Source organism: Gymnoscopelus microlampas (genome assembly GCF_963454915.1).
Source record: "Gymnoscopelus microlampas genome assembly, chromosome: 18".
NCBI classification, from domain to species: Eukaryota; Metazoa; Chordata; class Actinopteri; order Myctophiformes; family Myctophidae; genus Gymnoscopelus; species Gymnoscopelus microlampas.
In genome coordinates this window covers 6,633,415-6,685,810 of record NC_139955.1, presented here as the reverse complement: position 1 = coordinate 6,685,810, position 52,396 = coordinate 6,633,415, and the positions used below count along the sequence as shown (strand labels likewise).

The window sequence follows — 52,396 nt, the reverse complement described above, 5'->3', positions numbered from 1 at the left end:
ATCCCAATTCTAGGGGATTACATTCACCAAAAAAAAAGTTTGCAGCACGACACATTGTGAGCTTGTAGATCTACTTTGTTTTGTTTAGAGGGAAAAAAAGAGCAGACCAAGGACAAAGGTCAAGTTTACTAAGTATTTAGGAAAAATACACATTATTATTTAGAAAATACACGTTAACATGAATCCAAAATATGAATAGAAAATATCATGTCAGTGTAAGCAAATGAAAATGTATGTAACACAAAACATAACTTTTCACCACACTGATGATAGTACTGTCAAACAAGTCTATGAAGCTATCTATGAAATGCATATGAATGTTTAATCTGCTACACAGTTTTATACATTCAGCTATGGCGTCCCTTTGCCTAAACACGTTTTAGACCCATGCCCTATACAGCATACTTCTAGCTAAAATAGCTGATCAACGAGCACACAACGCGTTGTGCACTTGTAGATTGGCTATTTTACAGATTTTGATTATTATACTTTATGGGGGGAAATTTAGAATTTAAGTTCTCTCATATATATATATATATAAAGTATGTGTGTGTGTGTGTGTGTGTGTGTGTGTGTGTGTGTGTGTGTGTGTGTGTGTGTGTGTGTGTGTGTGTGTGTGTGTGTGTGTGTGTGTGTGTGTGTTTTTTTTAAATAAATAATAAATAAATACATTTATGTTCACATATTCGCATTTTGAGCACGTTAATGACATGCCCAAACGCCAGGGTTAATGAGGTTAAACCGTCTCTGGCTCTTCACGCAATGCATGATGGTATGGTCCTGCAAAACCCATCCAGTCTACCCATTCACTTGCTCAGCTGCAAAGAATGTGGAACAGAATAAGCAATAGAACAACAAAAACAAGCAACTCATCCCGTTATGTCATAAACAATCCTAAACAATGTTGAAACAACAAACTGTGCTGCCATCTAGTTGTTAGTGAAGTTAGAAGCAGTGCACGGCTGATTGATAACAGACTTCAGATTAGGTTTAGAAATACACAGGAGCAAAAGGCTGACATTTTATAAAGCGAAATGGAGAAAGTAAACTCCATACTATTGTTACCCACCACACACTCAGATCACTTTTAATGTCTGTGCAGTTGTCGACCAGAAGTTTGCGTAATTGCCTTGAAAAGCATTGAGAATTTAATGATTAAATATTTAACACCTTGGAACTCTGCATTAGATCGGCTCTCAAATTATTCTTAGCTCATTGTGCTGGTGTGATGGAGTTCAATCAATTATTGAGCAAGGCAGTTTCTTAGAAGAAACTAAAGTTAACTGTTATTTTGTATTTTCAAAGAAATACATGACATTCCAAACTCTATTAAACCGCTTTTAATAGAGCCATCTGTATTGAGGCTGTCTGTGCTCATGTCTGTCACTCTGTCCAGAATTGCTCAATATAACCTGCGTCATCATCAAACCACAACACAAGGTGGAGGCCTACTTAGTTGACAGGGGTCCCCCAGGGCTCTATAGGATGGTCGGACCACTCCTTTTCCCCCTCTTAATACAAATCTCTTCACAGAAAATAACCGGTCTACAAAGTTACAATGTGTTTTGAGCTGGATATTTTGGCCTAATGTTCATCCCAGAACAGGGACACCAGAGTTCAAGTGGTTAACTTAGCCTATTGGATCTGGTGCAATTTGGTGGTCAATGGTCAAAGTCAGCGATGAGCCATGCAGCTCAATCATGCACATAACTGGGTTGTTAGCGCAACGTTTCATTTAGCTGTTGATGAAATTATAATGCATAAACACCTCTTAAATAAGGTTTGCCAAATAAACTTTGTGGCTGTATCCACACTTTTGTGTTGTGGTGGTGATTGACTGGTAATGACACATGGGCCAACCAACGTTGGCTGGCAAAAGATGGCCTGCATAAATTATACTGTAGTGACCAGTGAGGATGAAGTCATGAGAACGACTCTTGATAGGAATATTTTTTTTATTTGTAACACACTTCCCAACTATGTCTCCAACCAACTCACTCTGTGTTGTACAAAACGCAACTAGCCATGTCAGCCATGATTCCTAACCAAATTGTACACAAAATAAATACACGATGAATAAATTATATAACGTAAATCTACATAACACCTCGCCTCCAACACATTTTCTGTATCAAATTAACACTTATGCAACAATAAAAACAACAACAATGTAAGCGCATCCCCGGGGCATGCTACGAATTCCTACTTAGCCAGTCAAACAGCCCAGGGATGCTACACAGCCCCCACCTCAGAGTCCCAGGGGTTCTTGGGGGGGGGTGGTCCAGGGGGTCCCCAGCTAAATTAAGTTGATATAGCACATCAAAATCATTTTAACCACTTTAGATCTACAAGCTCACACTACACAAGCTCTCTTGTAGAGCTTGCATTTTCAAAACGATCGTGAGAGAAACGTGGAATATTTAAAAAACACTTTTAACTACACAACACGTACTGGGTTCCCTGCCTGGCACAAAATATTGTCAGATGGGGGTCCGCGGCCAAATTAATTTGGGCGTCCATGACATGAAACAGTTTGAGAACCACTGCAGTAACCCACTCAACAAACACAAAGTCCTGGGATGCTGAGGCGGCACCTCCTTCGCTTCCCCAAGGCCTGGAGGCTCTGATGCCCGATTGTTAAGAGTGTGGCCCAGTGTGGTGGGGAGAGTCTCCATCTGGTTCTCTTCTTTCTAGGGCAGCCGTAGTTGAATGGGAGAGGGACCGCCTGGGAAACAGATGGTCCCCGGTTCGGGCCCTGGCCCCAGTCTGTGCGCCGAAGTGTTCCCGAGCAAGACACTTAACCCCTAACTGCTCCCTTGGCGCTGCCCCGGCAGCACCCTCTGCTCCTAAAACATACAGTAGCTAGGATGGGTCAACCACCTTAACCTTCTAGACTTATTAAACTACTGGGCCTGAGTTGGCTCTGTACGTGGACTGCTCCCCCCCCCCCCCCCCCCCGTCTACACAACGTCTTCACCAAAAATAGCCGATCTATAAGCTCACAATGTGTTACATTGCGACACATTGTGAGCTTGTAGATCGGCCATTTTTGGCTAATGTTTCACCCAGAATATGGATGCTGGGGTTATGCTTAGGACACATTTCAAGTACATGCAAATGTACAGTGAAAAATAATACCCCCAAAGGAGTGGGGTCCAAATTATTATTATTATTATCATTTAGACAATAATAACAACTAGAAAAGTTTGCTCCTCTGAGCACAGGTCTACACCAGGCCGGGTTGCCTACCCAGGGTGCACAAACTTTGGTCATAGCCAGTTGGAATGGGATCTGAAAAATCAAGATCTGTAGGAGTAGTAACCCAAAATGTGTTTCGCAAAAAATCTATCTCATGGTGGCGCTATAACTGGACGATTTGAAAAACAAATCCGGTGCAGGGTTCTTGCTTGGCCTAGTGGGGATGTGCATGCAAGAGAATCGGACGCTGCGATCATGATTTGAGGCATTTTGTACAAACGGGCCACTCCTGCAAACTTTGAAAGCCATTCTTAGCCAATCAGGATGGAATATGAAAAATCTGACACAAGGATGAACGGACAGGGAATGGGATGATAACATAGTTTCAGCCACGCCTTCGGCCTGGCGAAGACAATAATAATATATTATTAATAATAAATGTTATGTATAATGCACTTTATATTTCAAACAAATCTCAAAGTGCTACAATCAGGGTAAAACATTCACATAAAACATCACAAAACTAAAAAAGAAATTAAAATCAAATGAGGGCATAAAGCCAAGGATAAAACAAGTGTAGCTAAACAACGCTTCATTCAAAGGTTTTTAAAGGCATCAACAGATTCAGGTGGTCAGGAAGAGCATTCCAGAGTCGAGGAGCGGGCGAGCAGAAGGCCCGGTCGCCCATGGTACAGAGCTTGATCTTGGGGGGGCGGAGAAGGTTGGCGTTTCCCGAGCGGAGGTTGCAAGTGAGGAGGTTTGTGGTTTGAGGAGTTCCTTAAGGTAGGAGGGACTGTTACCATGGATGCATTGGGGTCAATAGGGAGATCTTGTATTCTGTCTGGGAGGAGATGGGGAGCCAGTGCAGTGAGAGGAGGATGGGTGTGATGTGCTCGTATTTGCACACTCTCATCAGGATCCTAGCAACGCTGTTCTGGTTGTACAGAAGCCTTTGAAGGCTCATGCTAGGGATCCCGATGAGAAGTGCATTGCAGTTATCCAGCCTGGAGGAGACAAAGGTGTGGACAAGTCTCTAAGTGAGTGAGTGAGTGAGTGAGTGAGTGAGGGACGGACGGACGGACGGACGGAGTTTGGCAATATTTCTGAGGTGGAGGAAGGAGGTTTTACAGAGACGTTTAATGTTCAGGTGAGGGTCCATTCTTACACCCAGATCGGTTACAACTGATGAGAGGGGAATGTCCTGGCCAGAAAAGGTGATGCTTGTTATGGGAGATGATTGAACCTTTTGTGGGGTACCGACTAGAATGGCTTCAGTTTTTGAGCTGAGTTGAGTTGAAGATAATTCCGTTTCATCCACACCTTTATCTCCTCCGGGCAGGTGGCGAGTGTGGATGAAGGTGATGACAGGGCTTATTCATGAGGGTCAAACGGCCACACCCATGCCCCTGAGTTAACAGACCCATTTCTGGCATTGTTGACATGGGGCGTGCACACACCAGCTAGGACCCTTCTGGTCGGTGCCTGCTCTGGGCAGGTGTTAAAGCGCAGCAGGGACTTAGTTATCCCTGTCCTCTGCTACCGTGTTCTCATCCTGGAGAGCTGCTATCATCGGTCCCGGTACTGACCACTGGGGGGTGTCGTCTGTGAAGTCAAACCCAACTGGCTGGACTCCCTGTTGACCCGCGCTAGCCTGATTATCAGACTGAAGCTGCGTGGAGCTTCAGTCTGACATTGGCTCCAGTGTAGGCGATTACAAGGGGGAGGGGATTAGAATTTCCCTAAACCAATCCTAAGGGATCCCCACCCCCACCTCCGACTCTCATTGGACAATACATTTTGTACCGGAGAAAACCTAGGTTCACATTACAACACCAGACCAGGCAGTCCACTCAGAGAGTGGGCGGGGTCTATGGTATGGAACCAGGTTAGACCCGCGCAGCATTCTGGATGGCTGGCTGGGCAGCTGTATCGGTGCCTGATGCACCTGCAGACACAGCAGAGTAGCGGTGCAACAGTTAAACTAGTCAATTTAATAGATCATAACAAATAATCCCCTCTAGGACCCCCCACACTTTGAGAACCACTGGTTTAAGCTAACTGTGGCCACTCAGGAAGGAGCTGACGGAGCGCACAGCCCTGGAGGGCTCCAGTGCTATGAGTCAGTATCGAGGATGTTCTAGGTGCCAATCCGCACCACCTGGGGTCTTTCCATCTGGAAGTCCAGGATCCAGCTACATGGCCATGTTGAGTCATAGATCTTTGAGCATAATGATGAGATTGAAGGGTAAAAAAAATACAAACTTAAGTGTTATTTGCTGAACTGTTGTCAGTTATAACAGCATGTCAGAGTTATGTTGTTATGTTTCATGCGCAAACTTTTTAAAGGCGATGCCATACTGTTACAACGATGCAATTGATTCAATTGATTTTCACTAGTCCCTGCCATGCATTTGATTTGTGACTGATGGTGAGAAAATAAAGGCACTATTTAAAGTATTGGAAATCACTGGCCATTGTTTTTCTGAGCACACATCAAAACAATCAGTTATATCAAAAATGTATAAAACTATAATATTTAGGGCACAACAGCAGGGTGACAATCTTGTTCAGATTATTCTTTCCAATAATAACCAAAAACCTAAATTATCTTTCTGATGCACTAGTATTTAGTAAAAAGGCAAATATACTAAAAGTTGAATAATAATAAACCCAATTTTAATGAATTCCTTGGATCAACATTTTATAAAATAATGTGTTAATTTGCTTCTGTATATTGTTACTTTACTTCAAAGGTTTTGCCATTTCCTGTTTTTGTTTTTTATTTTAGGGTGTGGGTTTGGGATAGGTGTAAGAAAGGGTTAAAATGAACTCCTTGGAACATTTTTCCAGCATGTTACCATGCAGCCTGTTAAAAAAAAAAAGAAAAAGAAAAGAAAACATATGTGTATGAACCCCATTACATATACATTTTTGGCCGTTTTTGTCCCGAAATAGACTCAAGATGTGCTTGAATGTTAATGATACCCATTTAACCCCTTGGAACATTTTTCCAGACTGGTACCTGGCAGAATCTGAAAATAGCCTGCACACTTCCAAGGATTAGAACAGGTGGCAAAAAACAATGAATCCACCCTATGCATGTGGACCCCCGGCCCCTTTCCATCTAGAACCAGGCTGCTGGAGCCGGAGGCCCATGCTTCATACTTCTGCTGCCGTTTATTTATAGCAACTAATACAAAATTATAACTTTCCTACCAACGAGGACACATTATTAAATCATTAGGCCATTTCAACCAACGTGTGAGGAAGCCAGTGTGCCTCTTTGCCAGAGAAAATGGGCATTCCTATATTTACCATTTTCTGATTTATTGCAACAGCAATCTGTTCACATTATTCTGTATGATTTGTTCACATGCTGTGAATTAAGTCTAGGCCAGGGGTCTTCAACGTTTTCAGGCCAAGGACCCCCTAGCTGAGAGAGAAATGAAGCAGGGACCCCCTCTATATTGTATAAAATTGTGTTTCAGGTAAACTTTTGGTGCTCTTTTTTTCCCTCCACACCTATAACTCTTTGCCAAAAATAGCCGATCTACAAGCTCACAACGCCTCGCAGCGCGAGGCGTTGTGAGCTTGTAGATCTGCTATTTTTGGATAAAAGTTCTCCTCAGAAAAGGGATGCTAGGGTTCAAGTGGTTAATGTAATAAAAAATCCTATCACACAAAGGGTGTCCCGGACCCCCTGTTGAAGGCTGGTCTAGGCTATAGCTAATCATTTTGTAACCTTCTCATTTCACATCATGAAAATCTTTTTACCCAAGGAGGTTTAGACTTACAGAAAATGTGGCTGCTTTATTTTTAATGAAATGCACCTGATAATAATCCATGTGGCTTGAAACAGAAATATAAATAAATTATAATTTTAGGTTAAGGCCCTCAGACACAACTGCATGTATTTGTGGCCCCAGAGCAATATTAAGTTGAGTAGCCCTACTCTTGGAATTGTAGGAGTTGAGGCATTACATTTAAGTTTGACTTGGTTCCACAGATAAATATTGTGAAAATAGCAGATCTTAAAGCTCACAAGGCCTTGCAGCTTGTAAATCGGCTATTTTCAAATTCTCTTTCTTTCTTATATTATTTGACAATTTGGGCAATGTTTGACCAGTTTATATAGTTTGTTGAATGCTACCCCCAAAAAAGAATCATGTGGGGTCCCCGACCCACAGGTTGAGAACCCCTGATCTAGACTATTCATTATAATGAGAAACACGTGGGCAGCAGAATGCCAAGATGGGATGGAGAGGACGACATGTAATATTTATACTTTTCAAGGTTTGGTGACGCAACGGCCGCGTGCGTGGAGACAGAGGCCTGTTTACACATTATTCTTCACATGAAGACATAAAGCTGGATGCCAGGCCGCCGTAAAACAACAATATAAACATTCACTCAGCGACGACGACACGCCAACCCCCATAAAACCCCAAAAAGAAAAAGATTCTCAGGTTAATGTTAATGTTACCTCGTTACTTCTTCTACACGAAGAACCGTCGTGTTTGAAGAAAGGGGACTTCAGTTCAGGCCTGGGCCGGGCTTCCTTTCCTTATTCCTTCCGACTGAAACAGAACGTGTTGTTGCGCAGCTTCAAAAAAGGCGGTCGAGTTGAACTTCTCCCGACTGAACCAGAACAGAACCGGAAAGAACCAGAACAGAACCGGAAAGAACCAGAACAGAACCAGAATTCTTTCACGTGGCGAGTTTTCCGTTAAAGAAAAAAACACGTGCGTCACGGTCTTCTCTTCAGGCTCCCATTCGACGGAACCAGAACTTGTGTGGTGCGTTTTTCAAAGACGTTTCCCTTCGCAGTTTGACCGAGACGGCAGTCTTGTGCGTCGTGTGGTTCACGTACAGGGCGGCTGTGTGACAGCAAACATTCACACCAACACAGAACCAAGACTCAGAACCACCTGTGTGGTGCAGCTTCATCGATACAGGCGTGTAAACCCGCCCAAAAACAACAGGACAAATTTAGAAGAACCTGTGGAGTTCAGACGTTTTCCCAATTCAAACGACGACGCCATTGGGACGACGGACGGCCCAAGGAGAGTCCTGTACCAGCAGCACCATGGTGACCAGACCACAGCCACCCCAAAACGAACCGAACATGATGTCCAACATGGCGATGAAATGTCTGGTGGTTTACAAAGTGGTCCTGTTGGAGAATGCCCGCAGCGCCCTGGAGCAAGAGCTGCGAGACTTCACCAGTCAGGTGGGTTTGAAATTAAAACTGCATGGAACCAGGTGTTAACTTTGGCTTGCTGTCCACCATCCATGAGACAAGGCTGAAGTGGTTAGTGTATGTTTTGTAATAACAATTAAAATCTACAAAGGAACTAGTAACTAAAGTTTTCAAATAATTGTAATGGAGTAAAAACGTACAATATTGTCTAGCCTTCTCCTGCACAGAGCAGAGGCACAATAAACATAGATTTGTATTTTTTTTTAAATATTTTTGAACCCTCATGGTGAATGTTATCTCTAATTGGAACAGTGGTCCAAGCTGGAATGCCTCTAAACACATTTTTAAACTTGTCTGTCAATGCCATCTTTTGCACAGTTCAAATCCTCTCATGCTCTTTTGTGTATGTATATCTGTTTGTAATTGTTTTGAATGTATATTATTTCACTTTTATATATTTCAGTAATATAGAATCAGAATCAAGAATCAGAAGACTTTATTGCCATGACATGTGAACATGTTAGGAATTTGATTTGGTACAGTGGAGCCCCAACACCAGCAGCTTGTATGAGTTTGTTTTTTGTCTCCCTGTGTTTGTCTCATTTTTTGCTGTTGTTTTTTTTTTTTACCTTCTTATATTTGCTCAAGACCACTGCAAATGAGGGTACCTCAAGCATAAATACAAGTTTGACTGATTAGAAATTTTGAATACTATTTAAGTACAGGAAATGGTAGGCGGTATGAGGCATATTTAGCCCTCTATTAAGTTTTGGGGGAACTTTAAGGAAGTTGTATAATTGCATATTTTGCTAATTTTCTTTTGTAGCATCAATAACACTTTCAATGGCCCTGTGCATTACCTAAAGAATGTTTAAAAACATTTCAGGCCACTGACTACGTCCAAGGCTTCCTAGAATCATATCCTCCCTCCAAAGACCTCAACCATGATGATCTTGTCATGTCACTGGATACCAAATGCCAAGCCCTCAACAAGCTTCTGGGGTTCTTTAAAGACATAACACGAGGTAGGTTAAAGTACAACACTAGTCGGAGTAATGCTATAAATGTTACTATTCATAGTAAGTGTAATGTGTGTTTTGCCATACAATTGTGTGATAATGATGAACTACTTTTGTGACACATTTGACACATTTTGTGTGTATGATGATGTACGGGAAAGAACAATTTGAAACATGGAGATACAAGGTTTCTACCAAAAAATGACAATACGTAATGTCAGCTGCAGATGCTCTTAAAGTTTAGAGGGAGATACTTCTTTTGCTTTTCTGAAGCCAAAAACACAAGAGGAGAGCTGTGGGATATGGATTAAACAGTGTGGAAGACCTCACTAACAGGTTAAGCCATGAAGATCGACAACAATTCCCGCCCTCTCTCGATCTTTCTCTGCACCAAAGAAGAGGTTGAAAACAAGCAATAACCAGTTCACACAAAAGAGCAGTGCAGTCCCACAAGCTCCGGCAGTGTGCACACGATAAGATGAGAAAAAAAAGCTCTCCACTTACATCACTCCTGTCAGAATGGCGCAGAAAACCATGTCTGTGGAGGAACCAACTTTAAAGCATGCAGGCCTCCTAATAGTTATGCTGGGTAAATGCAGAGGGCAAATTTCACGTAGCCTTTGTGAAAATGTGCTGTGACAAAAAAATACTGCAACGCATGCACACACACTCACTCACTCACTCTAACACACTCAGTGATGGCCGTGACACGCATTTCAAGGGAGGCAGGACTTGGTGAAGGGCAAATTATGATGGATATAACCAGTTATTAAGATTACCTGGTGTAGTTTTGGGTAGCAAAGAAAACCTGAATACACTCAAACCTCAGATGATTAGTACAAGCTGTATCTAATGTAACACACTTGTATTGCATAATAATTGTCTATCCATAATATTTGTCTATTGTATGGATATGTAATCAGTATTCATCAAAGCATTCTCTCTCTGTCTCTGTCTCTCTACCATACCCTTATTTTTAGCAGCACAGTCGCGTACTGTTAAACACTCTGAAGATGGAGTTGCAGCAGGGTCGATGACATCAGATGTGCTGAAGATTAAGGCTGTGTTGCAGAATTCCCTAGTGGCCAGCCCCATAACCAAAACAGAGAAGGTGCTGTCGCAACAAGTGAAACAGTCACAAATCCCCCCAACTAAAGCCGCCCAGAGTGATGATGATGTGATCTGCAGCATTTCATCTAGCCATGACACTGTTGTTGAGACTGTCACTTCTTCCTATCTCTTAAAAGGCAAGGAAAAAGATGCTTCATCCTGTCACTTAAAAGGCAAGGAAAAAGAGGCTTCATCCTGTCACTTAAAAGGCAAGGAAAAATATGTTTTTGAAAAGGATTCATCGGTTGAGCCGCCAACCACGGTTCAATGTCAGAAGGATAATACAGTGTCTGTACCACCTGTTCAACCTTTAAATCCAAAGATCAGTAACCTAAACTCCAGGCAAATGTTACTAGACAGGGTTGTCCATGTGCAACACCAGAAACAAACCACATCTCAGCTGTTGCACTTCCTGAAAACAAGCGCCAGAAACAAGGGTGTGATGGAGGTCACTTTTATAGAGTGGAGGAGCAACGCTGACCACCCCTCAATCCTGACCCAGCCAGCTTCACCTGACATGAAAGTACAGAATCAACAGAGCACACGTGATGTGGCAGAACCACTGGCCTTGAAGAGGAAGATGATTGGAGAAGTGGAGAGCCAAGCCCCGGTTTTCCAATTGAAGCGAGTCAATTCCAGCGGAGCAATGACCTACACCTACATGAACGCCACAAAGACAGAGCTGTGGGATGTTGGAGACATCTTCACAGACTCATCCGAAGCCAGCACGTCGGAAAGTGATGCAACCGAAGATAACCAAAGCGAAGGTTCTACTGTAAGCCTCAAGCCAGCAGAACCTCAGAACGAGAAGAGTTCTGTTGTTGCAAACGTCGTCAACCACGTCAGCATTCCAGACTTCCCAATCAAGAAGTTGAAAGAGATGGAAGTTGTGGTGTCTCATATTGTCAGCCCAGGAAAGTTCCATGTCCAGCATGCAGATGCCATCATGTGTCTGCAGGCCCATATTTCAGAGTGAGTCATTGGAAACACATACTAATTTTGTGCATGTTTTGTACTTTGTTGCTCGGTAGCCCCAATATTTATCCCTCTGACATTTTTATGTCAAGTCCCGTATTTTATTTTTCACATTTGTTTTTAGTTGGTACTGCATTGGCTTCATAGGTGGTGACCGTGTTCACTGGAAATAATGATATTTTGTGAAAATAATGAATGGTCAAACGCAAGGACCTTAGAGTGAGCGTTTTCTCCCTTGTAGCCCCTCGCTGCTTTTTTAGACTGCCTTTTGTATAGCCGCAATACAACTCAGCTTAATTGTTCCAATTGACTGCTTAATTGTTCCAATTGACTCTGTACATGTTATTTATTTTAATCAATTTCACATGACACTGATTGTCCTATTATTTTCATTTTCTTTTGCAGTGACTGGAAAGCCACTAGTTCATTTGTGGAGCAAAACTGCATTCCTGACATTGGAACTCTTGTAATGGGTTGGATCCCAAAGCAGGAACAATGGTGCAGGGCCTGTGTCACCAAGATATGTGGAATGAGAGGAGGTGAGCCCATTTCTCATGATGTGATATTGATTTAGCAAATGCTTACCCCTAGATGGTAGTAATGTCACTCATAGTGCCTGCAGCCACTTAAGATATTAATAGTACATGTGTCCCTGACAAATGCGGTACAGCTAGGTTTTCATTCTGCAATTGAAAACAGATGGATTTAACTTATTTATCTGCTTAACTAATCGTGTTCTCTCTCGCCCATATATTTAAGGGAGAACCACTGACAACGATGTCATGGACACCAGGCCAGACGTAGTGGTAGAGGTGAAGAGGCTGGATTATGGAGACACTTGCTGTCTTCCTCTGAGGAACATTAGAGAGCTGACCCCTGAACTGCTCGTCCTTCCACTCCAGGCTGTACAGGTCTCATTGGCAAATGTAAGTGGTTGCATAATAGACCATGGAAAACCTAAAAGAACTCTCACTTTGTAAAAAGAAATGTTGAAAAAGGGAGGCCAGCTGATGCACAAAAACATTTTTCTTTTACCTAAGAAGCGAGTTGTCTAGACTAGAGAAGTGATTTTCAAACTTTTAAATCTTTTGTTTTTGTTTAGTGAATATTTTTTCATAATCTCAGATCCACCATCCCACCAAAACAAACTCCATATTTTTGGCAAGACTGATGTTATCAATATGACACATGATATTCACTGGGAAGCCCCAGCGTTATTAGACCCTGTGTTGTTTACAAAGTCATATGGTAACAAAAGAACACATGCATAAACAAACATTTTGATCAAGAGACCATCAGACAGAGCTGTTCCTTTGACTCATGTAAGCAGCGGTGTGACAAATCACTGCTCACATCTCCCACAAATGCAGGGACACAACAGCCTTGCCCCAGTAGGACATTCAAGTTGAATGTTCTGCTGGGGTTTGAGCTGACACATCCCTTCTCATTTTTGTCTTCTTATTGTTTTCATTATGGACTTTTTCTTTTCTTTCAGTACACCCATAGCATTAGTACTAACGCTGCTGGCCAACTAGATGTGTGTTTATATAAAACGGTGGACTGCCATGCATTCGGTTGTACTGTGCTTTGTTTGGCACCAAGTAAAGCGCTCTGATTAAAGGTAGGGTAAGTGATATTTTTTTGGTTACAATAAAACGTTTTATGTTAAAAGGTTAAAGCACTATATGCTAATAGTAATCATTGCTATAGTGTGTTTGTTAAGTAACAGAAGTATCCCTGTCTATCCAGCCTTTTAATAAACACAAAATAAATGTTCAGATGCGTTGCAAAACTTCAGTCAATCCGGACAGAGTACCCATTTATCAGCTTAATATGTCTGCTCATTTCTTTGTATCGTCACTTCCAATTTATGTATCTGTAATCTGTATCCTGTCTGAGTTCTCTATCCTGATTGGATAAAATTGGTATCCCGACGAGCTGCTGAGACATGGAGACTCCTGTTACCGAACAAACACTCTATAGCAATAAGTACTATCAGACTATAGAGCTATTTAGCTTATTTTAACCAAAGAAAATCACTTGGTGTACGCTACCTTTAACCTAGTTGAGAGCCGCAGTAGAATTGTTTAGCAGAAGCCATTATTTTGTGTATATTAGCATGTCAAAGCTATAGGCATGTAGGCTATAATATATTGCCGCACATGGATTTGTGTGTTTTGCATGTACATTTTATTATTTACCTATTTATTTAGCCTTTATTCAACCAGCAGAAAATCCAGTGGATATTAAGAATCTTCGTACAAAGGGAGACCTTTTTAGGCAAAAACACTACACTGCACAATTACAGTGCAGAGACAAATTTCCAAAATAGGCAAGTAAAATGTTAATAAAACAATGCTAAAGACTGCCGCCAATTTAAAATGTGTATCTCTTTCTCTTTCCCTCTCTACACTCTCTCTCTCTCTCTCTCTCTCTCTCTCTCTCTCTCTCTCTCTCTCTCTCTCTCTCTCTCTCTCTCTCTCTCTCTCTCTCTCTCTCTCTCTCTCTCTCTCTCTCTCTCTCTCTCTCTCTCTCTCTCTCTCTCTCTCTCTCTCTCTCTCTCTCTCTCTCTCTCTCTCTCTCTCTCTCTCTCTCTCTCTCTCTCTCTCTCTCTCTCTCTCTCTCTCTCTCTCTCTCTCTCTCTCTCTCTCTCTCTCTCTCTCTCTCTCTCTCTCTCTCTCTCTCTCTCTCTCTCTCTCTCTCCACACGCACTAATGTACAAATATATCACCGTAAATGAGAAAGCAATTGAACGTAAACATGGCACAGAAAAACGGATGAACACGCTGTTATTGTCCCCTCTGTTCTAAAACACTATTATGCTAGCATAGAAGGTAAGGGGTTAATATGTTGTCCTGCTCTGAGTTTGTTTAGCCAGGATAATTGGCCTTCAGAAATATGATTAGTCACAGTCTTATCTTTAGTCAGGTGATAAAGGAAACACATTAGCACGGGAGGACATGGTAGTTTACATCTATATCCCCACCCCCAGGTGACTCCGGTGGATGGGAGGTACTGGTCGGAGGAAGCAGTGGACTGGTTTAGAGCCATGGTGGACAGCAGGACCCTCTACGCCAGGCTTTACCCGCAGGGGACCAGAGTGATGGCCGAGTTGTTCTTGGACAGGGGAAAGATAGGAACCATGAGGTACTTTTTAGTCTGAAACACATTAAATGCATTCCCCGGCAGTTGTTAGCTCCAGATGAAAAGGAATGATTAATGATGTGCGATGGAACTTGATAATATCACCCGCAGATTTTGGCCTTGTGTTCAGGAGGCATGTCTCATTGCTAGAGAGATGCTTCGCATTTTATTATGCCTGCTGTCATTATGCAAATAACATTTGTTATACAATGTTAGGCTTGAACAATGTATAGTTTCAGAATCAACATTGCAATGTATGCATTTGCAATATTCACATTGCAATGTCAGGCAAATTGGACTCATCTGTCACGTTATGCTAAACCTTTCTCTTTTCTTTTTTTTTTTAACTGCTTGTCCGAAAAGCAGAATTAACAAGATCTGCATTTTGAGGAACAGTCTAATCTGATGAATAACACAATTTATTCAGAATTAATGATTCATTGGTTACTTCACTGCATGTGTGCTCAGTGAAATGCCACCACAGTACTTCTCGAGAACATGCTGATTGATTCATTGAATTTGTGTACAATTCTGTGTGTAACCATAACATCAGCTCACAACGTTTCAGCTATATTTGGCGAATATTCACCTATTTTCACTGAATACTCGCCTATTATGACATGCCCACAATAAGGATGCTAGGGTACAAGTCTGGTTATTCTCAGATTGCGACATTTTTAAAACATAAAATCAATCATTAATACCACAGTGTTGGTGGTTCATTTCAGGAGAGGTGCGTCCCTGTCCGTGAGGCTGACCCAGAATGGACACGCACAACACGACAAACTGAAACTATTCAATGGAATGAAGAAAAGGGGTAGGTAGCTTTCACAGTTGCATGTTTCATATTTAAGCGTCTAGGTGGCAGTATAGTCTTTCCTATGCTCAACGCAGAACTTGCCGTCTCATCCAGATTCTTGTTTTTCTTTTGTTTAGGTACCTTTAAAATGAAGAAACAAGAGTCTGCCTGGGAGGAATACCTCATCTCATTCTGTGCTCAGAAGTAGGAAGCCAGTCTAACTGAAGTGGGCTGTTGTTTTGTAAATTGTTACTGTAGAAACCTCCTCCTTGGATCAATGTAAGCCTGTTTTGTCTCAATTGTCTGAAACAGAGTCCGCACCTAAGTCTAATCCAAAACCCCCGTATAGCAGTCCTGACATATCAGATTTAACCACAGAGAACGTTTATGACTCATTCATATTTAAAAAGCCTGGTATTGATCATCTGACTTTGATCATGACCAGATTCATTCAGATGACATCAGTTTACAAGCAAAAGCACGATGGGATTTTAATTAAAGGTCAGATGTGGACGAGCTGCTGTTGTACTTGGCTTTTTGCAGCGCTCTGAGGAATCAATAATGTTCAGGCTGGTTTAAATCTGAAGTTGAAGGCAATTGACTGAAGCAGCGCAAAGTTGAGTAGCAAACGGTATCAACCGTGCATGTGTGTGTTTTGTGTATTAATATTGTAACTTACCTTATTAACCTTACAGTAAGTGTGGACCCAGCACATAGCGTTTTGTATTCAACGAGGATGAGCTTATTGCCACAGCCTCGATTTATTTTATTTTTTGACGGGGACACTGCATATCGATGAACAGTATATATCAATGTAATGTAAATACACCAAATTTAGCAAAGATGCAAATGTACATCCGCAGTCCCCACAAAAAAACAAGCAGACAATAGAGTGCATTACATTACACAGGGAAAACGATTGCACCATATTTGTAACTCCTAATGCATTGTGACTGAATCATCCTTAGAGGAATGATTCAATGATTGCTGCAATGATGATGTCACAGTAAAATGTGTCAAAATGGCCATTTTGACACATTTACTGTGATTGATACACACAAAGGCATCAGTGGCATTGGCACATTCCTCTGGAACATTCTTTGTGTGTAAGTTCACTCTGGATTAGGCAAAGGCTTCATCTCTTTTTTTATTCTGAGAGTTGAACTTGGTCAGAGATGAGCAGTACAGTCTTCTCAACAGGTTTTCCACCCAGCATTAAAGAAATACATTATAAACTCCTCACAAAAAGTTTGGAAATTTAACTTTGGTCGATTATTTTTCCCCTTCAATAATTGTATTTTGCATCATTTTTATCATTGATTGGTCAGGTGTACAACGAGGTATAAACTTGTAAGGAATCTGCAATCGTGGAATGAGCAACATACCTAAATGTGTGTGTAGCACCCCAAAACAACTTGCCAAAATACCCCAATATGCTTCTGTTGGTAATCGCTCTTGTTTTGAGCGACCTGCCAGCACACACCTGCTGGCAGGTGGCACCTGAACATGGGTCCTGTGAGGAGTTTATATAGATGTATAGTATACCGTGACGATGATAATTAGCAGTGTAAAATGTAAAATTGTCTGCTGTGCGAAAGGATATTAATTTAGTTAAGACTGCTTTTCTTTTTCTTTTCTGTTTTAGGATAATGTGCTGTTAAATTTTGAATTGAGTAATTTTGATTACTGTTAATTTGGTTTGCTTTGCTTTATTTTTTGGTAGAGTTCTAACCCATATATATTTCTTTTAACAAACAGGGAAAAATATGTTTGTATATCTCATTTATTTTGCCAGGATATTCATACAAATAAAGTCCATGCTATTGAAACATATCAAGTCTCCGTAGATTGTTGAATGAACAGCGCGTGCTGAAGGAAGAATACAAAATTAGGTTTATTTCATTCAGAGAATTGCCAGGCCACCCAAGCCCTCCCACTACCTTGTCGAACGTGACGCACGAACGGCCTTGGCACGCCGAACTGCCGTAGGTCATGTAACTGCATGTGACAAACAGCTGCGGTGTTGTTTTCCCTACATTTATTCTCTAATTTCCTACTGTAAATTTTTGTTTTGTATAGATGGCTTAGGACAGAGTGGTCATCGCTAGAGAACTATTGACAGCAGTAGGAGTACGGCTGTGTACACTGAGGTCTGGGGGGCAAGTGTCTGTGTGCCTTCATCCATCATTCTCACAATCTGTGACCACACGCCTTTGCTCATTCGTAAGCAGTCTAGTGAGAGGGGTTTATTTATACAGCACAACAAATAGTTGCAATGTGCTTAACATAAAACTGAGGATGGAAAAAATAAAATAAAACGTGAGGGAATAAAATGATTATTTATGGAAAGGCCTTTGTCACACAAGATTTTTCAAAAATGGCAGATGTACAAGCTCGCAGTGGGGAACGAAGTGACACGCTGTGAGCTTGTATGTGGTATTTTTCAAATAACCAACACAAAAATCTAAAATGACACGGATGCTTTCCCAGTTTTAATGGGCTGAAAGACTTAAAGATGATACTGTTATAGCGAGCCTAACCTCAGACAGGTGGTTCCAGACAGAGCCAGCAGACAGACAGCGGAGGCACATGTCCATTTTCCACACTGTGGCGGTTAACCATGCAAAGCCGTGCTCTGTAAACCTGCCCTCTTTCTCCAGTGACTGTCCAGATATTTGAAGAGCTGAGCTTATGGTGTTATGTGCAGAGGATTTTAAATGAAATTCAAGCCTTGTCAGCCGTAAGGCTGTGGTTTTATTATGAAAGTTTGTTGAGCTCTCCAAATGCTGCTCAATTTCTTTCCTTTGATATAATCTGGTCACAGAGTGACTGAAAATATTACACTCAAAGGAGTACTGGAAAAGTAATGACGACAAAACAATTCAAAGTAGTGAATGAGAAAAGTGGGGGCCGATTTGTTACCTCTATTAAAAACCATTAAACTTATTTTAGTGCAATTCTTTGCCTGCCCTGTAGCATTAAATTGATGTAAAATTAGCTATCCAGTTGCGGCTAATCATTTTGACAGAGATTGATGTAAGTAATATTCATATCGGCATATTCACTGCATAATAGTATTTTGGTCTGTGGAATTCACTGCCATTAAGGACCAGCTTGAGCCAAAAGAGCCAATGAGACACATAACTTCAGATGGCTGCAAATAAAGCCATTGTGTAAAAACCTCTTCTGCTTTTGATTTCCTTCCATAGAAGTGCTTCAAATAACCCAGCAGTTCTGCAAAACCTCTGTCTGACTGGCTCTGTGACAGTGGTGGAAGGTAACTAAGTACATTCACTGAAGTACTGTACTTAAGTACAATTTTGAGGTACTTTTATTTTACTTTTTACTTTTTTTTGTACATTTTGTGATACTTAATACTTCTACTCCACTACAACTCAGAGGCAAATATTGCACTTTCTTACTCCACTACAATTATTTGATTTGATTATTTGTTACTTTCATTATATTGCAAAAACAAACATTAAATGAATTAAGCCCTATTTTATACTTAAAAACATAGTCATTTTACAGCCTTTTACTTGTGACTTATAAGTTCAAAACAACATCTGACTACTTCTTCCAACACGGTCTGTGTGTGACAGTGGACCAGGTCAAAAACACCCTCCACTCCCCTGCCCCGCTAAGCACAATAAATACTGTGGCAAGGCTGAGTCCTTTTGTGTCCACACAGATTCTTTCTTTGGCCCGGGGTGGGCGGATATCGAGGCGTTTGATCTGAATTCTAAAGGGTCTTGTTGCAGCCCCATAAAGGACGCCATTGTATGCAAATAGTTTATATAAGAGCATATGACCGCTAACGGTGCAGGGCACTGGCTAGTGGCGGAGGAATGATTAGCATTTTCCAAACGCATGGTATTCTCAATCCAGCCTTTTCGTTGGCTAAAAAGCACAATATTTTTATTCATTTTCACCCCTTTTGTACACATTTTTGTGTACCACCACAGCTGAAGGTAAAATAAATGCTCTCATTATATTACCTTCATCAAATTTGTGTTGTTTTGGACTAACATTCAGTACACAGTGAAGTCAGATTTGGTGTGAGTGATCTACCCCAGACGTATAAGGATAGTTTATAGGCTGCTGTGTTAAATTATGATTTACACTTAGCAGAACATTTACCAGAAACTAAATATTTTTGGATGAAACATTTTAGAAACATCTAAAATGAGTAATCATTTTTATTTACTTTTCATAAGCAAATATGAGCAAGTTTGTAATCATTCTCATAAACAATACAGGGTCTCAGACTTGAAAAAATGTCTCCCAATGAGATGGAGTTCTTGGCAGTGCCTTGGAGAATTTGGCTGGCATAGTCTGTCGGTCTGTCTGCAACTGAACCCTAGGTCAGATTGGGAGTATTGTATTAATACAGGGCCAGCGGATCACGTGTGTGTCGAATGTTTTGCAATTGGCTTCGATCTGTTACGTGCTGTGACGGTGCACGGCGGTAGGCCATCGCCCAGGTTTTTATACCGCCAACGAGTGACCTGGCAATTCTCGGTAGATTTTGCTACGCGTCCAATCCAGCTTGATGTCCGGGCGATATCTGAAGATGGTTAACTTTGGACCTGGCGCCACTTATGCCGCTTATGCCGCCGGCTGAGCTCGGCAAACCGCTTCCAAAATGATGTTGTAAAGGTAGACTTTGAATAATTATCTTCATTATAGTGGTAGTATATTGGAGTTCAGCAATGTCAATAACATTAAAACTATTCAGTGCATTACAACGTCATATATCAGTGATGTTTGTGTTTTTAAGAAAGGCTATGTAGTATTATCAGGTTTGGTTGTGTTAGCACTAACTACATTTGTTGAAAACCCATGCCACAATAATGGCTAACTCTCTCAGGATGGCATTATATAGGTTCGCCTTCCACCCTCACAGCATTTAACATTTACTTTTCCAGACCTGGAATCGAAAATGAACTGGGGATCCTTTTATGCCGTGATCAGCGGCGTAAACAGGCATTCTACTGGCATCGGACGCGTTTGGCTCTCCGTCATCTTCATCTTCCGAATCCTGGTGCTGGTGGTGGCGGCCGAGAGCGTGTGGGGAGATGAGAAGTCCCAGTTCACCTGCAACACCCAGCAGCCGGGCTGCAACAGCGTCTGCTACGACCAGTTCTTCCCCATCTCCCACATCCGCCTGTGGGCACTGCAGCTCATCCTGGTCTCCACCCCCGCTCTGCTGGTGGCCATGCACGTGGCCCACCGGCGCCACATCGAGAAGAAGATCCTGAAGAGGTCGGGTCGCTGCAGCCCCAAGGACATCGAGCGCATCAAGAACCAGAAGTACCAGGTCACCGGAGCCCTGTGGTGGACCTACATGATCAGCATCGTCTTCAGGATCGTCCTCGAGGTGGTTTTCCTCTACATCTTCTACTTGATCTACCCCACCTTCAAGATGGTACGTCTGGTGAAGTGCGAGTCGTACCCGTGTCCCAACACGGTGGACTGTTTTGTCTCCAGACCCACAGAAAAGACCATATTCACTGTGTTCATGCTGGCAGTGTCTGGAGTGTGCGTGTTGCTCAACCTGGCCGAGGTGGCGTACCTTATAGGCAGGGCCTGCATGCGCTGCATGCACGGCTCCGAGGATGAGTCCAAAGTGGCGTGGATAACGCAGAGGTTGTCCTCCTACAAGCAGAACGAGATCAATCAGCTGATAGCGGACCATTCTCTCAAGTCTAAGTTCACTGTGACCAAGAAGAGCCCCGCAGATAAAGGAGAGAGGTGTTCCGCTTTCTAGAGAGATTGCACTTCCTTTACACATGAAACTAATCAACTTGTCATGTCCATGGGAGCATGCTGTCTCACTGTCACACTGTCTGCAGTAATGTTACATGTGGCCATGTACTGTATATTAGCTCGTTTTGAATATGCTTATTTATGCGGTTTGTAAAGTTGTTTATCCATCGTTACCTTTGTTGTTCATACATTCGTTCTTTATTAGATAGATAGACCTTTTATTCATCCCACAGGAGGGGAAGTTCAGTTGTCATGGCAGTACCGCAGTTATGAAACACAGGTCAGATACAGACAAAGACATACAGCTATGAGTAACAAATAATAATACAAAAGAGCAAGCAGTTAGTAAAGCACAAGGATTAGAATAAAGTTTCAGAAACCAGGAGATTTAGGTATACCACAGTACTCTTACTTGGCCCTCTGCACTTGGACTGTCTGGGATTTAGCGTGATGTATGAGCTATTAACAGGTGTAAATGTAGTCAAAATTGATGATTCCATTTTATTTGTTCTATTGACACAAGTGTTTACTTGTCCGTGGAACACGGAGTGGGTTGTAGATTAGAGAAGTGAACAGGGTCCTATACAAAATAAAATGCTGGATAGGAGAGAGAACTTCTTAATTGGAATTGAAAATGTGGATTTACATATCTAATTGCAGTCGAAGCTGAAGTACAGTAAAAGGGCCATTTGTTTAAATATGTCTTACAGTAATATTACTTGATGCCTGGAACGAACCCACTTAATTGTGTTAGACCACTTTAGTCATTTTAGTGTGGGGAAATGGTAGACAGTTATGACTATTGCTGAAATATTACTGCTTTTCTTTTTTTTTCTTTTATGTTTGTTATTTTAACATGAGGTAGTAACAGAACATGTAGGGAGCTTGTTGAGGACTGTTGATATTGAATATTATAGTAAATAAGAAAAAAATTGGAAACCAAACTAAATTCCCTTTTACCTCTAATAACCCATTAAGACCTGAGGTGGATTCTACAAATGCCTTCTAAATCAGTAGTTTTCAAACTTTTTCGTGCCAAGGACCCTCAAAATGATATGTATTTGACCGCGGACCCCCATCTGAAAATGTTTTGGGCCAGGGACCCCCAGAAGAGAGGATTTGTGTTAAAAAAAAAGTTTTTTAAAACACTTTCACTTTTTCAAAAAAATTAAAAAATAGCAGATGTACAAGCTTGCAGCACGACACAAAGTGACACGCTGTGAGCTTGTAGATCTGCTATTTTTTAGATGTTCTAAATCCTAAGAGTTTTCTGAAAAACGTTGCTATACATAGCTAAAATCTTAAATGACAGGTGCTTTCCCGGTTTTAGTGGGTTAATCCTAAAAGCACTTGAACCCTGCAGCGTCCCTATTCTTAGGGGCGAACATTTGGCGAAAATAGCCGACCTACAAGCTCACAACTCATCGCGACACGGCACATTGTGAGCTTGTAGATTGGCTATTTTCGGTGAAGGGATTTGGTGTAACTGTAAGGGAAATACTCGTGGACCTAATATTGAGCCCTGGGGGACTTCGGTCAACTACTGTAAGTACAGTAGAGTGGTTAAAAAAATGTGTCGCAGACCGAAAATATTTCTTCGACTGGACCTTTTCAATGAAATTACTTTGTGAAGAAAAGAAAAACAAAACCAAGTCATTCTTGATTCTTCCCAGGCGCGTTTCAGTCTCAAAATGGTGGCATTGTTCAAGATGCCACATGATGAATAGGCAAGATCAGAAGAATTCATTCATTCTTATTCCCTCGTTTGTTTGGGCGGTGCAGCAGTTTGCTGCCAACACATCTCATCTGGTGCTGGTGACATGGCAAATTTAACTAATCCACTCCTCCTCACTGACATTTAACCACTTGAACCCTAGCGCCACTAGTCTGGGGCGAACATTCGGTGAAAATAGCGGCTATTTTCGGCAAAGAGATTTTGGTGTAGAGCAGTGCTTCTCAACCTGTGGGCTGCAAGTGGGCCCGCAAATAATTGGCAAAACACACAAGATTTCTATGACAATATAACATTAACAAAAAATGATGGGTGGGCCATGAATGCTTTTGAGATTTTTAAGTGGGCCCTGATCCTGAAAAGGTTGAGAACACTGGTGTAGAGGGAAAAGCTAGCGGACCTAGTATAGAGCCCTGGGGGACTGGTCAACTATAGGGTTCAAGTGGGTTAATCATGCACCAATGTTTTGGCTATGAAGCCTTTCATCAGGGTGTTTTTTATCAAATAAATGATACATTTAGCCATTTAAAGCCCAAATTAAAAATACATTTTGAGTCATTTTAAGCTGCGTTTAAACGATACAGCTGTCACTGTCAGAACATCCCCGATTCTGCCTTTCTTCCCTTTTCCCATCATACAATAGTGTGTATTTTTGTCCATATCTCTCTGGTCCGGTGAAACATTTAGGCTAACTTTAATTTCTCATTGGCTGTTTTATTAACACATCTGAATATATTTATAAAAACAGACAAGCTTGAGTTTGCATATATTAATTGACATCCAGGTAAACAATCCATTCAAAATATGAAAATGACTTGGAATTTTATACATGTATATTGTATGTATATTATTGTATATTAAACTTGATGATAATTTGACAAATACATTGACACAAACTATCAAGCATTCATTTAATGATTTCTTGTCTCACGTCATGATGAGAATAACAGAGCTATAGTAGGAGGCAGCAGTGGCTCAGGAAGTAGAACCTTGGAATCGGAGGGTTCCCGGTTCGATCTCCGACGACTCCTGGCTGCGTGCCGAAGTGTTCTTGAGCAAGACACTGACACAGGTTGGTGTCTTGCATGGTTGCCTTCATCGTCGCCGTGTGAATGGGTGCATGTGAATTACGTTGTGAAGTACTTTTAAGGGTCAGAAAGAATAGAAAGGGGCTAAATAGATGCAGTCCATTTACCATCTATAGTGGAATGATTTGCAGCAAATGAATCTGTCATTTTTAGATTTCTTTGGCTATTCACCCGCGCTACGAGCTTGTAGATAGGCGATTTTTTTTTATTGTGAAGGTTTATGCAAATCTTTGTATATATATATATATATATATATATATATATATATATATATATATATATATATATATATATATATATATATATAATAAGAAAACATTTGTAACTCAAATCTTTGCTTCTGGGGATTCTGCAAATGTCTTCTAAATCCTACATTTTTTTGAACATTTATTTTTCTATAACAGTGGTTCTCAAACTTTTTCATGTCAAGGGACTCCCAGAAGCAAAGATTTGAGTCAGAAATGTTCCCTTTAAAAATGTGTGTTAATTCACACTCAGGAAGTTGTATGAAACCTCTACACAACAATGAATGTATTAAAAGTAGTGGTGCAACAGTTAATCAATTGGTTTTCAAAAATAACAGCAGATCGACAAGCTTACAGCGTGTCACATTGCGACGTGTTGTGAGCTTGTACTGTGGGTCGGCTGTCTTTGCGCGACACCGTTGTACAACATACTGTAGCATAAAATGGGCCTTAAGTGGTTAATCAGACTCATCCATTTAGTCACTTATTAAATTAGTTTTACCTTGATTTGTTGCTATGTACAGTATATCGTTGCTGTCGGGCAGAAACCTTTTATCTCCATATTCTAACTTTTCGTGTTTTTTCGTAAATGAACGCCCTACTTGATCACACTACAGTGCCGCACAAAATCATCAAAAGTAGCAGATCTACAAGCTCGAAATACGGCGCAAAGCTAGATAGATAATTGACAGTTGCAGCCCTAATTAAAACATATTTCTCACTCTAAATTGGCACTAGAAGTCTTGTTTTGAATTTCTGTATCTTTCAATTCTTATTTTGGGGATCTGGATGGGATTTTGGGGATTGTCTTTGTTTTGTTTTCAAGGGTGTATGTTTGGATTCTGGTAGGAGGTACAGTTGCAAATGGATAAGGGAGGGGCTATAATGTGTCAAAGGAGGGTGCTCGCTGCGATAATGTTTCTATGTTTTAGGTCCATCATAGTGTCACCAGCTCCCCCACATCACAGACTTCATTATTCTGTCCGTTTCATTTGTTCTCTGAAGACGAGGAAGGCCCTTCAACTCAGAGTTATGCCCCTATCCGTGATAGGAGAGACCCTGACACTATATTTAGACAACAGTAGCACCCGTCGCCAGACAGGCTTAGTGGAGCACCTTATTGGCCAACTGCCCCGTCACTCACTGTATGAAGCGACTAGGGGGCTTCGGTAGTTTACATTAGAGTGTTGCCCTGTGCCAAATTTAACCCTGGGGGGAGGGTGGGGTGTTACGAGGGGCAGACCAGTCAGAGTTGCTTGTGAGTGTGTCCGGCAGGTTTGTGGCCAGTGGAAGACCCCCAGGGCCCTGAATCCTGGAAAAGCTGTGGCCTGTGGCCGTGGACGGAGAAGAGGCCGGAGTCGCTCGGGTTCAGCAGAGTGGAACAGCGACGGCTGAGGACAGCAAGAGTCCACTTTTCCTGTCCATTCAAGGGCATTGCTGGGGGGCCGGAGTCTGAGGCCTGGTGGCGAAGAAGGAGACCCTCCATGGACCCTCACAGACACGGAGCGCTCCGCCACAGGGGATGTGTAAGTTGATGAGGTGGGTTTACCAATAAGTGTGTCTTCTGTGTGATTCTGGAGTGTGATTCCTAATGTGTGGGTTGCAGTATTATAGAGCTTGTGATGGAAGATAATGAATATATCCATGGTTTTGATTGGCACATTAATAAGCAGAGAATAGCAGCCGTGGCTTAAGTCCATAGTTTGTTCAGTGCCTATAAGATGAATGTGATAGGAGCTGTGGAATCCTTCAAAATAATGTTGATGTTGTCCAAATTAAGGTCTTGTTTATCTTGTCTGTTTCTTATGGTATTATCTGATTTACTTGGTTTTCCAAGTAACATGAAATGACATTTCATCTCACAGTAAAAGATGGCTGTTGACGGTTCATCCAAATCTCCATTTATTTGTGTTTTTTTTTAAATTATTATCTACAATTCAAGCGCTCGCTCAGTAGCCTATCCAAGAGCACATTGTTCCTCTCTTTCGTTGTCCATCAATATTAGTACAGTGGGTTATTTGTAATGCATAATGTGTTAGAACCGCTTAAAGATCTTTTTCTGGTATTGTGTTTCACCTGCCGCGGATCAAGTTACTGTGACTCCTGGCATGAAGGCCATCACTTTCGTGACATGCCTCCTCCTGTCCACACTTGCCAAATATATATCCTCCCCCCCCTAAAGTAAATATAATCCTGTCAGTGTCCATGTGAAAATGGTCACTACCTGACTGGCACTTTGGAAGGGACAGGATACAGTATATACCCAGACCAGAGCTTGGCTCTCTGGGGACTCGTTGGGTTTGAGTCTATTCTGTATTTTGGTGAGATATAGAAGGGAAGAGATTAGTCGTTCAAGCAATTAAGGAACTGTAAGTGATTTTTGTGTTGTTAAATTAAGTGTTAAATGGCTCTATATTCTGATAGTTATCATAGCTATAGAGTGTTTGTTAAGTAACAGGGGTCTCCCGTTCTCTCCAGCTCTTTAGTAAACACTGGATGAATTACATTTTCAGGTCGGGATGCCAATTTCCTCCAATCAGGGGAGAGATCTCACACAGAATACAGGATAAGCAAGTGAATTTGGAAGTGATGAATTGAGTGAGCAGACAAAATTGGAATTGGAATACTATAACATTTAAGCTGATAAATGGGTACTCTCTCCCGTTTGGATGAAATTTGGTGACCGACCTGGAAATGCCTTTCATGTTCACTAAAGACCTGGAGAGACAGGGAGCGCACTGTTACTGAACAAACACTCTATAGTATCAATATCAGAATTTAGAGCTTTAACTCTTTAACAAAACAAACTTCTGTTTTAACCAAAGAAAATATTACTAACACCACATTTAATGATTATGAGCTCTTGATTTTTTCTATATTTTTTTGGGCTTGTTGTGTTTTTGTCCAGGTTTTTTGTTTGTTCTGTAACTTTGTCGAGGCAATTTACTTAAGCTAAGGTGCTCTAAGGTCTGTATCTTAAACTCAGTGGTTATCAATGTTGGGTCCAGGGACCCTCGGGGTTCCTTGTGGGGGCAGGTCCGTAACTCTGAGAGTGTACAAACGGAACATTTTGTACTCTCTCAGTTATGGGTTTTCCTTTTAAAGCAAAGAGTTTGAGAACCCACTGTCTTAACTTGTTCTTTGTGTCTGTCCTAGCTCGGTGGTGGTGTGACATCGTCCCGTAGCCATGGGGGACTGGAACCTGCTGGGAAAGCTCCTGGAGAAGGCCCAGGAGCACTCCACCGTGGTGGGCAAGGTCTGGCTCACCGTCCTCTTCATCTTCCGCATCCTGGTGCTGAGCGCCGCCACCGAGAAGGTGTGGGGCGACGAGGTGTCGGGCTTCACCTGCGACACCAAGCAGCCCGGTTGCGAGAACGTGTGCTACGACATCACCTTCCCCATCTCGCACGTGCGCTTCTGGGTGCTGCAGATCATCTTCGTGTCCACGCCCACCCTGATCTACCTGGGGCACATTCTCCACCTGGTGCGCATGGAGGAGAAGCACCAGCAGCGGGAGAAGGAGAACGCGGAGAAGCACGCGCTCATGGCGAGCACGAGCAAGCACAAGAAGGCCCTGGTGAGGGACGACAAAGGCCGCGTGCGGCTGCAGGGAGAGCTCCTGCGCACGTACGTGTTCAACGTCATCTTTAAGACCATTTTTGAGGTGGGCTTCATCGTGGCCCAGTACCTCTTGTACGGCTTCGAGCTGAGGCCCATGTACACGTGCGACAGGTTCCCCTGTCCCAACACGGTGAACTGCTACATCTCCCGGCCCACGGAGAAGACCATCTTTATCATCTTCATGCTGGGCGTGGCCAGCCTGTCGCTGCTCCTCAACCTCGTGGAGATCTACCACCTGGGTTTCACCAAGTGCCGCCAGGGGATCAGCTACAGGAGGAGGAAAGCGCTGCGAAAGCAACAGAACTCCCTGGACTTTGTGTCCAAGCCGCCCAGCGAGGTCGCCGTGCCGTACGCCCCCAGCTACGACGACTACTTCCACCAGGTCCAGCCCGGCGCCGGCGTGTACCCGCCGGTGCCCGGCTACAACCTGGCCGAGGAGACGGACTCGTCGTTCCATCCGTACCACAGCAAGGCCGCGTACAAACAGAATAAGGACAACTTGGCGGTGGAGAGGAGCAGCAGCAAGCCAGAGGAATGTGACCTGAAAGCGAAGACGGGAGCGGAGTCGCCCCCCGGGTCGCCCACCCTGGGCAGGGCGGGCCGCGCCGCCAAACTCAGCAACAACAAGACTAGAATAGACGATCTGAAGATATGAGAGCGGGTTCAGTTGCACTGAGTAAGTCTTACAGTATGTTGCGGCAAAGCGGCTGTAATGTTCCTCCAAGGCAGTGGTTCTCAAACTTTTTCATGTCAAGGACCCCCAAATTGACACTTATTAGCCCACGGACCCCCATTTGAAAAGATATGCCAGGGACCCCCCACAAGAGACGATTTTTACGGCTCTAGCAGTGATTCTTAACCATTTTAATTTCAAGGACCCCCAGTTTGACATGCATTAGGCCACAGACCCCCATTTAATGGCATTTATATCTCTGGGACCCCAATTCATATTGTAAAATCAATGTTAATTTAACTCTGAGAGTGTCCAAATGGAACCAAATGGACCCGTTAGGGTCCATTTGGTTCCATTTGGACACACTCAGAGTTACAGACCCATAAGGGTCCATTTGGTTCCTATCCATCATTTAGCTGGGGACCCCCTGGAACCCCCTCAAGTACCCCTGGGGGTCCCCGGGCCCCACTTTGAGAACCAATGCTCCAAGGCATTGAGACGCGAGGGGGGACTGACACGCTGGTAAAGATGGAGTCGGTGGCAGGATTATCATTTGTGAAGTCTTAGATCTGTTCAAGAAAATGTAATTCATGCTGTAACCACTGCCTGCTTTAAATCTGTTGACAGATTATCTGCATTGTACTGTACTGTGTTTTTTCTTCAATGATAGCCTACTAGTCTGACGGGATAGTAGGGCTGGGCTATATGACTTTAAATCAATATCACGATTATTTCAAACCGTTTGCCTCGATTTCGATTAATGAACAATTTCCTCTTTTTTTATAGGGAAAATAGCAGATCTACCTATGCGACGCATTGTGAGCTTGTAGATCTGCAACTTTCCATATTTTTCTGTGTGCCACCACCAATACACAGAAGTATAATACAGAGTGGTTAATCAGACTGATTGATTTGGTCGATTTAAAAAGATGTGTTAGAATTCTTTCACGTAGATTTGTTGATATAATGGGGAAGAAACTGCATCTCGATAATTCGATTTACCTACAGGAACCAGATTAAGTCTGTTATTGGTTCTACATTTCGGTTTTGATTTATTTGTGGTTAATTGCCTAGCCCTACGGGATACCACTTTTCACTAAAGTACCAATGGCATTTTGATTAAATGTAGGCACACTGAAAGTATTGTCAAACAATCAGTGGTGTAAAGTAACTAAGTACATTTACTTAAGTAAAATTTTGAGGTATTTGTACTGTACTTGAGTATTTCCAATTTCCAATACTTTTACTATCTTCAAATATTGTACTTTTACTCCACTACAATTATTTGAAAACTTTAGTTACTAGTTACTTTTCAGATATCAATTATGATATTATAAAACATACATTAACCACTTAAGCCCTATTTTATACATAGGCTATTTGAAAATAGCCGATCTACAAGCTCACAACGCGTCACATCGCGATGCGTTGTGAGCTTGTAGATCGGCTATTTTCAAACATTTTAGTACTTTTACTTTTGGTACTTTAAGTACATTTTGATGCCAATGCTTTTGTACTTTTATTCAAGTAAATGTTGAATTCTGGACTTGACGTAACAGAGTATTTCTATATTGCAGCATTGATACTTTTACTTAAGTAAAGAATTTGAGTACTTTTTCCACCACTGCAAACAATATTGATGCTACTGTATGTGTGCACAACTTATTGATTTGATTTTGTTTGAGATAAACTTTATTCTCCTGCTTGTCTTCTCTATTCCATTAGGAGAAGACATTTATTTCTTATCACCCAGAGAATGGTGTTGAGTTTGAAAACAAAATGGACGTCTACAATACAAGAGCATCTTTTCATTTAAAGCTGCACTATTTAACCGGTCTCTTCTGCCATGGATTTGAACCCGGTTTCCTGCGCAAGTGCCGAAATGATTTTTCCATTGAGCTAATGGAGCCTGCCTGCTTGCGCAGGGGATAGATTGAATCTTGACCTTGAGGTCAAAATCCGTGTCAGATCCTGTGTCTAGGTGAGACGTGACCTTTGACACAATCTAAATGTCTCAATAGAAGAGCAGGGAGGCAAAATACAACCACCCCAATTGTATGCGCTATATTGTATTAACATACTCTACCATACAGATTGGACTAAATTAAATTGTATTCATGAAAAAGTTACATAATGCTGCTTTAACATGTACTGTTCCGTGTGCGTTTTTTTCCAGACAATGAAAAAAATGAATGGCTGTTATTTTATTTATTTATTTTTCAAAGCGTCCGTTTGTTGAAAGGGTCGAGCGTGGAGTATAAAGGAGCCTTATCTGTAAATAACTGTAATTTAAAATAAACATGTTTCCCGAATGCTGTGTTGCTTTCTGCTTGCTGTACTGCTTTCTGTTGTCCTTCCTTTGGTAACAAAAAGCCATGCATGCAGGGATTTGTTCAGTCTTGGCCTCCTGACCTCCAGTGGTGGAAAGTAACTAAGGACATTTTACTTAAGTACTGCACTTAAGTACAATGTTGAGGTATTTGTACTTTACTTGCGTATTTCCAATTTCCAATACTTTTCCTTCTACTCCACTACATCTCAGAGGCAAATGTTGTACTTTTACGCCACTACAATTATTTGTTACAACTTTAGTTACTAGTTACTTTTCAGATTTAAATTATGATATTATGAAACATACATGAACCACTTTAGCCGTATTTTATACATAGGCTGAAAATAGCCGATCTACAAGCTGTGACGCGTTGTGAGCTTGTAGATCTGCTATTTTCAAATATTTTTGTACTTTTACTTTTGGTACATACTTTTATACTTTTACTCAAAAACATTTTTAATTCTGGACTTTTACTTGTAACAGAGGATTTCTATATTGCAGTATTGGTACTTTTACTTTTTTTTTAAAATTTGTGTACTTTTTCCACCACTGTTGACCTCATTTGCAGAAACCAGATAGGCCAAATAGTTAAATTTAACTTCCTCCGCAGCTTTGAGGTCAGACATGGTTCGGGATTTGAGGAAGCGCAAAGCTGTACTCAGGTGATAACACATTAGGAAACCTGTCAAATGCTCCACAAAATGCTAAAAGCACACGATGCCCTAGGCTGTGGCGTTCCAACTTCTTGTACGCTGTTGCCAAGCAGCCTACACAATTAAAAACATCCCTGCAAAGATAGCACTTCAACGATCATGTTCAGTTGTTGCATATCATGGAAAATAATGTCTGACTCGAAAACATGGAACATTTCAGATGATTCAAACAAACAGAACAAAGAAATATGAACTGATAGAAGCTATAGTTTCCTAAAAAATGATAGTATAGTATCTATAGTATCTAAAAGGTACACGCTACTCAACACGTGGGCATGCGGCCCATGCTTTATATTTTTGCAGCCCTTTATTGTCATAAAAAATACCATAAGAATATAATTAGCCTATCCTCCTTTTGAATGGAGGACAAATTATGAAAATAAGACCAAGTTAAATCATTAACATTAGTGATTAAAGGACATTTCAACAAACATGGGCGGAAGAATGTGCTTTCATGGAGGTAAATAACAAGCCATCTTGGCCAGAGATATATTTACCATTCTCTGATTTATTGCGAGTGCAATATGTCCACATTCTGTTCTGTTCACAGTTTGTGAATAATGTTTTTTATGTGTTTCCTTAATTTAAGACTAGTCGTGTAGTCTGTTATGAAAGCTTTTTTTAAACATCAGTGAAATGAGTTGCTGTGCACAACCCTAATCCAAGTGGCTTGAAACCAAAAAAACTAGAAATTCTAGGTCAAGGCCCTCGGACACAACTGCATTTAGCTTGTGGCCCCTGAGCGGTGTTAAGTTGAGTATCCCTATAGGTTATAGTGTCCACATGCTTGACCTTTTTCTTCAGGGCACAGCAGTGCTTTAGTGCAGTATAGTTCCCAAACGTTTTCATGTCAAGGACCCCCAAAATTATATGAATTTGGCTGCAGACCCCCATCGCAGAAATATGTTGTGCCAGGGACCTCCAGAAGCAAAGATTTGAGTTAAAACTGCTCTCTTTAAAAATATATTCATAGATTTACAATTTTCAAGATCTTTAAAAAAAAAAAGCTTTTGTTAAAGTGGTTAAAATGATTGTGACACGCTATATCAACAAATTTGACCCAACTTTGAGAACCAATGCTATAGTGAACACTGCTTTGAAATGCATTTAAGAACATGCATGCTGTTTTTGTCAAGGCCAGCATGATGTAAATAAACATTTGCACCTGTTAAACACTATACAGTTTGCTTTAGCGAGCGCTTTGTATATTCAGCCTGTGTGGGCGTTGCATTTTCTGCATACCCATATGTTGTACTCATACTTGCCCGGGAAGCACAGCAGATGGCACCGATGGCATGAAAAACCTTGACATAAGTGAGACGGGGTGATCATGTCTGGGAAGCCGCCCTTACAAGTTTGAACTGGTATGCTCCCAATTTCCAGTAAACTGTATATGTGTGTCATGGTAAAAAAAAACTGAGTATCAGTTTATTTTTGAATCATTTTCAACGACCAGAAAAGTAGGTTGTTGGGGGTTCAGGAAAGAAAAAGAAAAGAAAATGTTAGAACAAAAAGCACGTCAAACATGAATTTCTTTAAACATAAATCTTCTCTTATGGGGTCCCTGGCACAAAACCTTTTTAGATGGGGGGCGCCACGGCCGAGTACATATCAATTTGGGGGTCCTACGCACGAAAAAGTTTGAAAACTACTGTATTAGGCTGTAAGTTTTATATTAAAATATTAGGCTACTGTATTAAGCTACTGTAAGTGGTATTAGGCTACTGTAAGTGCGATATTGAAGTATTAGGCTACTATAAGAGTTATATTTCATATACTGTAATGTGCTAAAAGATTTCTGAAGGTTGCTGAAGGGGTTGTCAACACATTGGGCACTTTATAGTTCCTGAGGTGAAATTGGCACCAATGTGATCAGCTCACTATAAGTAGGATGGTCATAATTCATTGTGTTCGTACATCCTGAGGAAGTGATAATTATAGTGTAGCTCCAGGAATGACGACGGCTGCTGTGTGGATTTTTATAGACACTAACTGTGTTAAAGCTAGTTATAGCTTGTAAATTATGTTCTGTCAAAGTTGTTACTACTACGTGTGTGTGTGTGTGTGTGTGTGTGTGTGTGTGTGTGTGTGTGTGTGTGTGTGTGTGTGTGTGTGTGTGTGTGTGTGTGTGTGTGTGTGTGTGTGTGTGTGTGTGTGTGTGTGTGTGTGTGTGTGTGTGTGTGTGTGTGTGTGCAGTGATGGAAAAAGTACTCACATGTTTTACTTAAGTAAAAGTATCAATACTGCTATGTAATATACTCTGTTACAAGTAGTAGTAGTACTCATTGTGCAGAATGTCCCATTTCACGTGTTCACAAGTTCAAAATGTATACAAAACATTGTGAAAATAGCTGATCTACAAGCTCACAATGCGTCACATCGCAACATGAGAGCTTGTAGATCTGCTATTTTCAAATGGCTGAAATATATATAGGGCTGAAGTGGTTAGTGTGTTTTGTAATAATAATCAAAATCTACAAAGTAACTATTAACTAAAGTTTTCATATAATTGTAGTGGAGTAAAAGTACTATATTTTCCTCTGAGATGTAGTGGAGTAACTAATGTTAATTTATTAAGAATGGGATTCTTAAAATCGTTGTCCTAAAACGTTGATGTAATACAAACCTGTCTGTCTGTCTGTCTGTCTGTCTATCTGTCTGTCTGTCTGTGTGTCTGTGTGTCTGTGTCTGTGTCTGTGTGTGTGTGTGTGTGTGTGTGTGTGTGTGTGTGTGTGTGTGTGTGTGTGTGTGTGTGTTCATTTTTTATTTGCCTAAAATATTCTTACCAACTATGTTTTGCAACATAACAGCATAGACTAATTTATTGACCACTTAAGCCGTATTTCATGCTTTGTTTTAGCATAATAAATAGCTGTTCAATATAAGCTCATATCACAGCTTGTATAAAATAATAGCTTGTATAAAATAGTGGCACCAGGTTGAAAGTGGTTAAGATAGCAGAAAAAGACATTGTATGATATTCCAGTGGTTCTGAAACTGGGGTCTGGGGACCCCAGGGGTCCGTGAGTGTTTCACTAGCTAAATGATTGATGGACTCTTACCGGCCTGTAACTCTGAGAGTGTACAACTGAAACCAAATGGACCCTTACAGGTCAATTTGTGATATTCCAGCTTGTGTGGAGTGTTCTCCAGTGGTGGTAATAAAGTCCTCTACTGCCATCTCCCTCCCTTACATGCAGTGGTGGAAGAAGTGCTCAGATATTTTACTTAAGTAAAAGCATCAATACTGCAAACGCAGAAATACTCTGTTACAAGTAAAAGTAATGTACAAAGTAACTAGTACCTAAAGTTTTCAAATAATTGTAGTGGAGTAAAAGTACAAGTAGGCTACTCTGAGATGTAGTTGAGTAGAAGTACTGAAAATTGGAAATACTCCAGTAAAGCAAAACAAAATCTTCAAAATTGTACAGTAATAAGTACAGTACTTAAGTAAATGTACTACTTTCCACCACTGCTTACATGTTGTCTCCCTCCCTGACAGACGGTAGTGGGCAGTATACGTCCATTACTTGAGTAAACTGTACTTCAGTGGTTCTCAAACTTTTTAGTGTCAAGGACCCCCAAATAGGCTCTATGCACAGCAGCCATATTGTGAAGACATTCACAATGATACTAATGAAGGCTCTGTTCCATTTAGTGTAGCACCGTGGTTCTCAGATTTTTCAATTTCCACGACCCCCATAACTCTGAGTGTACAAATGGTTCCATTTGTACACTCTCAGAGTTAAACACTCGTAAGGGGCCATTTGGAAACCCCTTAAGGAACCATGAGGGTCCCTGGACCCACATTTTAGACCCACTGGTGTAACAGAGTGTTTCCAGTGAGCCAACATGCACAATATCAGCACCCTGACTCTGTTTGACCAGAATGGAACAGAGCCTTCATTAGTATTATTGGTAACACCTGTGCATGTCTTCACAATATGGCTGCTGTGCATAGAGCCTATTAATATGTAGGCTCTTTGGCCACTTTTTTTAAAATGATAATTCAAAATTATTCAAAATTTCTCAAACATTTGTGATATTTTTTCAGAAATAGCAGATGTACAAGGTGGAAGAGCAGCTGCTATTTTTGAATAGCCAACGTATAAATAAAGTGGTTAAAATGATTGTGACGCTGTATTAACTGTACTTTTGCTGGGACCCCCTGGAACCCCCTCAATGACCCCACTTTGAGAAGCACTGCTTTACTCAACTACATTTATCGAGTATCTGTGCTTTACTTGAGTATTTGTATTTTTACGTACATTATGAATTAAGTACTGAAGCCCTATTTCAAATATGGTGGAAAAACATTGTAGATCTACAAGCTCACAACACATCACGTTGTGCCACGCTGTGAGCTTGTACATCTGCTGTTTTTGAACATTTCCTAAAAATATCAAAAAATATCTTCTGGGGGTCCCTGGCACAAAACATTTTCAGATAGGGGTTGGCGGCCAAATACGTATCAATTTGGAGGTCCTTGACCTGGAAAAGTTTGAGAAACACTGCTTTAACTCAAGTACAAAGTTGACAGAGCAGCTTTCACTTGTAGTGGAGTAATATTTGACCATGAGTATCGATACTTTGACTCAAGTACTAATGAGTACTTTGTCCACCACTGGTGATGCAACCAGACAGACGCCACTGCTCCACACATAACAGCTATAGGCCTGCAAGTCTGCCCTCTGCTGGTAATAATAAGAACATATGAATGACATTTAGCTGGTGAGATATAATGATAATAATAATGATGATAATAATAATAATAATGATAATGATGATGATGATAATACTAATAATAATAAAAATAATAATAATAATAATGATAATGATGATGATAATACTAATAATAATAATAATAATAATAATAATAATAATAATAATATTGATGATAATAATAATGATAATGATAATGATAATAATAATAATAATAATAATAATAACAATAATAACTAGACGCGTCGCAATTCCGGGGAAATTGCAGAGTGTGGTTGCGCCGACGCCGGTCGCGGGTCGCGGCCGCCGGGACTCGAGGAATACGCTGGGAGGAATAACGTCGGAGGCTGCGCCAATTACATTGTGTCGTCACTCCTGAGATGGCTTGCGTTTCATTTTGAGAGGATCGATCCCCCCAAAATAAGGTTTTTGCATCAAACGGTTACATTTCGAGCATTCGTGGCGCCCCCTATGGATCAAAGTAGAAATGCTTTTGGGGATTGGTTTAGTATACCACCCTCGACATGTGATTCAAATTTGGGATTGACCGGACGTTTCGTTCGTGATTTATGGCATTTTTGGTCAAACGGGCCCCTCCTGCTAACTTTGGAAGCCATTTACGGACGGACGGTACGGACTATCAAAATTCCGCTTGGATATCTTTATCGCATGGGTCCATAGATCACGTGTACCGATTTGTGTGAGATTTGGAAAAAAATTGAAGGAAAAGGAGCAAAAAGTGTGTTTTGAAGAAAATTCAAAATGGCGGAAAATCTATCCTGACGCAAATGGGCGTGGCCTATATGGGAAGATGCGTCGTGACCCAAGGAATCCAGGGGAAAAAAATTTGATTTTACGACCTACGGTTCAAGAGTTATAGGCCAAAAGGTAAAGGGGGCTGTTATAGCGCCACCATGTGGCCGACTGTTGTGATTATTTTCTTAATAATTTTTCAAAAAACTATTAACCTCCCCTCCAAATCTTGTAACTGTAGCCCTTACGGTTTCCGAGAAAAAAATACTTGAATGGGAGTTTTTGCAATTCCCATTAAAGTGGATGGGGAAATTTAATGCAGAAATAAATCAATATCAAAAAATCTATCCTGACGCAAATGGGCGTGGCCTATATGGGGAGATGCGTCGTGACCCAAGGAATCCAGGTGAAAAGAAATTTTGATTTTAGGACCTACGGTTCAAGAGTTACGGGCCAAAACGTAAAGGGGGCTGTTATAGCGCCACCATGAGGCCGAATGGTGTGATATTTTGTTAAATAATTTGGGACTTAATTATAAATTATCCCTCCAAATCTGATAACTCTAGCTGTTAAGGTTTCTGAGAAAAAAATACTTGAATTTGAGTTTTTTGACTTTTACATTAAAGTGGATGGGGAAATTTAATGCACTAATAAATTAATATCAATTAAACTATTCAACCAATCTCTTAGCCCTATACACGCGCACGATTCCCGTTCAAGACGGTCATTTTGATATATGGCACGACATTGGGGGATAAAGACTGTGGGAGGAGATGCGCTGTAAAGTATTGTTTATCTATAAATAAATAAAGAAAGAAATAAAGTGTATAGAGTACTATAGTCTGGTTGCCCTGTTAGGGCAACCACACTAATAATAATAATACATTTTATGTTGCATTGCACTCCTCCTAATGTTTAAAGGGGGTTTAACAAAGCAAAATACTAAAATACAGCAAAACATCAAAACAAGAGAACAGTGGGTCCTTGTTCTCTGAACGTTCAGAGAACAAGGACCCACTAGTAGAGTGGAGATGTGTCGCTTGTAAATCTGCTATTAAAAAAATGTAGAAAATGTGACAAATTTGGAATACTTGTGAAACGGAAGTCTTGTAAAGGGGTCCCTGGCAAAAACATGGGGGTTCTTGACATGAATATTTTGAGGACGACTGGTTTAGATCACAGAGATGGGACCTTTATGGGACAGATGTGCAATTTAGGGAGAAAATGCGAAAGATTTGGAATAATTTAGATTTATTTATTTCTTCTTCTTCTTCTTTTTACACAATTCTTCTCTTCTGGGTTTCCCTGGCACAAATACTTTTCAGATGGGGGTAAATGCATATTAATTAGGGGGTCCTTGAACCCCAAATTAAAAAAGTTGTAGATCCTTCAGAATGTGTGCAAAGCTTACAGTGAAAATAAAAGTGATTTATAATAAAGGGGGGAAATGCATTTAAAGAGATAATACTGTAGGACTCAAGTTTACACCACTAGGGGGACTCAAAACCCACAAAACGTAGCTGTACAATTTTAACCCCACTCATGTAGGATTAGGCCTTCTGTTTGCCATAATGTACCTGTCTAGTATCTTTTCAATTACCACAAACACCAGTGGTGTTTACTTAAGTAAAAGTATCAATACCATCATGTAGAATTACTACTGTTACAACTAAGTAAAAGTCCAGTATTCAAAATCTACTTGAGTACTTTGGTACTTCTGAAAAAGTACAGAAGTATTGGCATCAAAATATACTTAAAGTACCAAAAGTAAAAGTACTCATTAAGCAGAATGTCCCCATTGAAAATAGCAGATCTACAAGCTCACAACGCGTCACGATGCGACACGTTGTGAGCTTGAATATATAGAACTTAAGTGGCTAATGTATATTTAGTAATACAAATCAACATTTCAAATAATTGTAGTGGAGTAGAAGTACAATATCTTTCTCAGAGATGTATTGGAGTAGAAGTAAAAGTATAGAAGATTGGAAGTACTCCAGTAAAGTAAAAGTAGCCTATACCTCAAAGATTTACTTAAGTAAAAAAGTACTGTACTTGAGCACCAATGCCAAACACTGACCACAAAAAGCAATGTGCGTTTGGCAACCATAGCATGTCTGGATACCACAGCATGGCTTCCAACTGAGTCAAACTAATTTGAGTGCGAGTTATGATAATGACCGGGAACTTTATTTGCGTAGTTTTAAGAACAACCAGGAGGGCCTTATCTGAGGGGTCTCTGGCTCATGGGCCAGTGGTTCCCACCCTTTTTTCCTCATCTGACAATAGCTGAGACCTCCCTCCCCACACACACACACACACACACACACACACACACACACTGGCACACAGTGTGTGTGTCAGACATGTTAAACACTTAAGCTGTATACAATATTCTTATATTAAAATTGGCTTACGGGAGGACTGCCCGGCGGGCCGGCGGACCACATCGTCACGCTCATGTCACCATGACTCAGCCATAACCATGTAAGGAGTTCCCAATGCAGCTACGCCCAAATATGGAGTGTGTTGTCTAACCTCAATGTGTCGTCATGGAATTAGGCGCAAGCAAATCAGTCAGCTCCATTTTTTGGGCACAAAAGGGGGCATGCCCATATATGGGTGTATACTGATGACATCAGTAATCTCTATATATGGGCATAAAAGGGACAAGGACTGTCAGATACAGAGATCCGGTTGTCCAGAGCCACAGATCCGACCGCTATGCCCATAAATGGTCATGTGCATATATGGGACCGACCGACTTCAAACTCAGCGGCAAGGACTCGAGGGAGTGCGGTGCCCGTTGTCGAGTAGTTCGGTATCCAGTTGTCCAGAACCGCCGATCCAACCAATTTGCCCATATATGGGCATTCCAATATATGGGCATATACTGATGACATCAGGGATCTCCATATATGAGCATGAAAGGGACAAGGACTGACAGATACAGACATCTCCATACTGTATATGGACACAAAGGGGTATTACTAGTCGGACTGATATCACATTGAGAACATATAATACAGGCAGACAGTGGATGAAAGCAAGTTGTGATTTTGTGCCCTGGAACAAAAGGCCTTCGACACAGTTGACCACAGCTTATTTTTTAATAAACTTTCTGCTACGCTAAAGCCCTTCCAACCTGAAATGGTTTATCTGCCATCTCTCCGACAGGGACCAAAACTCTTTTAAGGCCATCTTGCATATAGGCTCAGCCTGTGACTTGCAGGGCCCCACAAGGGAGTGTTTTGGGTCCCTAGTTGTTTTTTTTTATTAATATTAATGACCTGCAAGCTACTAATAATGCTGAAACTCAGCCAGATGAGGATGTGGTAAAGCTACTGGGCCATTCTTAGCGAGGAATTCAATATTAAGATATGTCCCACACAGACAAGTTATCCACTTGTCCAGTGGCCAAAACTGATTACATCTCGTTTCCCAACCGAGGCTGTGCAAATTGGCTTCGCCCGATATCGTCTTCAGGGGGTCATGACTTTTCCTGCAAAATCCTCAGTTAGCTACCGTGGTTTGCATGTTAGATTGCACCCTGGGAGGTGGAACTATGGCATTAAAGATCATAAGCAAGGTGAAGAGCAGAACCCAATTCTTGGCCAGAATATAGCTCCATTTATGGACACAGGTCGGCTAGTCTTCTCTTGTTTTATGTTGTTTTGATTATGCCATGTCAGTGCTGTGGACCATTTTGGTCCACAGCACTTCCAGCAGTTGGGCCGACTCCCTCTGGACGCGAGGTCAATGGTTCTCAAACTTTTTGATTTCAAGGACCCCCATTTTGGTATGCATCAGACCCCCCATGATCTCTGAGTGTGCACAAATTGTCCAGCGTGTGCTCAGAGTTACAGACCCATAGGGGTCCATTTGTTTACCAACTATCAATCATTTAGCTAGGAACCCCCTGGAACTTGCTCATTGCGCTCAAGGACCCCAATTTGAAAACCACTGCGCTAAGTCAGTACAATTACAGCTAAACGTGTTTTTTTTTAAATATAAATCTGTATTAAGATAGCCCCCAACGAGCTTAATCATTGTCCACCTCAGTAGAGCCAGCATTGTAGACCTGTACTTGCCCAGGTTTAAAACTAATATGGGTAAATCTTTAGATATGGTGAGGCAGCAACATGTAACGTGTTACCGCTGACAAAGAGTAGCCTAGGCCTACTAGCTGTCATCGTTTTGAGAAAAAGGTAAAATCCTGGCTTTTATAAAATGTTGCAGAATGAGAATGGTCATGTTTAATGTTTAATATGCCGTTAAGTTTTTTGTTTTTATAGACTTGTACAGTAAGTGTTTTATATAATCGAATTGCTCTTTGCTTTGTTTGTTTGTTCAAGACAAAGGAACCACAATGGAAATAAGTCTGACTTGATTGTGTTTTTATCCTTGACGTTCTTCTTTGAGAAGTGTGTTTGTTAAGCGTTATTTTTTTAAACCTAATACAAAATAAATCAAATCAAACTGACTTGACTAACAAGGATGCTGTGGAGAATGAAATGAGCACCTATATAGACAGTCTCACCACCAAGCAGTGCTATATTATATTGACAAATATTTGTATCATTTTGTACTGAAATGCCCAAACTATGACCCAAAAGCAGATAAAACATGCTGTCCTGTCATCACAGAAGCTCTTTCTGCAGACTATGCGGAGGAGGCTGATATAGGTGTGCATTCATTAGCTTGATGCATAACAGGTGTGTTGTGTTGACACAACCAGATTAGTTTGACTCAGTCCAGGTGTGAGTACTTAAATCAGCCATCACCCACCCCACAACAGCATGGGGACTAAAGGAGGAGTTCACCCAAAAAATGACTTATTTTCTATCAATTACACACCCCATGAAGCCTTGATTTCATGGATTTATTTTTGTTTTTGTGGCATTCCTAAGACAATAATTTGATGACCGTGTGTATTTCCGGTAGGAGACACAAATAATCTTCTTTGTGTCTCCTACCGGATACATTAGCCGGTAGGAGACGGGAATCAAATTATTAGCTTAAGAATGCGACAAAAACAAAAAAGAATCCATGGATTCAAGGCTTCATAGGGTGTGCAATTGATAGAGAATAAGTCATTTTTTGGGTGAACTCCTCCTTTAAATAGCCTGGCGTAGCCAGACTATATCACTACTCGCAAATTCGTCTGGTCCCAGGCTAGCAAGGGTTCAAGTTGTTAATGGAAAAAAAAAATCCTATGACACAAAGACTTGGCAGCCCCGCTGTAGTAACAGAGGAACCCCTAGGGATCCCAGACCCCCTGTTGAAGTCTGAAGACCCCTGCTCTAGCACCTCCATGAGATCAGTCAACAAAAAAATGAATAAATAAATAGCAATAAACAATATCTCCCAAATTTGGCTTGAGGATTTTGTAAATCAATTTTAAGATGTCTTTGGTTGCAGTTTCAGAAGCTGCAAGCTAACCTTATCTATTGATGTCAGAAAGAAAATAGCCATCTAAGCTCACGTGTCGAAACAACGCATTATGAGCCTGTAGATTGTCTATTTTTGCTCTTTGGAGAAAAAAAAGAAAATCGATCAATTTTATTCATATCGATTCATTTTATTATATATATTTTTTACAATCGATTAAATTGATAAGTTCTATTAACTGTTGCACCTCTGGGTAACTTCAAGAGACCAACACAGGGAAAGGAACTGGAGCACATGGATATTTAAAAATTCTATGCAAACATACACATAAACATTCAAAGCCAGGACAAGGACCACAATGGAAATAACTCTAGCTTTTTGGTGTTCTGTCCTTTTGACAGTTATGTACAAATATACGGTCACATATATATGCATTTTTGTCAATACAAAAAAAATCCAATGTGTAAACACGCATGCTTGCACATTCAATGACATTTTTAAATATCTGTATGCTCCCAGTGGCCTTCTCTGGTCTAGTGTTTCATGAGAGAGACTCATTGCTCATTTTGACTGTTTATAGTGTAAGCTGCAGAAAGTGTGAGTGTTTCTTTTCCATTATCTATTTGTGTGTATCTAGGAGTGCGGCATGGAGCAGCAGGATTCCCATTCTCTCACGCACACAGAGCTTGTTTTGATGTTCTGAACGGAGCAGAGTAAATAAAAACATGTGTTCAGATTTAGTTTTGGGTGAAGAAGCCTATACAACAGACAGCCAGCCAAGCCCCTTGCGTGATACAGCATGGCAAACACACAGGACCACACCACTTAAGACCCATTTAAAAAAGAAAAAAGAAAGTAGAAATAGTCCATTTGCAAGCTCACAGCACGTCACACCGTGAGCTTATAATCCATTTTCAAAAATCTTCGCCCATAATGACATGCCCACTTTAACCCTGGCAACAGGAGTCCCTGGGTCAAAGTGGTAAAACATATTGAAAGTTGATCTTGGCTTTCCTTGTATACTTAAAATGTGTAATATCAACAGCAACTATATCACACGTAGTAAAATAACTTGGCTTTTGCTTTTTGAAAGATAGTTAATACATTTTAGAATTCTGCCTTTTTTTCCCTTTTAGGCCTTATTCAAATATGCTGTTGTCTTCTGACATTCATCAGTATCAGTGACAGAATAATTAACAGAATTAATAATTTGTTGTACTGTTTTAATGGGTATCTCAAATAGAAGGCAAGAGTTTCTGTTCAATGCTTCAAAAATACGTTTTAAACAACTGATCAGGTTATAGTTTACTGGGTTCATATTTGATTTTTTAATCTGCTTCATACCAAACCATGTCACATTGGCCAACTTTGTCAATACAAAACATGAAATCGTTTGACAAAAATAATTTAAATAGTTACCAACTAACAGACAACTATGCTATGGTATACACACTCACAAAAACAAAAGCTTGAAATATAGAACGTGAAAAAAAGCAATGAGACACAAATTAATCAAGTTTCGTGACAGCACGTAAAAAAAGTGGTAAGCACACACATTCACATGCATGTACAGTACATGTACAGCACGTACGCACACACACATACACACAAAGAGGACTCACGCACACACACACAAAAAGAGGACTCACACACACACACAGGACACAAGCAACTAAGATGGTTTGCTACATACAGTAATGACCCTTGTACCGTGGTGATGGCACTTACAGCATAGCTCGTTGCTGTCAGGTAGAAACCTTGCATCTCCATATTTCAACTTTTTCAGTTGGTTTACTTCTGGTAAATGTATGCCCTACTTTGTCATACTACTGAATCACACAAAAGTTTGTTTTAAAGTGAAAGTGGTTATTTTCCCCCCCACATTTCCCGAAAAGTAACAAGTTTTGGACGGTACAAGGTTTCCACGCGACAAAAGCGACGATGTATACAAAAGCCATTCTGGGGATAGCTGAGGACTAGAGGAATCCCAGACAGACCTCCCATCCCAGAGAAAAAAAACAGTAATCACAGACAGGCATTAACCTCAGTTTTAAACACCACAGCTCCAAACCAGATCCGCTTAGCCGTCTGGTTGCTAAATGGTGCAATTGGTTGGGGCTTGGATAGCCTGCGGTGAGGGCTGTGGTTCCGCCGCCCCCATGTCCTTTCTCTTTATTCTGGTGGTTGGGTTGAGGCGAGGACATGCCTTAGTCATGTTTGCCCTTTACAGCTTTCGGAGAGCCTTCATTCCACGCCACGTAAACAAACATAGCCAAGACCACATGGACCGCCAGCACCGCTACGATGGCGGCGTAGAAGTAACTGTCAGAGCTTGACATCTTCATGGAACCTGAGAGGAAAAGGAGAGGTTTCAATCAGGACAGAGGTTGGGCTAGGCTCTCTCTCTCTCTACTACGCTGTCCTCAGACGAGCCCTCCATCGGCGTCTCCAGTCTAGGCGTGGGGCGGTATGGATTTTTAGGTACCGCGGTAACAAAATCACTGTTTACCCACGGTTCGGCGGGCGGGGGTCACGTGACTTGGTCAAGTCTATTTTGGGGGTCGCCAGGCAGAAAGGTTGAGAACCACTGAAATAAACGATTAAGGGAAGCCGTCCCCCTGTTTGTTTCGAAAGAAAATTACAAGCCATCGTATTTGTTTGCGACAGTGCCGTCAGTCGATGACAGTCTCGGCTGCCGGAAATAGATCTACAAGATTGAAAGTGAGCTTGTAGATTTGCTCTTTAAGAGCCGACCCAACCCCGCCCCAGCTACAAGTTGTTACACTTGCCGAGTCGCCTGGCACACAAGCAGACTAGAATAGACATGTCATAATCAACACTTAACAATGATAATTCTTTATTATGGTAAACTTTACATTTACACATCACACAATATGCACTCATATAACTTCCAACAGCACCCCAAAAAGGATTTGGGGGAAAAAATCAAATTAAAAAAATGTTGCGGTTATGAACTCGACCCTGTGGTATGCATACATGACCGTGGTATGGCAGTGATGTGGTCATCGCCCCCCAGCCCTACTCCAGTCATCCCGTTTCTCCACACATCTGGCCAGCTCGTTTGTGCTTTCCGCACCAGTGTCTTTCTTCAGCACATCCCGATATTTAGAGCCAATAGCCGACTTAATCTTGCTCGTGTCCAATAGACAAGAGGCAGTTTTTTTTTACATTTGTTTTTATTCCCTATATTTTTCTGAATGAAAACAAAGGAAAACAAATCTCACTCTAACCACTTAACCCTGGATTATACTTTGTTGTACAATGGTTTCGCACACATTTTTTTTAAATAGCCGACAGCCAAAGGTTGTAGATCGGCTAATAATTATATCATATATTGATATGAATTTATATCGCCCAGCCCTACCACAAGGCCAGTGTTACCGCAATTTATTATCCTCATTAAATAATTAAACATAATGCAGTTATAGTATGAACATTTTCACATTTATAATTAATAGGACAAGACTGCATATAAAAAGAATAAAACAGTGTCCCTGTACAAATGTGATTTGAGTAGCTATATTCTACGGTAACTTTTTTCTTACAAAAGCAGGAAAGAAAAATCTACTTAAAACTTACCCTCAAAGATGTAGGCCTTTGATGCAAAGTACAACCCTATGGGCAATGTGATCATCAGGACTGTGAAAAACAGCAATGTCTTCAGAGCAGACACCAAGGAGCTCTCATTTCTGAAGAGAAACACAATTCAAAAAATTGTTTTGATAAAAAAGAAAGAAGACAGCTATAGCCAGCCAGGCTGTGATACATTTATCATCTTCAGAGCTTTTTAGAGTCGAGTCAAAAATAACAACAAATATACAGTAGACTATTGGTGCATGTTTATGATGATAGTAATTCCCAAATACAAGGCTGGTGTTTTGTACAAAATAATTTCTGGCTAGTACGTTAAATTGTCCAATTATGATAGCTATGCTAAATATTATGCTATTTATGAACGATGTGACAAATTATGATATCGAAACATAACACCACTCCATTGCTTACTGCATCCCATGAAACCTTAATCAGCAATGTGGTTTCACTACATAAACACATAACATACATAACCCTGTGGAACACAGTGTCATTAATGAATGATCAATGCAGCATACAATAAAGCTGACAACATAGACACAGACCAGGGGTCTTCTTCAAAGGGTAACCGGAAGTTTGGGCACCTCAATGTAAAAACATTTCCAAAATGAAGAATAAATGTATGCCTTGGAAAATAGTCTGAAATAAGGTGATACATGATTTGAACATTAGACATTTAAAGCTGCACTATGTGACCGTCCTCTTCTACCCTGGATTTGAACACGGTTTCCTGCGCAAGTGCTGACATTTTAGAGCCAGCCTGCTTGCTAAAGGCATGAATTGAATCTTCACCATCAGGACAAAATCCGTGTCAGATCCTGTGTCTAGATGAGACATGACCTTTGACACGATCTAAATGTCTCAATAGAAGAGCAGGGAGACAAAAATACAACCACCCCAATTGTATAAGTTATATCATATGAACATACTCTACCATACAGATTGGACAAAATTACAATGTATTCATTAAAATAATGTTTCATGGTCTAATATTTCAACAATTGCTCCAAAATACTAATACTACAAAACCTGTGGTCACTCATTGTGGCATTAAGTTGATTGAATGGGTGAATTTAGGACTGATGATGTTTTGTGCATGTACAAATCATACTTTACATTATTTCAGACCATTTTCCAAAGCATACTTTTATTATTGACTTAAAATAAGATTTAAAAAATAGCACATTGAGGCACCCACTACTGTCTGTATCCTCTAATATTCAAAGTGGGGTCCAGGGACCCACAATGTTTTCCAAATGGTCCCTTTACAGCAGTGGTTTTCAACCAGTGGTCCGGGGACCACCAGTGGTCCTTGAGAGGGTTCCAGGGGGTCCACAGACAAATTAATAATTAGGAACCAAATTGACCCTTATATGTCTGTAACTCTCTAAGAGTGTACAAATGGAAGCGGTCCATTTGGTTCCATTTGTACACTCTCAGAGTTAAATGAACACTGATGATGACACTACTGTGTAGATTGGGACCCCCAAGGAATCAAAATGGTTGAGTCCCTGGCATATATTTTCAAATTAGGGTCCCTGGGCTAATATGTATCAATTTGGGGGTCCTTGACGCAAAAAAGGTTGAAAACCACTGCTTTACAGGTCTGTAACTCTGAGAGTGTACACATGGAACCAAATTAACCCGTATAAGGGTCCATTTTGGACACTCTCAGAGTGTGTACCCTCTCAAGAGTTCTTGGGGTCATTTTGAGATCCACTGATATAGACACATTCTTCCATTGCGGATGACATGAGTTTTCTTGGGTTATCCTTTTAGCATCCTTCTGTATAAATCTGTACCTCTGTGCTTTTTTTTTTAGCAAACTGTTAATAAAGTATTCAATCATAGGCTCTATTCACAGCAGCCATATTATGAAGACATTCACAGGTTTTACCAATATGAAGGCTCTGTTCCATTTAGTGTAGCACAGTGGTTTCCACGACCCCCATAACTCTGACAGTGTACAAATGGAACCAAATAGTAAGGGTCCATTTGGTTCCATTTGTACACTCTCAGAGTTACACACCTGTAAGGGGCCATTTGGAAGCCCATGAGGGTCCCTGGACCCCAACTGTAGACCCACTGGTGTAACCGAGTGTTTCCAGTGAGCCAACATGCACAATATCAGCACCCTGACTCTGTTTGACCAGAATGGCTTCATTAGTATCATTGGTAATACCTGTGAATATCCTCATAGTATGGCTGCTGTGAATAGAGCCTATTCGTTCATTTGTAGAGACGGTAAAGTTGGTCTCGTTGACACAACAACGTCATGCACACGGTGTCAAAACAAGTGACAAAACGTCGCCATTTTTAAACCCTGCTGAAAAATGAAAATAAGTCGTTTTTCCTCGAGATAGTGCAACTTGGTCTAAAAGCGCGGTGACGCGAGGTTATAGCAGCCTAGAGAGCTAATAATGCTAACTAAGGCTAGCTCGCTATGCTGAAGCTAGACTGGGACCAAGTTGCTTTGCAGGTTGCTGATCCGGTCTGGGTCTATACCGGATACGGAAACATTTTGAGAACGAATGTGTGCGTGCAAATGACCAGATACAGTAGGCGGGGCTCTAGACCGGATCACACTGGTTGAGTCACAATAGAACCCAGGCTTCCCGTAGGTGCTGCGGAAAGCCTGGTGAAGCGAGGTTATTATGACGTTGCTGACATTTTTTATGTTTTTGTATTAATATCTCACCCCCTGAAATCAGGTGCTGGTCCAGGCGCGGTGTTTAGTGAAGATCTGACCGTCGTTCCGTCCATCGCTGTTGTGATTGAATGATTAATTAAAGTGTGATAAAAATGAGATTTAGAGCAGGACTTTCAGGTTTTCTAACAGAGTGTTGTTGTGGCTTAAAATCCTCTACTTCCCCATTAGGTCATGTGACTGTGACATTGACCCGTGTTGCCAGGTTTTGTGAGAGAAATAAGCAACCGGGTCTATGACAACAAGCCCAAAAGAAGCGGCCACATATGAGCACTTTAAACCTCGGCTATTAAATATAAAATAAAATAAAAAGCCGATCTACAAGCTCACAACTTGTCCCACGTTGTGTTGTAGATCTGCTAGTTTTAAGAAAATCTTGGGAAAAGGGTGAACATGTTTTAATATCTTTTTAAAAACATTTTAACACAAATCTGGTATGGATCGAGGTCCCTGCACAACAAAAAAAATCGGATTGGGGTCCGTGTGGACAGATACATATTACTTTGGGTGTCCCTGACATGAAAATGTTTAAGAACCACTGGTTTAAACAACATTAGGAAACAAGCCAAAAAAACAGCAACTTTACAGAAAAAGAAGCACAAAGTCGCTTATAATAAGCCAATATGGCAACATTATCATGTGACAATGACAGTCACTCCCATCACATCACATGACTAGCGCTCGCCCGCCACCTACTGTTTAACAGTATAATGCAGTGGATCTCAAAGTGGGGTCCGGGGACCCCCACCCCAGCCCGGGGTCATTGAGGGCGTTCCAGGGGGTCCCCAGCTAAATTAGTTACTAGATAATCACACAATCAGTGTAACCACTTTTACACTGTGTTATACTTGGCTATTTGAAAATAACCGATCTAAAAGCTCACAACACACTGTAGATCTGCTATTTTTGAGGGGGAAAAAAGATGGAAAATTCTGAATAATGTTTTTTTTTCTGTTGTGGGGGTCCCTGGCACTAAATCTTTTCAGATGTGGGGTCCACGGCCAGTCATATAAAGGTGGGGGTCCTTGAGATAAACATCTGAGAACCACTGGTAGCCTACCTAGGCTATATGTATTTCGCACTTTTAAAAACAAATAACAGCAGTGGTTCGCATACTTTTTTTGTTTCAAGGAGCCCCATTTCGCTGTGGCAAATGGGGGTATGAGAGTTACAGACCTAGGCCTACTTGATACATACTTAATATTTCAAATGTATTATGAATGACTTGTGGATTTCTGACTTTGGAAGAAGTCATGACAACGGTTTTCTTTAAGACCATTCTCATACCACTATTCATGTCATGTCACTAACCCAGTGGTTCTCAAAGTGGGGTCCGGGGACCCCCAGGGGTCCTTGAGGGAGTCCCAGGGGGTCCCCAGCTAAATGATAGATAGGAACCAAATGGACCCTTATTTGGTTCCATTTGTACACTCTCAGAGTTAAATTAACATTGATTTTACAATATAAATTGGAGTCCCAGAGATATAAATGCCATTTAATGGGGGTCCGTAGCCTAATGCATGTCAAACTGGTGGTCCTTGAAATTAAAATGGTTGAGAATCACTGCTAGAGCCGTAAACATCTTCTCCTATGGGGGTCCCTGGCATATCTTTTCAAAAGGGGGTCCGTGGGCTAATAATTGTCAATTTGACATGAAAAAGTTTGAGAAACACTGCACTAACCAAGTCACTCAAGAAAAAAAATGGAGCTTGCTTGAAGGGAGGGGGGGGGGGGTGCTCCTTGCAACCATCCTTATCCCTCATGGTTAAACACATAACATTAATACAGTACACACCCCCACATTCCCATGGCAAACTGCTGAATTGAACAGCAATAAAACAATAACACAAACATGTGTGTGCCCCCGGGCATGCTGGGAATTCCCTCCCCTGTCCAATGCACACCCCGGGACCCGGGACGCACAGTTCCACCTCAGGGTCTTCCTGTCCCCCGGTTTGTTGTATTCTTTGTACCAGTACTGTACTTAAATACAATTTTGAGGGACCTTTGTTTGATTATTTAAAAAAAAAAACTAGGCTACTTTATACTCCACTACATCTCAGAAGTAGTAGAAGTTACTTGCAGAGTTGCAGATTTAAGCTTATTAATACAATACACTAACCACTTAAGCCCTATTTTACCCTTCAGCTATTATAAAATAACTGATCTACAACCATTGAGAGTTGCTACGCATTGTGAGCTTGTAGCTTAGCTATTTTTGAAAATGTTTGTGCCCATTTTTATTTTGTTTTTTCTTACTTTTACTAAAAACTGCTTTTGTACTTTTACTCGATTTAAAATGTTGTAACATTTTGAATGCAGGCCTTTTGCTTGTAGCAGAGCATGTCTACATTGAGGTATTGCTACTTTTACTCAAGTAAAAAAAGAGAAATCTGAGTACATCTACCACCCTGCCTGCTGCCCATGGACCATAAGCCATAAGCCATGCAGCAGTGTGGAACAGCATACGCCTCTGGCCACTTGGTGAAACAGTCCATTCATTAAGATGACAAAGTGATTTTCCATTGATTGATGATGGCCCAGTGTCTCAGGAGGTTGAGCAGTTCGATCTTGGCCTTGGGTCAAGTGTCCTTGAGCAAGACACTGAACCCCTAACTTCTCTCTCTCTCTCTCTCTCTCTCTCTCTCTCTCTCTCTCTCTCTCTCTCTCTCTCTCTCTCTCTCTCTCTCTCTCTCTCTCTCTCTCTCTCTCTCTCTCTCAATGAGCAGGCAAAGCCCTTTGGATAAAGGCGCCATGTACGAGTTTCATATTTACAAACATGTTGTGTAAATGTGCAAACTCAGGGGGCAAAACTGCTTGGAATTAAATAACACACACACACTTGACACACAGCATTCAGAGCAGTGAGCTGCAGTGCTTGAACTGGACCAGGGTGGTTTGGATTACAATCCTCATCACAGGCCCCAAATGGTTTTGAGGGACTCTTCCAACACGTCCCATAGCACAGTGGTTCTCAAACTGTGGGCCGAGACCCCCAGGGGGATCCCAAAATGCTTTTGAGGGGTCCCCAGATTGTTTTCTCACTTAAACAGCAAACAAACCAACATACAGTATAACTGTATACAGGGTCTGCACATTTCTAAAGTGACAATTTAAGGACTTTTAAGACCTTAAAGAGACAAATAATAAGACCATAATTTACTACGTCAAAAGAAACCAACCAACTATACTATAAAAATAATTCAAATATTGGCCAAATTGTCTAATATTACAGAAGAAAAAGGCAACATTTTTGAATGCATTCGAAAAAAAACAAGCTCACAACGCCGTTGTGAGCTTGCAGTTTGGCTATTTTCAGTGGAACCGAGTCAAACAAAATGTAATGCCTCAATTCCTACAATTCCAAGTGCTTGTCAGGGTGGCAGTTCAAATATGATTCTTTTGGGGGTCACGGCCTGAAAGGTTTGGGAACCCTTGCCATAGCAAATGTGCCAGATAGAGGTCCCCAATTAGGCTTTGTTGTCCTCCAGGTGTCCTCTGAAGGTATTGGTGCTGGTGATGATACACTGATCCTCTGTGGCGTCGGCCTTGGCAGTTAAACACGCAATGAAGCTGTCGTCACACTCTGG

General features: G+C 41.1%; 3 protein-coding genes across 6 annotated transcripts; 2 read left to right on the top strand and 1 right to left on the bottom strand.

The window, feature by feature from the left end:
• The first annotated feature begins 19,354 nt into the window (after window positions 1–19,354).
• Window positions 19,355–22,248, top strand: LOC311033649 (gap junction beta-1 protein-like). Of its 2 annotated transcripts, none has more exons than XM_084041246.1 (2): window positions 19,355–19,416; window positions 20,374–22,248. In XM_084041246.1, exon 2 carries the CDS (start codon window positions 20,388–20,390, stop codon window positions 21,213–21,215), a length of 828 nt encoding a protein of 275 aa, XP_083897372.1. In that variant the 5' UTR covers window positions 19,355–19,416; window positions 20,374–20,387; the 3' UTR covers window positions 21,216–22,248. The 2 variants fall into 2 exon arrangements, with proteins under 2 accessions (XP_083897372.1, XP_083897373.1); XM_084041247.1 differs by lacking the exon at window positions 19,355–19,416 and adding an exon at window positions 19,971–20,104.
• A 3,302-nt stretch (window positions 22,249–25,550) lies between these two features.
• On the top strand, window positions 25,551–30,879 carry LOC311065479 (gap junction alpha-3 protein-like). 3 transcript variants are annotated; one of them, XR_014602837.1, is made up of 3 exons: window positions 25,551–25,818; window positions 27,436–28,625; window positions 29,064–29,982. XR_014602837.1 is itself a non-coding variant. In XM_084085851.1 (3 exons), the coding sequence occupies exon 2, from the start codon at window positions 27,467–27,469 to the stop codon at window positions 28,553–28,555; it is 1,089 nt and encodes a 362-aa protein (XP_083941977.1). In that variant the 5' UTR covers window positions 25,551–25,818; window positions 27,436–27,466; the 3' UTR covers window positions 28,556–28,576; window positions 30,299–30,879. The 3 variants fall into 3 exon arrangements, 2 of the variants coding, with proteins under 2 accessions (XP_083941977.1, XP_083941976.1); XM_084085851.1 differs by lacking the exon at window positions 29,064–29,982 and adding an exon at window positions 30,299–30,879 and having other exon boundaries at window positions 27,436–28,576; XM_084085850.1 differs by lacking the exon at window positions 29,064–29,982 and having other exon boundaries at window positions 27,436–28,853.
• A 12,450-nt stretch (window positions 30,880–43,329) lies between these two features.
• vma21 (vacuolar ATPase assembly factor VMA21) lies at window positions 43,330–48,977 on the bottom strand. The gene is made up of 3 exons (XM_084042161.1): window positions 48,798–48,977; window positions 46,085–46,194; window positions 43,330–44,834 (listed from the first exon to the last, which is right to left on the bottom strand). Exons 1-3 carry the CDS (start codon window positions 48,860–48,862, stop codon window positions 44,692–44,694), a joined length of 318 nt encoding a protein of 105 aa, XP_083898287.1. The 5' UTR covers window positions 48,863–48,977; the 3' UTR covers window positions 43,330–44,691.
• Between the last annotated feature and the right edge of the window lie 3,419 nt (window positions 48,978–52,396).

What these genes read in the sequence shown, in the direction of transcription:
- LOC311033649 (XM_084041246.1), top strand. Translation starts at nt 20,388, where the DNA reads ATGAACTGGGGATCCTTTTATGCCGTGATCAGCGGCGTAAACAGGCAT.
- LOC311065479 (XM_084085851.1), top strand. Translation starts at nt 27,467, where the DNA reads ATGGGGGACTGGAACCTGCTGGGAAAGCTCCTGGAGAAGGCCCAGGAG.
- vma21 (XM_084042161.1), bottom strand. Translation starts at nt 48,862, where the DNA reads ATGGACGGAACGACGGTCAGATCTTCACTAAACACCGCGCCTGGACCA. An exon ending in CCAGCACCTGATTTCAGGGG is followed by an intron (nt 46,195 to 48,797) that starts GTGAGATATTAA and finishes GTTTCTCTTCAG; the next exon opens with AAATGAGAGCTCCTTGGTGT. An exon ending in AAAGGCCTACATCTTTGAGG is followed by an intron (nt 44,835 to 46,084) that starts GTAAGTTTTAAG and finishes TTTTCCTCTCAG; the next exon opens with GTTCCATGAAGATGTCAAGC.